This window comes from Gouania willdenowi, chromosome 4 (assembly GCF_900634775.1).
Source record: "Gouania willdenowi chromosome 4, fGouWil2.1, whole genome shotgun sequence".
Taxonomy (NCBI): domain Eukaryota; kingdom Metazoa; phylum Chordata; class Actinopteri; order Blenniiformes; family Gobiesocidae; genus Gouania; species Gouania willdenowi.
Window position 1 is genome coordinate 9,155,344 of NC_041047.1, and position 59,462 is coordinate 9,214,805.

The 59,462-nt window shown below is 37.2% G+C and overlaps 3 protein-coding genes across 3 annotated transcripts in view; 1 reads left to right on the forward strand and 2 right to left on the reverse strand.

Moving 5' to 3' along the window:
* Positions 1-19,250: 19,250 nt before the first annotated feature.
* On the reverse strand, positions 19,251-25,376 carry LOC114462007 (cornifelin homolog). Its single transcript, XM_028444550.1, has 4 exons — positions 25,307-25,376; positions 21,179-21,296; positions 20,867-21,054; positions 19,251-19,790 (listed from the first exon to the last, which is right to left on the reverse strand). The coding sequence occupies exons 2-4, from the start codon at positions 21,243-21,245 to the stop codon at positions 19,662-19,664; spliced, it is 384 nt and encodes a 127-aa protein (XP_028300351.1). The 5' UTR covers positions 21,246-21,296; positions 25,307-25,376; the 3' UTR covers positions 19,251-19,661.
* An 8,153-nt stretch (positions 25,377-33,529) lies between these two features.
* On the reverse strand, positions 33,530-42,977 carry ttc22 (tetratricopeptide repeat domain 22). Its single transcript, XM_028444570.1, has 8 exons — positions 42,551-42,977; positions 40,439-40,739; positions 38,215-38,270; positions 38,024-38,139; positions 36,849-36,967; positions 35,974-36,135; positions 35,545-35,697; positions 33,530-35,462 (listed from the first exon to the last, which is right to left on the reverse strand). The coding sequence occupies exons 1-8, from the start codon at positions 42,811-42,813 to the stop codon at positions 34,929-34,931; spliced, it is 1,704 nt and encodes a 567-aa protein (XP_028300371.1). The 5' UTR covers positions 42,814-42,977; the 3' UTR covers positions 33,530-34,928.
* Positions 42,978-45,530: 2,553 nt separating this feature from the next.
* lurap1 (leucine rich adaptor protein 1) overlaps positions 45,531-59,462 on the forward strand; it is a 14,800-nt gene continuing 868 nt past the window's right edge. The window contains exons 1-2 of the mRNA XM_028444564.1: positions 45,531-46,239; positions 57,712-59,462. The exon at positions 57,712-59,462 is cut by the window's right edge and continues 868 nt beyond it. Coding sequence (XP_028300365.1) covers positions 46,024-46,239; positions 57,712-58,521 — 1,026 coding nt within the window. The 5' untranslated portion in view covers positions 45,531-46,023 and the 3' untranslated portion in view covers positions 58,522-59,462. The remainder of the gene's footprint in view (positions 46,240-57,711) is intronic.

A 59,462-nucleotide genomic window follows, 5' to 3' on the forward strand; every position in this document is an offset into this window, starting at 1 on the left:
GTAATGCATTCCAAAAAATGGTCAGTGATTAAAAAAAATTAATGAAATAAATGAATCACTAAAACAATACAGATCCAATGGCATTCCTGCTAACATCTTTACAAAAGTAGAAAAGAGAAAAAAGAAAAACCCGACATCAAAAAACTAAAGTGAAATGTTCCAGTTTTTTAAACTACTATGGGGGAAAACTAAAAACATCAAGATGTCTCACCTGTGTGGTCTGAACACTGTCTTGACTCCGGCCAAAGTGATGAGAGGAGGGAGGATGATTGAGTAATGTATGGAGCAAAATAACCTGAAATACCTGAACTGTACATGCACGTGGAAATGAATCTGAAAGTAAAAAGAACCTGTTCTTGTTACTTTTCGTAGCGTTTCAATGAAATAGTATCTTAATAGGCTCAGATAAACATGAACGTAAGGTCCCATGTAATATGTTCAAACAAAACCTGTAATGTCAAATCTGAGACCAGAAAGGCATCAATGAGTTCCAAACAAATAATATTCAAAGCAAAAAAAAAAAATTCTATTCATTACTGGCAAATATACAAGCAGCTGTTTATTATACAAAGAAAGGTAGGATACAGTCTTAGAGAACAGCAATGCATGTTTTGTTATTGCAATGAAATAAATTAGTTTATTTTATTGCTTAATTGTGACCATCACCAGCACTCCCTAAGGAAGGGTAGGAAATCTTTTATTATAGGGAGGATATAAAAAGGGAGAACAGTGTTACACCAAGGTGGCAAATATACAAGTAGCTGTTTATTATACAAAGAAAGGTAGGATACAGTCTTAGAGAACAGCACAACTAAAACATACAAACTGTTTGTAAAACAAGGAAAAGTCATTGTATGTCTATGGAGCGCCGATTGTAAAGTTGCACATGCTAAAATAAACAGCAACTTTTTGCAACATTTATCAACAAATCACGTTTAAAAAACGTATGTGAGTTTGAAAACAATACCTCACCCTCAAATGCAATACAGCAGAGATAGTGTTTCACCACCACAAATAAAACATTTAACGAGTTCTTTATTCAGTTAATCCTTTAACAGGCACGGCACTGATTTCCAGTGATTACAGCAATGATCGTTAGCATGAGCTTTTATTTTGGGACTTCCTGTTCATATGCATATTAGTTGACTACTTCGTTTCACCCGTGACATTTAGAGTTAACAGTTAACATTTAGATTTAGATTTGACATTTAGATTTAATATTTAGAGTTAACATTGACATTATATTTTGACGGGAAAAGAAATATCACAAATTTCACAAATATTGTTGTAAATCTGGTCAAAAATAACATAAAAAAACCTCAATTCACACATTTTTTTTTTTTGCTAAATATTGCCAAAAGTTGCTGTTTGTTTGAGCACGCACAACTTTACAATCGGCACCCCATATATATATATATACTGTATATATATATATATATATATATATATATATATATAAATATATATACATATATATATCTCTGCTTGCGGGGATAATAGATTATGAAAAAACTCAATATACTCAAACTTTAAAACTATCCAACCTGATTCGGAATCAAATAAAGTTGACGTGAGCATGTAGATGAGATCTATCAGTGTGTGGTTGTTGTGACAGAGATGTATTACGGTTTCCTAGTTGTTATTGTTGTAGAAAATTAAATTGAGAGATACAGTAGGAAAGTATTTCCTCCTACTCTCTTTTTGCTAAAACGGTTTGGGGTCAAATCAACCCCAGAGGAACGCCTATGTGTGCAATATGTGTTCAGCACATTGAAAAAATATCATGATAATTTTATGTTATCAAATTAGGAAAAGTCATAAAATATAAAGCAAAACAAAAAAAAGTTAATTACTATTTTTTTTTTTTAAACTATAAACATTGAATGGCGTCAAATTTACCCCAAGTTTAATTTTATGGATATCTGCTTTGATTCCTTTGCAGGTATTGTGTGGATTACATGGGCTGTTACCAACATCTGGTCAAAATGTCATGTCAATAGCACCTTTAGAAATATATTCACTGAGAAAAATGTTGAATACTTCTTTTACCTGCTGTAAATGTAATTAATATATAGTTTAAACCTTGTGTTCGAAAAGTTTTTTTTCTTTCAATGCTGGTTTCGTAGTGGGGTGTTTCTCTGAACTGATCCACATCCTTCAAGAGGAGGTTTGGTTTGTGCCGCCCAGTCTTAGACGTTTGACAAGTATGACAGAAGCTAATAAACACAAATCTACTGTACATCCACACTGCAGAACCAACATGACCTCATGAGTAAATATTTTCAAAGGTTACACAAGTTACACTTCCTGTCGTACTATGTTGTAAGAATTACACTAAAATATTCAAATATTTCATTGTAATTGTTGACTTTATACCTACTCTTTAGGTAACCTTGGATGACACTGATACTGAGAAGTATGTAGCAGAAAGATCAAATTACAGATAGTCAGTACCACAATAAACAACTGGTTTTACTCAGTTCAGTTTGTTTGAGACAGACTTGGTTCACTAAAAAACAAAAGATATGAGTTTACTGTGGGATTATTTTATTCCATATAGCTGACATAACAACTGGCGGTTTCGGGGGCCACATGCAGCCCTAGGTTAATTTTTTCCCGCAGCCCCCCAATGTAAATGCACAAAACGACACACTAATCTGCAAAAATACACAGTTACTCCCAAAAAAAAAAAAAAAAACACAGAATTACAAAATATTGCACAAATGGACAAAAAAGAAAATAAAACATAAAACGAATACAGAAACAATATTAACAGGAAAATGAACTAAAATACAAAACAAGAAGAATACACAAAATGACCATACAAATGCACATGACTCAAATTACATACAAAACAAACAAAATGAGAAAAATGTATACAAAAATACACAAAACAACAAAAATACCCAAAACAAAAAAGGAACACAGACTAAACCCTTTATTGTTCCCTGCGATAATGCTCAGATTGGTCATTATTATACTGTAACTGCTGACATGATATCTTGATCTTTTGGCCCTCAGATCAGACAATCACATAATTGTGGCCCCCGCTGTGATAGTAGTTGCCCATCTTTGCTATATATTGTGTTGTATTAATGATTACTGAATGATAGTAAAACTCCTAAAAACAGGAGTAATTAAAACCAAACTTTAATACATAATTTGATTAAGATCCCTGCAGTAATAAAACACATTGTTAATGAACTCAATCCATTTTTACTCCTTCGGTAAGCACCAAACCAATGTAGGTACTGTATCTTTCTAATGTTTTTACAGCTACCAATGTATGCAAGTCATTATAATCATAAATATTTAAATATTCTGTGTTAACAATAACCAGATCCTAAAATGATGTGACAGCTGGCTTTTCTGAATACAGAGCACAAACTATTGATATTCATTTGTTTATTATTATTCATACTTCTAATATTCAGTCATTAATGAACATATATACATATACTGTACAGGGGAGGATTGATGAACATATATGCATACATATCTATACAGCTACAGCATGTGTGTGTTCTTAAACTAAAAACCTTGGAAGAGAATGGTCTTACGCAGCTTTTTCCATCTTTTTCATCCCCAGGAAAAAAAAACATCCTTGGAACTAAACAAGTGGTAGCTCTGATCAAATATCACAGGTAACACATCAGTGACCATCCAAGCTGCCACGGCACACATCAGGACAACACCAGTGTTGGTTGGTACAGTAGACTGTATCGTACGTGTTAGTAGAGAGTGTGGGTTGCACACTAAGCCAGGAACAATGACAAAAAGTGAAGTTCTCTTTTTTTCTGTTGCTGGAGAAATCTGAAAAGCAGTCATGTGAACACGTCACCAGTGTTTGGCCAACATTGCACGTCACGTCCTGTGTTCTCAGTGACACAAATTACCACTAGATGGTAGGAGATGGTCCTGAACTGGTTGGATGAGGGGTCTTTATTCCAGCCCTCTAAAACAAACACACACACACACATATTACATTTACATATACAGTTACCCTGGCGCGTTTCCATTGGCGGTATAGGCTCTACATGGCTCCGCACTTCTCGCTTTTGAGACCCAATACTGTTTTTCCGAAGCATTTCCATTGACACGTAAAACTGCCAGACTCCACTGATTGCACTTTTTTGCTGCCATCCTCACAAGATCTCCAACAAAAATCAACGGTGGCCAAATGCTTCCTCTGTGTGCGTGAGTTAATGACTACGCTGTGATGATTCTCAGACCTAATCAGTGTCTGCTCTTTGCCTACGTCACATTTTCAGGCCAGGGGCTTCATTTATAAAACTGTGCCTATGTAAGATCACTTCAGCTGGCGTACGCTAAAAACCAGGAAGTGCATACGCCAAAAAACTGTCTGATTTATAAACGCTCGTCCCACGCCTGTTTTCGTTTATGAATGACAATCAACTGGAAAGTTGTCGCACTTGAGGAAACACCTTACTCTGAGTAAATAAAACAAGCTTCACTCAATGCGAGGTGGAGGTATTAATTGTTGAGGTGGACACATGCAGAAGAGCGTAATTTGGTGACACAGTGCACATTGCGAATGCAAATCGCGTTGGGTTGCCTCTGAGCGCCAGACTGTGACTGAGGTGAAAAAGAAATGGTCAGACATAGAAGTGGAGGAGAAAATGTGGATCACTGTCAATGGGTCTCACTGGTCTTTGTAAATCTTCTCCCCCCAGAGTCTCCCGTGCGCCGCGTCCTCCAGCAGTGTCATTGTGAGTGTGTTCCTCTTTATAACAGCTACAGGTGTTACTCACTCACTGGGGCGTCAGTATAATGTATCTATTTCACAGAGCTGTCTTTAATTTGATCCTTCTCCTGTTGGGGTCAGAGTTTCCCGTTTCTCATGATTTTGTGCGCATGGCAGGGTCAGAGCTGCCGTGGAGGTGCGCACATTATCTCGCCAAGTTCATTTTTTATTAGACCCAAATGTTGCGTATAAGTGGAGTACGCTTTCTTTTGTACGTACGCAGCGTTTATAAATGAGGCCCCAGAGCTGCTTTTTTTGGGAACCTCAACAAAGGAGGTACTAAAAAAGGAACTTTTTCCCAGTGGAAACGCACAAAAAAAAAAAGAAAAAAAAAAAAGAGTAGAACCGAGCTCAGAAGAGCCGATACCGCCAGTGAAAACGTGTGCCAATAGATACATAGGCCCTATAGTTGTTGTTTATCATTGTTTATTCATGGTAATATTAATCAGTCTTAACGGAACAGATCACTGCTTCTCAGTCTTGAGTCTCAGATCATGTCACTAAAGTCCAGAGTCAAGTCAAAAGTCCTCAACTTTCATTTACAAGTCTTAACAAGTCATGAGTACATCATGTAGCACAGTTAGTGCCATTTTGCAGAGCAAGTTTATACAAGTGGTATAAACAATTACATGAACATAGTATATACTGTATTTGTCAAATAACAGTGATGTAATCTGACATAATGCTTTTATAAACAAACCAATCCAGCATTGATTTAGATTTTTTTAATTTTCACAGTTCCTCTGTTAACCAAACAAACAATAATCATACTGGGAAGTAGAACAAGTAATCTTCTGTAATTCATTAATCTAATCAATCTCTTTTTTAATGGCACCTAAAATTTGATGAGAAACACCCTCAACTTGAGGTATTTTCATTTAAATTACATTATCGTGGCAGGTTGAAATGTCATATGTTGTGCTATAAGTTAGCACATCATAAACAGTAAGAACACTTTTCTGACACCGAACTTGTTGCTTTCTCTCTCCTTAAAATAATAATATTTATCCAGTGAGTTTGTTCATTTGTCAGCCACATTGTGCTCGCAGCATGTAGCAGTTAGCATGTCCGAGTGTCCATGCTAACTGCTTCGTGCTAGCCACTACATTGAGGAGGCTGCAAAGCTCCAGTGATAAACTCATTCTTGCACAATTTGCAAACAACTAGACTTTAGTTTTCCATCCGCTGTTTTTAAAAGCCAAAATTAACGCAAACAAAGCTGAGCAGCTCAGCAGTCTCCCATCTTATTATTCTAGTCTGTGCATCAGTATTATGGTATACCGAAAACTCCTATATTTAATTAATCGCAATTAATGAGTTAAAGTGACAGCCCTAGGTATCATTTTTCCAAATTAATTATTAATCACGATATAATCTTCAAATCAAAAGTACATCACTCTTGGAGTCATTTTCTCTGCTTGTGCGCGCACGTCTCAGCCCTGTTCGATGTTTTCAGCTGCTTCCTGATTGGCTGTCAGTTTGTTCAAAGGTGGACCTGTCAATCAAAGTCTAGTTTGCCTTTGGATGGCAGAGTGCAGAGTCCCGTCAGGGTTTGAGCAAACATATTGATCGTTAATAATAATTGCATTTCAGAAAATCTTTTGAAATGGAAGGGTATAGAAGTCAACTCTTCCTGACTCATTAAGTCACGAGTCATTTGTTTTCAAGTCGAAGTCGAGTCGCAAGTCTTTCGTGATTTTTGTCAAGTCGAGTCTAAAGTCATCGAATTTGTGACCCAAGTTCACACCTCTACTCTTCCAACTTTTCATGTATTACTTTCTTCACCCTGAGATCCTCCATTGTTTCACTCACAGTGTTGGCGTTCTTCCTCTTTCGTTCCAGACTCTGAACCTTTTCCGAGGTTTTATTGAGTTTGGGCCCCAGAATGTCATGTGATGAAGGCAGAGCGTAGGGGTGGTCCTAGTCACACACAGGGATAAAAATATTACCAGTCATGTTTATATCACATCACTCACTGACAGTCTGTCACATCTTTACTAGTACAGTGGTCCGTGTGTGTGGTTTGTATATAACCAAGGTTAAAATGCAGAGACATAGCTTTAGCACTTATTACTCACAATATTGTGCACAAGCAGGGGTTTGGTTTTTTGGACAAGCTGGGAAGAGTCCAGTGAAGGGGTCTCCTGTGGTTTCTTCTTTGAGTTCCTGGTAGCCACAGGCTAAAGAGAAAACACATTATCAGCAATGTGTGGCATTGACATTTGAATCCAAACAGAGTTTTTAAAAAAACATTTCAATAGTACATATTTAAATATGCAACTGTTTTAAGAACAAACCACTATTAGATTAGTGCTTTGTTATAGGGCAACAGCTCCCCCTGGGGGCACAAATACTTCATGCACTGATTTTTGTAACTACTACATTGAATAGATGTTTATGTATTATTTGTACAGCAATTAAAGCTTTGTTATTTTCTGAGCACTTTATGAAATCATTTTGTAATTAAATTCCAAAACAAATGCTTTGAAAACAGGTTTTAAGCCAGTATGAATAAAAGATTAATAAGAAATATTTCATCTCTGTCCTGTCTGTGATTTAAAAATATCAAATGACATGTTTGTCAAGATGGATTTGTCTGTGTACCAGCAGCAACAAAGTAATACTTTAATTAAATACTTAGACACTAAAGTAATAATAATATACTGATAAAAAACAATGAAACCCATACACAATATTTCTGAAATAAAAATCATAAAAACTGAAATGATCCCCCCAACGAGTCCATTTTAATTACAAGTTCATTTATCAAACCTGACACTTACATCCATAACTACAGGCTAACACAAAAGCTAAAGATTGAAATTGATGTATTTGATGTAAAAACAAGATAGATTACATTGTTTGAAAAAATAATTATTTGCATTAAAAATATATACAAAAACTGATCATAACACAATACACAACATCGACAATGTAAAAAAACAAACAAAATAAAATAAAAACCAAAATAAATCGGAATTCAATCAAAACATACATTTCCAATAATTTGGGAAATCTTGGCTGCAGGTTTAGAATGCACAAACTAATTATTTTTTAAATATTATTTTAACTCTTTTTAATATCTGCATCAGTTAATAATTAAAAAAAAAGCCAAAATTTAAACAGTGTTGTACAAAAAAAAAAAACTTTACTTTTGTCCTTATTTTCAAACCAAACCTAATATAACTAAACTCAAGTGATGGAAAATCAATCTATTGCCTATGCTGTCACTGTCGCCATGGTGACAGTCAACCCGACCGGTAAAATAATACACAAATACACAATATTACTGAGCGTTGGCCACGAATGATGTTTTATTGGCCAGATACAATCAAAAGTAATTCATTAAAAGTCTTACCTCTGAAAGGTGATCCGATGTGATCTGTATTGGATTCTGGACTGGTTGTTGGTTTGATTCTGTGGTGAATGTGACTTCATCGCCCCCGTGGCAAGCGTTGATCACAGCTGGGAGACGCGGGTGTCGTTGAAAGAGCAGGAAGTACGGAGTGTGTCTGGTGGAGTACTGATCACAGAGTAGCATCGCATTAATCTAACATAATCTACACAAATCCATCACAATATTTTAAATAGTACTTAAAGTAAAAGTTACTAGTTACTTTCACCCCCACATTTATATTTGGTAATAAATCTTTCCACGGTTCCCTTGCGTACAGTAAACATCTCATGTATAAACTTCTAAAGGATAGCAAATCTTGAAAAGTTAATTTACTTTCCACAAAGGCATCTGTATAAAATAATAATAACAATTATTTAAATATAATAACACCAATTAATTCAATCAACAAAAAAAAGAATTATCAGGCTCTAAGTATAGCTACATTTATTAACTCTTAAACGGAGAAAATAACCAGCATTTAATGCTGTTCTGGCACCGTGCGTTATGTTTAATCTGATTGGTCTGCTTTGATGTGATGCATTTGATTGTTGTCTGGCTATTTCATCTTTTGTAGTTTCACAATGTCCGTTGATCATTTAAAAACAGAAAAATATGATTTACTCAGTAACCGTTGGGTGTAGAAATATAACAAATGACTTTACTTTGTTTAAAACGTACTTAATGTAACTACAAGGAAAATTACTGATTTAGAAATAAACAAGTACCCATAAAAGCAACTCAATTACAGTAACGTGAGTACTTTAAATCTATTACATTAACCTCTGTTCACAACTACTGTGATTGTGATGCTATACACACCATTATCAATACAATGTGAATGTAAGACAACCTGCTTGGTTATGTTGATCCCGTACGCCACAGCAGAGAGATGCAGGTCCCAGTCATCGGGGTTGCAGTTGACGCACTTTCTCAGGGCTCGCTTGATGTTATGATTGGTAATCACCGCCTTTGAAAAAATGATTGTATTTGTAAAGTACTCCAATAATAGAAAAGGATTTCACAGATGTTACTTAAAGAGTAACTAAACCACAGGTTTTGGCTGACCTGCCACTAGGGGGAAAATTGATTAATGGGCGGGGCTTCTGTAACAGTTAAGACATGCCCAGTTTATACTGTAAAAAAGAACATTCTGTGCTATGCTAACTATCTACTACCAACTATAGCTCTCTATTCTTCACAATTCTCTCAATCCAACCAAATCTTATATATATATATAATTATACAGTGATGTCCAGAAGCGTAGGCGGCGAGCTTCTACATCTTTTAACATGTTCATTAATGATTCTGTACCCCTTTGGCACTGAAAGAATCGGTAAAAGCCGTCAAAGATTGAAGTTTTCCACACTTTGAGTAACCTTTGCAACGCTGCTTCGGTGGCGATTTTCAAAATCTCACGCAAAGTCTCGTGATAATTCAACTCACGCTCTGAGTCAGAGATCATAATGGCTGGCACTGAATGAGTTCATGTGCATTGATACAACTAAATATATTACCAAAACAACTACAACCAAACCATACTAAAATGATGTTAATCATGCAGATTTGTTACAGTGCCAGACAGCATTCTACCTACAGAGGACTACTAAGAGACCCATCGCCCTTACTACTAGAGAAGTTGGTACATTATCAACTGGAAAGAGGTAAACTGATAAAGATGCTCAATTTTTTGTCATCATTATCATGGAAACCAGATTTCAACTTGTAAATGCATCATGTTTACATAAACTAGGTGAGAAAATAAATCATGCTAAGAAAAGTGCTACAAAATAGAAGAAAAGCCACAATTACACAAATATAATGCACCAAAAGCCACCATACAGCAACATTTTTGCAAACATTTCTTACTTTACTTTACTTTTTTAGGGACATCACTGCATTATATATGAAAATTTTATCTTTGGTATGAGTACAGCAATGTATAGAAATGTGGTTATGTGTACAATATAGGTGAAGTTTCCACTTTTATTAATATGATTATTATTGTGTCCATATGTATATAGGTAGCCTATATTATAAGTTGTATATGGGTAGTTTTTAATATTACTGCATGTACATTGTTTATGTTTATGGATGTATAGGTGTATACATTGGTTATACTCGTTATCAGTTAGGGGTATGATTAAATAATCTTTTTTTTTTTTGGACGTGTAAATATTTTATTGAAATCTTCTTACTTTGTGTTTTTGACTTGTTTTGCTAATTAATTTGTTTTGTGACATTCTTTTTTATGTATTTGTCTTGTTTTTATATGTTCAAAAATAAATAAATCAAATCAAAAATTGCCACAGATCGCGGAGTCAACATGTGCTAGTTTTCATGTTTACAACCAATACATTTGTTTTCCCCAGAAAAAAGTGGTTTTGCTGTTTAGTTACTATATAAGGACACACATTAAATGACTTACATGTTCTTTGGCCTTGGGACGAGGGACACTTTTGACGGCATGCTTGATTTTCAGCTTACTGAATATGCTGTCATTGAGCTGCAGAGGAAGGATCAGCCTCAGTCTCCATACAAGAAATCATAACATATCATATACTGAAAATAAAAAAATCCCAAACAAAACATTACCTGGTTTACAAACTCCTTCCCCTGGTGCATTATAATCTCTTCAGCCATGCCAAATGTTAATATTTTGGAGGTTATAACTGCAGATACCTCCGCTACACTGATGGTCTTCAGAGGCTCTGCAATCACCCACTTGGTTCGAAAGTCACTCATGGTCAGGACATAAATATTCCCCCGACTCGTCTCTGGCAGTGGTCCGATCAAATCAAGGCCAAGCAGCTCCCAAGGCTCCTTTAACTGTAGGTCACAATAATAATCAAAAATACTAAGCTGTTCATTTATTTTATGCCCCTTTGCAGCAAATTAAAAAGCTGGAAAAACAATGACAAGCAACTGAATGGCAACAAGTAATGGCAACTTGAAAACATTCATTGATAGTGGTATTTTTATCAGCAGACTCACCTTGATCTTTTGTATATAGTTATTGTGATACGGGAAGAATTGTATTATTTTTTTTTCTTTACTTTTGAATATGAAGATTAAAGGTTTTAGTGGCAAATGAGCAGAAAAAAAGATGCTTGGTTGTCTAAGGCAGGGGTGTCAAACTCATTTTAGTTCAGGGGCCAAATACGGACCCTTGAGTGGGCCACAGAATTTAGGTGGGAAACAGAGCAAAGACAACATTAATGTGCCTTGTTTTGAACATCCAGGTATAAATGATATGTTAAAAATGTAATAAAGCATGTGAGTATATCAATCCCTGCAGGAACTTAGCTTAAATTTCCCTGATTTTGTGAATTTGGGGAAATTTCTCTGACTAATTTGAGGAAAATTTGCCAGATTTAAAAAAAAAAAAATTGAAAGTTCTTTCAACAATTTGAGATTGAAAATGACTGTCATCATGTGATATAAAAACTGGAAAACTGAGCTCTGCAAATATTGTGGATTTTAAAAGAACTTTTATATTTGGAGGGGCTGAGATATCTACAAATGAATTATAGGTAGTTGGTAATTTACAATTTGTTTCATGTTTTTTCTGTCAATTTTTACATTCTCAAGCGGGTTGAATTTGATGCTCTAAAGGGCTGGATTTTGCCCCCGGGCCTTGAGTTTGACACATGTGGTCCAACGAAATTCTGCAAGTCCATCTAAGTTAAATTTGTAATTGTGTTGAGTATGTGTTGTGTGTGGGTCTGTATGTTGACGTATAAAACTATGTACACTTTTCTTTAAATTGATTATAGTACTTTTTTTTAAATCTACATAGAAAATAGGGTGATTTGAACCTCAAAGGAAGAAATATATCATTTGTTTTCTGTTTTTCCAAGTTTATTTTTGTATTTATTTATACTACTCTCTCTGAGTTTTGTTTTAAGAAAGGGGACACGTAAAGACCACAGGGGCATCTATTTACTTTATTATTTCAACTGTCAAATTGTGTTGTATGCCACCCTTTGTAAACTTTGTGATTGTTCAATCAAAAATACAAAAAAAAAAAAAACAAAAACAAAAAATACACATTAGTCTCCATCACTGTGATAAAAACATTTTAAGATGTACAGTACCTGGGGGGGATGTACTGGCGGCTGGGGGGGACGTGATGGCGGTGGAGCAGTTTTAATGGTTTTTTTCTGCTGGCAGTGATGACAGGACCGGTACTGAAACACACATTATTATTGATTTTAAACAGATGAACGTCTGAAAAGTTAGATTGGAACAGCAAATCAAACTTCTGAAAACAAAGAAAGTCCTGATTTAAATTTTTCTTTTTTACTCAAGTGAAGCTCTTACCCACGGTTGGAGTCAATTCCATTTTCAGTTACCCATGTTCAATTACAATTCAATTACGATTATAGTGACCAACATTTGTCCCCAATTACAATTACAATTATTATTTTATCCTCAGAATGTCAATTACAATAACACTCTCAATTACTAAAGTTCAATTACAATTAAACTACTGAGCCTGAAATACATAATGTAATAAAAGCTAACCTTAGCTTTCTGTTAGCATCTCTTATGATAGCGGGTCCTAAATCAGCTGTAAAATACACTAAAAACAAATATATATCATCTAATATCTAAACTATTGGTTTTAATATTTTGATGTGGGCTTCTGAGCCTCTTGTGTCTGTATACCCCTTGATTTATTTTAGTTTTTTTAAATAATAAAATGTGGGAAAGCTTGATATGAAACATATTTTTTAATAATTGTTAACTACATATGTGTAGAACTGCACATAGAACTGTAACATGGTTCCCAAGTTTTGTGTTAAATTATGACTGACAATTTTTATCGAATTTTCATGGTAATTACAATGTAATTACAATTATGACAGCTAAAAAAAAAGAAGTTTAAATTACAATTATAATTACTCCATAATTGTAATTAATGATCAATTAGGTGATTACAGTTATAATTGACCCCAACCCTGCTTCTTACCCATTCTTTAACATCTGCAATGAGCGTGTTCCAGTAGTATCCAGCAATAACCCTGTTTTGGGTAATTCTGGCTCCATAGTGCTGTCCATTAGCAGGGTTACAGTGGCACTTGGTCAGTACAGACGTCTTCTCCTCTGGTGTTAGGACCACGAGCCGCATGTACTGCATGGAGGGACCGATGTAGAAGAGTCTCCTGTCTGTTAGAGGCAAAGGAAACAGGGCTGAAAGAGTTGATGACACACAGAAACAAGTAGTGAACCTAACTGAGACAAATTGAATACTGGTTATAAGCTATAGACTGGGTATTACAGCTAAATAACTGGGCAGTGGTGGCCTAATGCAGAAGCAGGCTTTTAACCAGGGTTGGAGTCAATTATAATTGTAATCATGTAATTAACAATTAATTACAATGATGGCATAATTAGAATTGTAGAATTGTTTAAAAAAAAAAAAAAAAAAAAAAAAAAAACTTCTGTTATAATCGTAATTGAGTTCAGATAATTGACTCTGTAATTGTAATTGCCATGAAAATTCCATAAAAATTGTCAACTATAATGCTAAACTGGGGAACCATGTTACAGTTCCATGTACAGTTCTGCACATATGTGGTTAACAGTTATTTAAATATGTTTCACATCAAGTTTTCCTACATTTTACCATTAAAAAAAATGAAAATGAGGGGTATACTGACACAAAAAAGGCTCAGACGCAAACAACAAAAATATTAAAACCTATATTTTCATTGATTAAGAAGCAACAAGGTAACCAATAGATAGTAAAGAAATCAGATGATATATATTTGTTTTTAGTGTATTTTATTTTGGAATTTAGTTAAACTACAACTTGTATGTGATTACTTCAATAGTAAGTAAATACAGTCTCCTTTGTAAAAGGTAGCTAATTATTGTGTTATAAAATGGCCTCTACTGCATACAATAATCCTGTTTCAATAAATTACAAGAAAATATAGTATTTTGTTGAGCTATAGTAGTTAGTTTGTGGTGAATTTCCCCCCTCAAAAAACAGCCTAAAAAGGAACTAACAACATTTCCCAATTACTTTTTAAGAAAATTGTTGAATCTTTCTGAGTACCCACTGTAATGTGCTCCTGTACCCCTAGGGGCACACGCACCTCTGTTTGGGAACCACTACTTGTACGTTATAATACAAAGATTTCAGCCTGTTTTAATGAGGTACAATTTAAACATTATTTTAGTTACCCTTGACGATAAAACTGGGCGCCATCCGTCTTAACTTTCTGCGCTCTGCTTCTGTCTTGGGTAATTCTTCTTCTCCGTTGAGAAGATAACTCAGGAGCTGCTGAAACACAGACGACTCCATTATCGCTACCCGAACCGTACCGGAAACACAATCACTTCTGCGCATGTGGAGCTTTGTCTGCTGCGCTCCGTCTTCTTCTTCGTCTTTTCCGAGACGCAACTACGGCGTAGTGCTGCCACCTGCTGTTCAGTCTTCATCAGTTTCCATATTTAAGTTGAGTTATTGAGTCCAACAGCTCGGAAATATTGAAGTATAGTGTACGTTTTTATCTTGTTCCACCTGGGACTATATTTCGCTTCCTTTACACGCAATTTTAATTAATTCTCTTGTATTTTTCAACAACCCATGATGCTTTGTGGCGATTCACGAACCACGATGGCTGCCAACAAGGCCGTCTTTAAAATACAAGAGCACAATTATGGCGCGCAATAGGGTGTTTTCTTTAGCACATACATTTAAGTAAGAATTCTACATGCTTTTAGATTAAAACGTGTGAAAACAGTGGAAGGTATTGATCAATTTAATTTGCAATTACATGTTTGGACAACAGGTGGCAGTGTTGGAGAGCGACCAGCTGAAGGTGGAAAGCTAATGACAGCGCGTGACAGAAAGTAAGTGATGACGCTGTATCATTAATTTATAATAATTTATAAAAACTCAACAGTAAGCGTCACGAGAAAGCATTAAGAGAGGGCATTTCTTTAGTTAGTCTATTTTTTTTTTCCAGAATTAGAAAAAAAAATAAATGAAAGTGTCTGTATGTGTGTGTCACGGTCCCAGGTTGTAATAGTTAGCATAAAGCTAAGGTGTAGGGTTAATTATTGTACAAGGTCTACACTACAATGGATATTGAAGGTACTCAGTACTTGACTTTTGTCTCAAATTGATAGTTATGATTACTCGTACTGTTAACGAACCAATAATAATAAAAAGAAGGAAAAAACAATGTGAATCTTTTTTTATGTAGTTCTTATTATAATTGTTAAATATTATTACTCACAGATGTCTTTTCAACAAATGGCCCACGGACTTTGGTCTAAACATTTTTTGAATTTTTTGCCAATTGTTCCTTAAATATTCAGTAGGCCAGTGTTTCTCAAACGAAGGTACGTGTACCCCTAGGGGTACGCGATGGCACTACATCTTGAGAGAAAGAGGTGGAAATTAACACATGAAAGCATCACAAATATGGGGTTTTACAATATTTTTTTTTTTAGTGAAAATTATAATAACAATAAACATTACCAGCAACTCACAAAACGACACCAAAAACACACAAAATAACAGAAAAATATATTGGAAAAAACAACTAAATACACAAAATGACACCAAAAACACACACGATGATGATAGAAACGATCTTGATTAGAACATGAACTGAAAATACAAGGATCAGATTTGATCCCACATCAGGAGCGATATGAACGTAAATGAAATAAACTTTAGAAATAAATCTATTCAGGAAGCCTAAATACTGGTACTATTACTGTATTCTGAGCAAAAGTTGTAGTTGGACTTCTGGTTACTGTTTTGGGCTGCTGGGGTGTTGGGGGCCGAGTTTCCATCTTGGATCCACCTTGAACAACGTTCTAGTAATCTGGTCTCACTTGGGTCTCTTTTGTGTCTGGGGTGCTTTAAAAATATGGTCACAGTTTAGAACTCACTTGAAAATCAGACAGTCTCTGATTGTAGCACCTATTCAGCATAATGTTAGTTTTGCCCAGTCTTTAATTGACTCATCTTTTCAGTAATGGCACAAGAAATGACTAAGATGCTTTGAGGATCTCTTTAAAAATAATCCATTTATCTTGTTTGAACAGCTAAGGAAGGACTTTGATATTCCACAATCAGACTGTTTCAGTACACCTACAAATACGTAGTTTTGTTAAAGCATCTTTTTCTTTAACCTTGCTTCCAAAAACATGCCTTGATGAGTGTCTGACCATAGATCCACTCAATAAAGGTGTGGTGTCGGCAATTTATAACCGAATCCTGGGTGCAGCATCCCCGTCGTTAAGTCATTTAAAAATTCAATGGGAGGAAGAATTAGGTGAAACATTTTCAGATTATACCTGGCAAACAGCAATTACAAGAATCCACTGATCTTCTATCTGTACCCAAGTGTAGACACGTCCTGTCTGAGATGTGGTCATGCCACTGTTGACCTGAGTCACATGTTCTGGGTCTGTCCCCAGGTGTATGATTCTTTTGGTAGGGAATATTCAATATAGTCTCATTTCTATGTAAGCAGAACATCAGTCCGAGTCCCGTTACAGCTTTATTTGGTGTCGTAGCAGATATCTCAGTGACGCCTCACCATGCAGCGGCAGTCGACTTTATGACTTTACTTGCAAATCGCTTTGATGCTGTTTTACTGGAAAAAATTAGCTCCACTAGCACTTAAGCTTTGGGTGGAGGAAGTAATGTCCCATCTGAAGCTTGAACACCTGCGATGTAGCGTAAGTGGATCATGTCCAAACTATGATAAGATCTGGCAGCCGTTCCTTCTTTATTTAAAGTCTGAATTCAGTGTATAATTGTTTTTCCAACAATGATGTATGATGTCATTTCATTTTATAGGGCCTGCTGTTTGTTTTTGTTTTTTTAAACAATCTTTGAGTTGATGCGTGTATGTTTAAAATCAATAATAAATATTTTAAAAGAGAACGGAGTACTTGAGTCAAAACCAGAGAACCACTGCAAAAGGCTTTGATCGGTTGAATACTTTTTGTGATACGGCCAATTTAGTGAGCTGTGTATGTGTCGGTTTTCACTCATCTTTATTTTTCTTCCATTTTCAGCTTCCATTACCTCAGGAACTACACCACTTAGGAAACTGAAGGTTGGTATAGTAATACAGCTCCACCTACTCTCTCAGAATATATACAAAGATTTGCTATATATCTGATCTGGTAGACATGCCAGTTGAAAAAACATTGTCTGGGTTTGGGGCTTCAGTAAACAACTTTACATATGTCTCAGCTCCCTGTATTTTGATCAGCTTTGAGCTATGTACTTAGACTGTTCACATCACTAATGATTAGTCACATATATGTATTGGTTCTTGGGTGACAGTCTCTTAAAGGGGACATATCATGCTAAATCCACTTTTTTAGCCCTTAAATGCATTTTGTTGTCTATTTAGAGTGCTTAGAAGTACAGAAAAAATCAAATTAGTCTCTTCAGGTGCTCCGTAGATATCTTTATATTCTGTTTTGCTCATATTTTTCAATCTGTTTCGATTTTTCTATTCTCTATTACGTTTTTTGAACTATTACATCACAGTATTTGCAGCGGAACTGCCAAATTAGTACATCAACTCCAGGTCCAACACTTCGAGCAATCCGCCATTTTTATTTCTCGCTTTTATTTTGTAGTCCAAGCTCAAGGATGCCGAAGTTACGAGAGGATAAGTCAAAATGTTCGGTTGTTGGATGTAGTAACCCACACGCTTCATTACACCGTCTCCCAGCATCAGAACCTTTTTGAAGTGCCTGGTTGAGTTTTATTTTTCACGGAAATGTACCCACATCTGTGGGTAAGGTCATTTTTGTGTGCGCAAAGCACTTCAAGGATGACTGCTTCTGCAACCTCCGCCAGTATAAAGAAGGATTTGCCGAAAGCCTTTGTCTGATTGAGGGTTCAATTCCTTCTATCTGTGGAGACGACGAACAGAGCACTTTGGTAAGCTGTAAATAACGCTAAAAAGTGTGATGATAAGACGTCCCTGTCATTGTTTTGTTAGCATTAGCAGTTGCACCGTCTTCAGACTTCATATGTTAGCGCTGTGTGCTCGTTTTAGATCCTTGATGATATGGCCTACGTGATTTAATTTAAGTCTAAAGTTTTCATTAGTCATTTAATTTTGCCGTTTTTGTCTTTGAAAAGACTGTATTAAAATGCATTTCGTGACGTTAGCTTGGCGCTAGCGTTAGCTCGGTGCTTGTGTTAGCTCACTTGTTAGGGTTCTGCAGGTTCATCATCTTCATTTTCATCTCGCTCCACTGGGTCCGACTCTGGCTCGAACATGTAAGACTGGATGGACAAGTCTTCCGTTGTTGACATTTTGTAAATAACCTCTGAATAAAAAGTTGTATGCACTGCTACATAGCCGTATCTCATCTATCAAACTACAAAAATGGCCGAGCAGGGTGGAGTTGAACCGAGTGTCACCTGAAGAGGGGGCGGGGTATGGAGTGTCTCATTTGCATTTAAAGAGACCGCACCAAAACGAATTGCTCTCAGAAGCACATAAGAAAAGGGGTAGAAAAGGGGCCTGTGGAGCTATAATAATGAGGAATTCAGACCCAAGCATTGCAGTTCCGCTTTATATAGACCACAACTGTATGATTTATACAGTATGTAAAAAGGAACTATTTAAAACCATGATATGTCCCCTTTAAAATCCAAAACATACTTTTGTGACAGATTTTCATTGGCCCATAACTGCATGTGGGAATGTAAGATAAAAATCTAATCTCTGTTTTGATTCATAGCATAAAGGTGACTTTTTCTCAGGATATTAAACAATTTCTCTTTATGCGACTTCTAATTTTTTATTTTGGACTCGACTTTGGGTTATTTCACCACTCGCCGATATTGAAAATCTTTTACATGAGGCCGTTGTGACTCTCCTCTGTGTCTCATAATCATTTGTTGTTTGATAGTTTTTCATTAGTAACATAAGAAATGTAATAACCATTGCATAAGAAAAGCATTTATTTTTGAAAACATTATCTTTATTATGAACACATTTCTTATGTTCTACTCCTGAAAATGTGTTAAAATGACTCTGTATTAGATATGGATGCACATTTATAGTCAGTAAACCACACTTTATGTCACACTGTTTATTGGTTATACATAGGTGTTTAAAGAAAAACATTTTAATCCCAAAACATTATAAGCAGATTGCCAATAGATTAATCTAATCAAGTGAGAGGAATCAGAGAGGAATTTATCATTAAATGGTAAGTGTATCACAATGAAAAGAAAAAAAAGTTGAATATTGCAATTACGTATTTAGTAAATCGCAAGATAGCTTATTAGCCCATTGGATGAAACGCTAACAAACTTATATAAAAATCAGCTTCTCAATCAATACAGGTAAATATTTTCCTCAGTTTAAGCAAATTTAAGTGAAAAATGAAAGTCAGACCAAGAGCAGAAGAATGATGAAGCTGCTGCATTTTTCTTTTTATGTTTCCTCGCTCATAAAGCCAAAAAAGAGGAGCGCCTTTCCATTTCTAAGCTCGGCCAGGCTGCATGTTGACAACCTTGGGTTGGTTCTTGCGGTATTTCAGCTCACGGTGCATCTGACACCAGGAGCACCACATGCAAACGCAGGATGTGGCAATGTCGTTGCAGATTGACCCCTGTAACCAAGACAATGACAATTATTTTCTTCAACTGACAAAAGAACATTTCTATAAACATTTAGCTTTTTTTTTTTTTAAAGCAGAACTTAGTAACTTGCGCTTAGCCCTCCCCCTAAAGGTCCCTTTTGGTTATGTCACTGTCGTAAAAACTCTGCACCCCCCGCCGCCTGCCCCACCCCACAGCTACATGCTCTCCTAAGACGGTAGCAACCGATCACTGAAAAATCCTAATACAACAGTGACACTAAGGGTGCTTTCACACATATAGTCCCATGTGACCATGTGAACAGTCTGAGGAAGAGAGTGTGGAAATGTGTGTGATGTGTTTGTTTGTGTTTCTGACAAAGCGGCTCTGAAAATGGATAGATGGATGGATGGATGGCTAGATAGATAGATAGATAGATAGATGGCTATTTGTGTGTGTGTTGCCTGATGGAGCGCTGGGTTGTGAGTGTGTGCGCGTGCCTGTTGCCGCGACGACTGTGTGTGATTGCTGCTGAGCTGTCACTGCATGGAGTTGCTCCGTTCCTCAGACAAAGGTCTTCTCTGCCTTTTTTTTGCTGGCTCCACCATGATATAAGTTTGAGAAAAGTGAATTTGTAGACAACCGTATGCAGGTCATAATCTAGCAATAGTTTGTATTTGGCTGCCATAAAGCGGTACGTCTTGCCACTGGGTCGGAGGCAGGGAAAGTTGCAAGTGCGGTTTTCTGGCCAGAGACAGCAGGGGGGATGAAAGACCCCTGCAGTGACCCCATAAACACTTGCATTACCCTCACAGGGACTACGAGAAGGATTCATTAAGGTGAAAAAGATATTTAGTTCTGCTTTAATTCCACAGGCAGTGCAAATGATTCCTCTCCTTTTTATGGTGATTGTATGTCCTTCTGTGCATAGGAAGAGTGTGTTTCCTCCAGTGAAACCATGTTGAAATGTTATTGAGATTTTTTTTATTATAAAATAGTTTTATGCTGCTTTGATTCGCCCCCGGCAAGAATCTCAAACTCTGTTTATGTTTCTGTGTCTGAAAACATAAAATGATTTATCACGTGTCTCTCAATTAAACATATATACCTTGATGCCAAATTTATGACGAATGCCAACCCTCAAAGACAAGACAGCAGGGGGTGTAAACAGTGGTATACTACAAGCAGATAATACTGAAGGGCTGAAGATGTCACACAGTGGAACACAGCGGTTTTCTCCAAAGTTCCCTGCAACCGTGCAGGCCATGCATGGACAGCACCAGAACCCATAGCAGCCTGAAAAGTAAAGGTTGTTTTTTTTATTTACTATTTAAAGCAAGTCATTTTCTTCTTTCTTACAGTACACAACTGCTGGACATTATTTTACTTGTCAAAAGAAATCAAAGTGTTTGAGGCTTACAGGAGCTCACGTCCTGACAGCAGCTGCAGAGGTCGGAGTCCCAGTTGGTTAAATTGTGTTCTGGCATGTTGGAGAGAGCCACTCAACCAGATGCTCACACACACAAATCTGATCAATTCTATAAAGAAAAAAAAAACAACTTATCAGTATTTGTTTGTTTTATTCACAAAACATCTTTCTATGAGTCATATTCCTTCAGATGCTCTATTGAAAGTGCAGATATGAGGAGCCGACTGTAAAGTTACTTTTGCTCAAATTAACAGCAACTTATTGCAGCATTTAGCTACAAGCCATGCTTACTTACTTACTTTTGACCAGATTTACAGCAGCAAAAACAGTAAAAACATGTCAATGTTCAATGTAAATGTTATATCTAAATCTAAATGTTAAATGTAAACAGTAAATGTTAAATGTAAACAGTAAATGTTAAAAGTAAATATTAAATGTAAATATTAAATGTTTTAATCTAAATGTTAAAGCTAAATCTAAATGTTAAATCTAAATGTCACGGGTGAAACTAAATATGTAGCTATTATGCAAATGAACCAGAAGTACCAGAATAAAAGCTAATTGATGGAACGACAGACTGTTGAGAGTAAACAGGTGTTAAAAAACAAGACGTTTACTCTGCATTGCTCAAGAAATATAATAAAGTCAGCAATCCGCACTGAGATAATCACAAATTCGGACTTGGGGGGACCAGACCTTTCCGTTGATTTCCAGTGGAAATTCAGGGTCACACCCCGCAAATGTTTGGCACACATGATGAAAATACCATCTCATCACATCGTTTAACCTTTACATCAGTGAACTAATGAACAGTTCACCACTGTTGTCATGCTGTGGCTGTGTGCTCTCTGACTGGAGCAACTGTGTGGATGAGGTGTCCCAGCAATCGCATACTTCCAAACACAGGAGAAGCGATCTCCAGGGTTTGTTTCAAAGATCTACTTGTTGATCAAGATCGACGGGTTGGCGACCAATGGCGTACCGTTTAGAAAAGCAAAAAATTATTGTATGGATTACGACGGCGTATTAGGGCCACATTAAAATAAATAAATCTAACCACTATGATAATAAAGTCATAATATTTAGAGATTAAAGTTGTAATGTTTTGAGAATAGTCATCATTTTATGAGAATAAAGCCGTATCTTAAAAAACTAATGGTATGGTGCTCAGAATTCCCTGTTGAAGTGAATGCAATGAACACTGATAGTGCTTAAATCGACCACAAAAGAGGCTATTTGCTCCAAATCAGTTTGTTTTCTTCGTCAGAACAAATGCAGACTTATGCAAAGTGGCTTTAAAGTCAAACAGTGTGGTAATGAATGGTGAAAAGGCTCAGTATTTCACTGTGTGAGAAAACTAAAGAGAAATATAACCTCAATAAATGTGCAGGCAAGATCCTGTTTGTATTTCAATTATATTCTAATAAAATTACAACTTTGTTCTTGAAATATTACAACTTTAATCTTGAAATGTTATCACTTTAATCTCTTAAAATTACTATGTCATTCAGATATGACTTTATTCTCATAAAATTACAACTTTATTTTAGAAATATTACGACTTTAATCTCATAGTGTCCAGATTTTTTTTTATTTTTTAATGTGGCCCTAATCATCTTCGTAATGGATGGATAGATATTGCTGTAATAATCTAAAAGAGAACTAGTTTATTAAATCCAAACCAGCTCAACAAACAGCAGCTCTCTGTGGAATGTGTAAACAGAGCCAATAACCTTACTGCACTGGGAGGAAAGGAAAGTCTTGAACACTCATAAACAGCTTTGTGACCTCAGAGCCCTGCTGGCATCCTGCCACAGGCATTCAGGTTGCAGTTCAGGTTTTTCTCTTTTTCTTTTAGGTTGTTAGACGCTAATGAAAAAGGCTTTTAATATGGCTCCATGGCAATCACTGCTAAGTTGCCATCAAGTTATAAGAAAGACAGTTTCTGTTGAGATAACAAAGGCCGATGAATTTAATTACTGCTGTCAGATGACAGAAGTTTACCGAGTTTATGGAAAGACAGTATCGTGTCTTCTTTGCAGCCCAATAAGATTTACATGTAACTTTTCATGTGTTTCATGTTAAGGCTTAGTTTGCAGCTTAAATTTATGTCAGCATTTAGAATAATGACCATACTAATCATTAATAAGGAAAGAGCAAGTCTGATTTTCCTGTCATTTTGTATACTATTGTTGCTTTGATTGTTTTTGGAGTAATTTTGTGTGTTTTGGGGGGGTTGTGATAAGAGCTATTTTGAGTATTTTTCTTGTCGTTTTGTATATTTTTCTGTTATTTTTGTGTATATTTGTAGTTGTCTTGCATGTTTGTTTTGTTTTTTTCTCCTTTTCTCTATTTTCTGTTTTTTGAAGTCATTTTGTACATTTTTGCAGTTTTCCTTTGTATCTTTGTGTTTATTTTTGTGGGACGCACAAAATTAAACCAAGGACCACATTTCAGCCATATCTGGTCTAGATAACAGATTTGTGTACACTTTTAAAGCAAATAAAATATTTATTTTTTCATTTAGAGAAAGAAAAACATACAAATGTTCATTAAGGACTTCTTCCAGTCCTTATTTCATGCTCCATTTTCTAACTCCCATGTCAGATTTGCGTACATGTCTTTAAAATATGTTAATGACACTTTTTCTGTAATTGTTACTACTGTATATGATGAAAAGCAATTGATTTCTCAGTGGCTTGATCGGACCACTCAGCATATGAATGGCTTTAAGATGACGTCATTGTTGTTCTTAAGCAAGTAGAACCAGAACAGGAATGATGAACTGGGAGTGCCAACACCCTTGGTGAGTTGTATCAACTCTTTGATAAACACACTTCTTTAATTTAAAATAGTAGCATGTAAAGACTTAGTTTGCAGTTTCAAACAGGACAACAAATCCATGCCAGCATTTTGAATAATGACCATACTAATCATTAATAAGGAAAGAGCAAAGGGTTTAGTCTGATTTTCCTGTCATTTTGTACACTATTGTGTCAATTTATAGTTGTCTTTCATTTTTTTGTTTATTTTTTCTCCTTTTCTCTATTTTTTGTTATTTTAAGTCATTTTTGCAGTTTTCCTGTTTATCTTTCTTTTATTTTGTGAGCTCTTGGATTCATTTTGTGTTTATTTTTGTGGGACGCACAAAATTAAACCAAGGACCACATTTCACCCATATCTGGTCTAGATAGCATATTTGTGTACACTTTTAAAGCAGATAAAATATTTCTTTTTTCATTTAGAGAAAGAAAAACATGCAAATGTTCACTGAGAACTTCTTACTGTCCCTATTTCATGCTCCATTTTCTAACTCTAACTAAATGTCCTTAAAATATGTTAATGACACTTTTTTCCACAATTGTTACTATATAATGAAAAGCAATTGATGTGGCTTGATCGGACCACTCAGCATCTGAATGGCTTTAAGATGATGTAATTGTGGTTTTTAAGCAAGAAGAACCAGAACAGGAATGATGAACTGGGAGTGCCAACACCCTTGTTGAGATGTATCAACTCTTTGATAAATACACTACTTTTGTAACTTTGCAACATTAGGAAATGAGATGGAAAAATGTCTAACACCCTGTAAAGAGAAATTGAAAGCCACTATCGCACAACGGTATCATCTTCTGATGTCTAACATATAAAAACACACAATTACTGCAGAACCATGGGGAAATCTGCACAAATATGACTTTAATGTTCAACGAACAACCAAATAATATTCTGCTGTGATTGAATTTGACACGTCAAACTGAACTTTAGTTTCTTTAGTGTTGCAAATATGACAGTTCATGAATTTGACCAATTCTGTCACCATTCTATCTAAGCTACAATAATGCAATTTGTACATTAAAAAAAAAGTTACAGTTCCATTCAATTTCAGTACTTTTTTCTTTATCAACTAGTTCCTATTAAATCGTAAGTAATATTTGACGCTAGAGCTTAGTGATAATTTACTTGAAGACATAATGCAAAGATATTTTTCATCGTACATTTGAGTTCTTTTTAAACAATATTTTCTTTTAGCACAAATGTAACTTCCTGCTTTATATTTTTAAGATTTATCTTTTTTTGTTTTTTGTCCTAATTAAATTTTTCCTGCCGAAGTCTTACCTGATGAAGCTTGAGCACCTGCTGCCTTCTTCTCAAAAGCTCTTGTGAGGAGTGGAATGGGCGTAGTACTTTATTCAAAAAGGTAGCTTAGAAAATGCTGCACAACCTGAAATCTGGAACAAAGAGTGTTTATATCAACAAGACTCTGGTAGAAAAAGTCTCATTTATCTCTTAAAACAACTCTTAAACTCTAAAGTTTTTGTGACTTTACCACTTTTCTTAACCTATCTTGATGATTATTATTATTATTTTGTCTATATATGCAAATTTTTAAAGTTCACAAAAATCTTTCATTTTTTTTTAGCATGGGATACTCTATTTTACTCTAAATAATAGCGACCTCTAAATGAGGTTGAAACAAATAATGGAAATCTAAATTTATTAGAATTTACCAGAATAACTCATATGGCCTAAATAACTGGTAACCATTGCCAAACCTGTGCCATCATGTGATAATGCAGGTCTAGAAATGCCTGTGCACAATGTTTAGCAATTGTAGAATTTAAGTTGTGTGTAAATATATAAACACTAATAGATCAGTCACAAGACCAGTCACTGATCGATTAATATTTTAATATATTTTTTTAACTTTGTAAAAGCATTTTGATCTTCATTCTTTGTATGAAAACCGCTTCTTATAAAGAAAGATTGCTTTTGTTACAGCCACTCAAGAAAATATCACAAATAAAAGAATAAATGTTAAAAAAGAAACAATAAACTTTAAAGTGTATAATTAAGTAAGACTGTTAAAAATAAGGATTAGATACACACACATTACAGTAGTAAAAAGATAATTATACTAATAATAATAATACAAATGTACAAATTTGTATACAAATATGAGACAGATATTTACAACAATAATACAAATATACAAATATGATTTAGATATTTACAACAATCAAGCTGTGAGGTTACAGTGATAAATTATACAGTTTGATCGCCACAGGCAGGAATTATTTCCTGTGCCCAAGTGCGGATCGCACAAACAAGGCACAATAAATGAGGCTGCTGCTCACCTCGTGAGGCAGAAAAAGGCCATCAGGTCGATGGGAGAACATGAGCCCACCACCTTCGGCACAAAAGGTTCTGCCTCAGAATAATTCTCTCATCACCTGGGAAAAGCTGAGCGCATGACGGGTGAACCGAGAGCGCATGAATGTCGCTGATCCTCTTGGCCGAAGCCAGAGCCAGCAACAAGACGGCTTTAAAAGAGGCGAACTTCAGGTTCATCTCACCCATTGGTTTGAACAGGGAACCCTTCAGTCTCTCCAGAACCACCGCCAAACCTCATGGTGGAACCATTGGTCTCGACACGGGGAGGAGCCTGCTCTCATCCTTCATAAACCGGCTGACCGTTTTGTCCCACGTGACAGGCAGCGATCGCCGCAAAATACGCGTTCCCAGTGGAAAAGGCTTTGTGTTTGTCAATCAGACCCTGGAGGAATGACAGAATCACAGCCCCAGGGCACTGAAAGGGAATGTGGCCTCCCTGGAGACACCATCAACCCGCGTAACCGAAGACACAACCTGAACCGAACAGACATGCCCTGAGCGACCTCACTCGCGCCGCCGACAGGCATGCGGTGAAAGGTACAGAGTGCAGGAATAGGCCCAGGAAGACTATTTCCTGTGTAGGGGACAACTCACTGTTTTTTGTATTCACCGTGAATCCCAGATCGGACAGGTGACACTGCAGAACACTTGCCAGAGAAGACGCGAGCAGGGCCTTTCTGGGAAGACAGAGGTGCAGAGCTTCATCATCTTTCCTCCTGGCTTCACAGCGCCGCTGCTTGGAACACAGCGCTGCTGCATGGAACACAGCGCTGCTGCATAGAAGACAGCACGGAGCCAAAGATTCACGATGGGAGCATCCAGAATTTCAGCAAAATTCTCACAAAGTTCTACCTGGTTGGCAGTGAGGAAGGAGAGGACATTCATGGCCGTGACCAAGAGGACAGCGGCCACGTAAGTCCTACCGGACAGGTCTGACTGAAGACCATTTTTGACGGCAGCATGGGTCTCCGTGGAGACACAGCAAGCTGACGTCGGAACAGGTGCGCCGCTACAAACGGCTCTACCGGCGACATCCTGAGCATTCCGCAGCTCTCCATGGCCTTGCAGTCGAGGATGGAGGCACCTGCCACCGGGGTCCTCCCGGTGAAAGGGCGGCTACCCCAGTGACGTACTACTTCTATGAGCAGCTCAGGGAAGACGGGGAGGATTTGCCTCGGAGCGCCCCTAGAAACGGGGAGCTTTTTCCCCCTTATAGCAGGACCTGGTGGTTTCAGTCACAATGGCAGGCCAAGGAATGGCCAACCGTGTAGCAGCACATTTACAAACGTCACCGTGTCAAGGCTTGAAGGATGGGAGTGAAGGCGACTGACAGCCCGCCCCAAGCCGGTCAGAAACAACAGCTTGGTGTGCTGAGGTCCATGAGCTCCGGCCTTGCGTCGTGGGAGGTAGCAGCGGGGCTGTCCCCAAAGTGAGAGGCAGCTGAGACCAGCGCACGTGCCTTGCGGCAGTGTCGGAAGGAGCTGTCCTTTGCGTGCCTTGCGTCAGTGAAGGACAACACTCACCGAGCAGAGCGCAATGTAGGAGCTGTTATACCTACCTTCTTGACCTGGTGTGGCCTTAAGCAGGCAGTAGTCCTGCCAGCATCCGTCGACTAGAAAGAAAGAAAATATCGTCGCAAGATAACTGAGAGGAGAAGAGGTTTTTGAATGGTGTACACCTCTCTGTGTTCTCTTTTTATAGGAGGTGGGAGGGTCTCCCAGGGGACTGTCGTGCTTCACTGGCCAATCACGATTGGCATAGTGAAATAGAGTGCTTCTGAAGAATGTTAACAGATGTCACTTCCCATAGTAAGACACCTCACAAAATATTATGAAATAGAACCTTGTGATACATCGTTGTATTGATATTTTGGCACACCCTTAAGAGGCACATTGAGGGCCGATGAAGTGTCGTATTAATCTCAGATTTGATCTCACACACACACACATTAAGGCTGGATAAAGGAAAAAGAGGGACGTGGTTTGTTGTGTAATATCCTGCATAAAAACTACAATGAAAATTGGTATTTATTCATTCTAATAATATTTAATACAGGTTTTTGCATAAAATAAGGGAATTTTCTATATACCTTTAGTTGAATTACTATTTTTTTTTTATGGTTTAATTCACCTTATTTGTGCAAAACTACTGCATAACTTGTGCTCAAGATTTTGGTTTTAAATGCAAACTTTTTTGAGCCCCATCTCTTTAAAGATAAAACTTTAAATAGAATTCAAACATCTGAAATTGCAGCTGAAAATCATTGTAAAATATATGTATGGATCCTTTGTTTGGAGAAAGAAAAAAATAAACCTCTTAGAGCTGTTTCACTACCTCTCAGCCTAAAGATTGAAATGTATTTTCTTAACAAATAGGCCTTTATTTCTTGGCAGTCATAGTTCATAGTCATAGGTAAAAGTGACGTTTGGAAACCATGTGGCATCACCTGCTAGCAGCTCAGTGAGCATGACAAAGGAACTGAGGAAAGCCTGTTTGCTTCAACGCTTTAACCCCCCATTATTCTTGGGGTCAATTTGATCGCATTCAATGTTTATCTTTAAAAAAATTACAGTTGACTTTTTTTTCCTACATATATTGGGTACAACTGATTAAGCATAAAATTATTCTGACGATATTTTTTTTCAATGTGCTTTACGCATATTGCATGCATTGGTGTTCGTCTGAGGTGAATTTGACCTCAAGCTGTTTTAGCTGTTTAAAACTTGTCTGTGTGTGACTGTAATGACGAGGTGACGTTACACATGGACTGTTATAATGTATACATGGTAAATTGTGTGAACAGACTGGCAGTGCTTAATGAAATTAAGAAGACACATTCTGTTGTATTGATTTAATGAATTTGCTTAAATTGACATCATGAGGACAGGTGATGAAGCACATGGTTCAGGCCACAGGGTTTCAGCATTCATCTAGTGATAAAAACAGAAAATACATTTTAAGATAATTGATAAATAACTTAGCAGTGACATGATAGATAAAACCATTAAATATGTTCTCTTATTCTGGGTGTGATTGAAATGCAATATACAGCAATGCTTACCTGTGCATGGTCTCTTCCTCTTTCCTGTGGTGTCCTGGTGAAAGAATTCCCCGGGGGCTGTGGACACCTTTTTATAGTTCCAGGTGGGAGAGACCAAGAGGGACTAAGGAACAGGGGAGCTTGATGTTTAGAAATCAATGTAAATAATTAGTTTAATCATTTAGGGGATCTGAATAAGGGTAATTATATTAATAGAGGGTTATTGTTTATGATGGTGTCTGTTAAGAATTATTTGTGTAAATATTTATGTTGTACTTTTAATATGTAAATCAAATGTCACCCCATGCTTGGTACAGGCTAATTAAGGATGCACCTGTATATAGGGACCTCCATTCTGTTCAGTAGTGGGTTGAGTGGAGATTGAAATGCACTGTGCTTGTGGTGCCAATGGAAAATAAAAAGACAAAAACCTGATGCATCAAAACGCTGGAGCCTGGTTGCCTCATTGATTGCCTCCACTGCTACGGTTGCTCTTTGACAGTGACCTTACATGCCCACACCAGCAGGTGCAGATTTAATACTTTTCAGTTGATAAATGACATCTAACAGCTCTTTCACAGTTAAAGTGACGTAAAGGAGGATTTGTCTGAGGCAGAGGACTTTATAGTGAATAACCCCAAATATGTTACAAAAAATGAAATAAAAACAAGTAAATAAATATGTTTGAGAGTAATTGGGGGGAAGGGTTCATCAACATCAATCAATATGGTTCATTCTGTGAGTCATGAATGTGCCCCCCAAATTTTTTAAGGTAATTAATCAAGCGCTGCAGAAAAGGTCATATCATCACCACCACAGTAAATAGGGTTCATACTCTTGTCGTCATTAATGTTGTCAGTAAATCTGAGAAGATTAAGATGAAAACTATACAAGATAAATTAAATCTAATTTTAAAGTTTGACATGATGGTGGCGCTAGAGAACAGGTCAAGGTTTCATTATCGAGGGGTTATTTATGTATTCAACAAATAAACAAAGTGCCTCACACAAAAATGTGGTCAATGATTTTCTGGCAATGATTTTCTGGAGACAAATATTCCTGCGGTCAGATTGACCCCATGGGTAACATGTGTTAGCCATATTTGAGGATAATAGGAGGGTTAAATAGTAGAACGCGCCATTGGTTTATAAACAGATCCAAAGGGATGTTCTCTACAATCTAATTTCATCATTAAACAGAATAAATCAATAATTTCCACTTGAGTTTGAGGGGGTTTTTTTCTTCACAGGAAGACCATTCACTATCTCTATGGCTCAGCATCAGCATACAGCACAAACACCTTTGATAGATTTTAACACTGGTTTGTTCGGCTGCTTTGAAGATGTCAGCACTTGTAAGCATCCAACTTTTTCCTCCATTCACACTCCAAGGTGGCATCCTCCTGTATAGCTGCATCTTTTCTACATTCTATATTCAGGTTGCTGTGGAGGGATGCTGGTGCTGCCCGTGCCTGGCGTGCACAGTTTCAGGACGATTCGGAGAGAATATATGTCTCCCACTGTGTGATATAATCACCTTAGTGTGTTTCTCAGCCTGTGGGATACCTTTGTTTGTCCCTCCAGCAGGCGTCACTATGACAGCTTCAATGAGAAACAGATATGGTATCAAGGTAAGCCTCATTAAGTCCCACATTAAATCTACCAACTGACAGCAGTAGGCATAAAAAAGGGATATTTTTTTTCCTTCTCCACAGGGTTCACTTTGCGAGGACATCGCAATCAGTTGTTTTTGCACTTGATGCTCTTGGTGTCAAATGCTTCGGGAGTTAAAGGAACGCAGGATACTCGCTGTCCTATTTTTGCTCCCTTTTTTCTGTTGGTCATCAGGCGAACACGGTAAATATTGTTTATTTAATGTTTATGAGTGGTTTAAGTTGTATGTGTGACATTTTATATGGTAATTTGTGTCAAACTGTGAATTCAGTTTTCACGGTGCTCCACCCTTCAATTCTTCTGTGAAGATTAAACCTTTGAGTGGACATCGGTTTGTCGTGTGAACTCTTTGAATGACCGACAGTTATACCTCCTACTTGTATGAGTGTGAAGATTCACTACAGGTTTCATTCACGATTGCACATTAGCAATTCACACCTATTCAAAATAACAGCCAATCTTGATTAACATAATGGGATTAACAGCTACTTCTCGTCGGCTCAGAGAAGGACTTCACGCCTCGTACTGATGTCCACAAGCATTTATTTCTTCATAGCAGTAGAAAATAGTTGTGGAACACTGTGGAAACTATAAATGGGAGAACACATAGGACATGTTATCAACTCTCGCATTAACATATAGTATTTTGGTCACAAATAACATATTTCAAACGTACAACAATACATAAACAAGGTGAAAATCATATTACCGTGTGCGCCGAGTTGACCAGTTGTAGAATAATCTCTTTAAGGGAGAAAAATCTCATTTTTATCACGATACCTTCCGTCCTGACTCTCTCCTTTGCAGGTATTTTCACACTCTTACATCTGGTTCCCTTTCGCGGGTATTTGCACACTTTCATGTCCGGTTCAAACGTCATGTCATGTGACCATCAACAGGTAAATTACTCCTTTTACATCTTAAATAAAATATGAAATAAACTTTTACAACTTAAAGGCTGTGTTACTTAATGCTGTGGACATTATTTTATCATTTTAATACTTAACAAATTAAACTTAAATTAGCATAGTCTGAGCTCTTGTGGTAACTTATAAAACAGCGCCAGCTACTATTAAACCCATTTTTTAGGAGGTACAACTGACGAAGATTCCAGTTGAGCAACTGTACTTGGAAAGTTTTAACAATTACTTTAAAAAATAATTGGAAAATGTTCCTACAGTAGTTCCTTTTTAGGCTGAATTTTGTATTTTTTTTGTTGTTTTTTTTTTTGATAAAATACTATATTTTCTTGTCATTTATTGAAACAGGATTATTTTGTGCTATAGAGGCCATTTTATCACACAATAATTAACTGTCTTTTAGAAAGGAGACCGTGTTTACTTTCTATTGAAGTAATCACATAAAAGTGCATGGTATTGTAAATATTGATTATTATTCATGTTTTCTTTTCTTTTTTTAACATACTAAAATTAAATGTCCAATAGCTCTTATTTAACCATAATAAATTATATTCAGGTCAACTTTCTCAGAGCCTATTTTTCCATTTTCCATTTTTCAAACAATTTTGGAACATTAATTACAACTTAATCTAAATCTAACAAGAACACAACCATGTACATAAGCAATGAAACAAATCAGAAATAAATAACTGGGACACTCAAATTAACACTAAAAAAGACAGTTTTAGAGCAAAATGCACAAAATCCAAATCGTTAACAAATGAGAATAATTCTATTTTAAATATTAAACTTAATACACGTTAAACAACTCATACATTTACCTAATCAATCAAATAATCAGACACAATATACCCCTAAATGATAAATAATAATACATCAATCGTAGTCTTGTACATAATTCATATTGCTGTAAATCAATAGTAAATGTCATCTTTAATTAACTACAATGGCTGATAGTTTGATTTTTAAATGTAAAACTTCTAATTAAAGGAATACTCTTAAATATAAACTTTTGCTTTGACCCAAATAATATGTATATGTTTTTATCTCTTGATGATCTCATGTTTTTGACCCTGACTATCACAAATGTCACACAATGTAATAAAAGAGGACACATGTCCCAGCCATGTGCCAGGCCAGAGGTAGGAGACACCAGATAACACCAGTAATATCATTAATTGATTCAGCAAAGCAAGTTTTGCGTTTAAACAAATTAAAATTGACAGGTTTTTTTTTTTTTTTTTAATACACTTTTCACGGCAATTACATTTACAAAGTAATTTTTCTGAACTCAATTACCATTCAATTATGATTACAACGGCAACAGATTTTTTCCAATAATAATTACGCCATAGTTGCCATTTGTATCCCTATGTCAATGGGTTTCCGAAGGTGATCAATCGCAATTTTGACTGAAGGTTGCCAAAACGGTCATAATAAAACTAACGTAACAAAGAATAGTGTAGTAAATAAACTAAAAAGCAAGGCTCAATTACACCAATTTTGTAGTAGAATTATTTATTTATTTTTTTGACACAAAACATTGTGGATGTGGATTAGCATGTGCTAGCCATCAGTGCAACAAGGACTTAAAGCTCTACTGCTGTTTAATACTATAGCAATGACCTCTACTAATGACATTAGTAGAAGGTGAAAGCAGCAGTTGGAATAAATATTTTAAAGCATAGAAAATTCCTGTTAGTGCAAATTTAGTTAACAATTGTGATATGCCGCCCTCGGCATATTTTTAAAAAGTATGCGTATAAGAGTATGCATTACAATACAGAGATTGTCTAACATCACCTACAAATAATTATCCATACACAAGCCAAACTGAGGAAAGAATTTAACTTGCAAACCAATAAATTAAAATATGGAGAAGTTTTTTGCTGAGGTATTACATAGATTACCACAATTATTATTATCAGCATTATTATCATTACAAAAACAAAATGAAAAACAATTAACTGAAGAAAAAGTCTTATTAACAACAAATAAAAACAATGAAATAAGTATATACAATCTGAGACAGCTGCTCACTTCTTCTCCGGCCATACGTTTACAGCACTAATCATAGACAGCACCAAATGTACTGTGGGGTATCAAATGATCAACTTACGGAGTTACTATAGAATGTAATCACTCATTACTTATTCAAGGAGTATGCCACTTTCATTTTGGCCCCAGTAAGTTGAGGAAGTGTACAGCACTCCCGCTGCAGCCTCTGGGTCTATAGACAGTGACGGCCGGGGGAGTGACGTGGGGAGAAACTCATTGCCAATTGGACGTCGCAACACAGCGTCACTCGAAGTCGCGTCAAAAGTTCAAATGTTTCCACTTTGAGCAACTTCCAGCGTCTCAGAACATGCGAAAAAGTTGCTGGAATTGCGCCAGTCGCATCGCTTGAAGGGAGGTCGCTTGATGTTGTCTCATTTACGATGATTTTGAATGTAATCTAGTCGCCAGAGTCATGGAAGTCGTGTTTGGTGTGAAGGCATCTTAAGGATAAACTTGTGCTGTTTTCACCATAGGTTTGTATTTTTGAAGCCTTCTCACAGTCATTGGTCTTGTATCACTTTGATATGGGAAGGGTAGTTTAAATAAATACTGTATTGTACTTTGTTCAAGTACATATGTAGGACAATACTATATTTTTATAGATCGATTAGCAACCCTTCCTATAACTGTGAGAAGATAGCAAATTGCCAGAACAGCTGCTGTTGTCATGTATTGCTGATCTAATGCTTAGTGGCATCGGAGAGTATAACCAATTAACCTCTTAGGCAGATGGTACAAGTATTTTGGCTTAAACTATAAGACCAGGGTCAATGCTGTCACTGGTATTAGAGTAACTTTGTCAAAAAAGATGACTACATGTTTCCTAATTGCACCAATAATTTATATCAAAACATGATAAAAGTCACACCATAGCTTTATGCGTATGAGTGTGCTCTGGCCAGTCTTTTTTTAGCCAACTGTTTGGGCACCACAGTGTCCAGGAGCCTCTTAACAAGCTCGAGGCGTCCCATCTGGATCAAAACCCGTGACAGCTCTGTAACCTCCTCTGTGTGAGTCCTGTACAGACACCTGAGTTCATCTCTGACTACGTCCTGTGGGTACTTCTCCTCTGCCTTGTGCACCCACAGCTCCAGCTGGTTAATGGCAGGGACGGGGTCCGGTCCGGCCTGGATGAATAAAACCAGCAGGGACTGTAGCAGGCTGCTCAGGGCCGTCGGGTCTTGACTTCCGGGTCTTTCTAACTCCATGGCCATTTTAAAGCAGTCGGCAGCATTCTGCTCCTCGCCCTTCAGAAGGAGGCAGCGTCCTCTGAGTATGTGCAGGTCGGGCAGCATGTCACTCATTTCAAACTGGAGAGCATGTGACAAGCTCACCAAAGCACTGTTTATTGCACTCTCATCCACCAAAAGGGTTTCTTGCAGAGCGTCTACACCCATGTAGTAGTAGACCTATAGAAACCACAGGAATAATCACGCCTTATTAACCCTCTTTGTGATTGGCTCCTCTGCTTACATGCTGGTTTTCTTTTACCTGTGCCATTTCTAAATGAGTCCGTAAACATGGGTGTGCTGCGAGCACTTTGTCCAAGTCCTTCTTGGCCTCAGTTAGATTCTGTCGCTCTGGGAAACCACCAAGGCCATGTTTTGCCTTCTCCAGGTCTCTAATGTACAAAATCATATTGATCTGAAAAGAAAGAACACATACACATCTGTGTCATCAAAGGCTTATCTAATAAATTAGTTATTTGGAGGATATCCAATTATTGGTAGATTTGGTCTATTTTACATGTCCAACAATTGTCTCTATTTTTTTGATCGTGCTTGTCTTTTTGTCAAATTTGGAATACATGCAATCAATTTTGGTTTACTAGTGCAAAAGTGCCCTTTATCAGTGAAGAAAAAAGTAGTACTAGTAAGCCAAAGGGGGCTTGGAAATGTAAATCGAGGCTTGCTGCTGTACCTTCGCTCTGATGCAGTAAGCTTGCCAGTTCAATTCTGGATCTGGCAACACATTTAGCGCCATGTTGCAGAGCCCGGTGGCCATCTCATGTTTGCCAAGTAGATAAAATACTTTGGCCAGGAGGTTCAAGAGGAATGCATCATCACTGGCCATATGTATTGCCTGAAAAAAAAAAAAAAAAAAAAAATATATATATATATATTATACACACTTTTGTTACGAATGCACAAATTAAATAAAAAATGTTTGGGGGGGTCCATAGAACCTTTACCCAAAAAACTAAACTAGATTAAACTTTTTATTAAAAAGAGCCATGGGTGGTGTACTAATGTTATCAATAGCTCCATCGTTCATTTAATTTATCCTATTAAAAGTTTCAGGATACTTATTCAAGGATGCAAGGATACTTTGTCATTCATAACTCAAATAAATATCCTGATTCCTGATCATACCACAGGCTAAATGCTGAGAAACAAAAGTTGTTTATTAAATAAATAATTACATTCTGGAAGCTCGTTTGAGGCAACTGGACATAAAGGTTTAAACACTTTAAGTCTAGTTGTCTTACTAAGCTCATTTATTAGAGCTGGGCATGTCAATTCAAAAGTAAACAGCACCACCTGCTGGCCAATGTTGTTACAGTTTTGAAATAAAGGACGATTCAGGTTTCAATAAAGTTATATTTTTATTTATTTATTTATTGTATACTTTATTGATCTCACAATGGAGAAATTCACTAACCATCCCTGGGGAACAGTTTATATGAAGAAAGGTTTGAATAAATGATGAGGAATCATTGCTCATCACATTTTTTTTTAGATATATTTGATATTTGTTGAGAAACCATAACACTGTGTGTTTTAAGCATTACTTACAGTTCCATAGCAGGACAGTGGATCTGATGCCGAGTAGCCACAGTCGTGTATGGCCATGGGTACAGAGGAAAACGTATCTTTCCTTTCCAACATGATACCTATGTAACACCAGGCAAGAGCTGGCAGGAGAGAAAGAATACAATGTAATGATTTGTTTATAAAGATAATGTCCATTTATTGTTGTAGCAGTTTAAGAACCTTTATTACATTTATTTTCTGTTAATAAATCTAATCCAGGGTTTCCAACCTTGGGGTCAGGACCCCATTTGGGATCACATGACACTGGGAGGTGGTGGCCAGATACCTTCAAGAAACAACTCGAGCATATTTTTGTTCATTTTTACCCTTGTTCTGCAACTACATCCAACATGCCATCTTTTAACCTATTTTTATCCCTTCTTCACCTTTTCTGCACATTTTTTCCACTTTCAAGACACTTGCAGTGCTTTTAAACCCTTCGACCCCACTTTTCCCATCCATAAAGTCAGAAAAATGATGGTCCATTGTTCTATTTATCTTTGGAATGTAATTTAAAAAGTAGGAACAATTTATTTAAACTGGCAAATAATGGGCATGAGAAATCGTGAATGTGGTTAAATTGGAGGAAAAAAAAGCATGGATTTTGGGTCAACATTAAAAGTTGCAAATTAGAGTGGCCAAAAAAACACACAAAAAGTGGTAAAAAGGGTCCAAAGTGTCAATATTGAAACAATTATAGGAACAATTAGTTTATTTATGAATGTGGTTAAATTGGAAAAATGAAGCATGAATTATGTTGAAAAGAGGTTAAAAGTGACAGTAATGGGTCAACATATGCGACATTAGGTGGGAAAAGTGGGGTCGAAGGGTTTAAAAGCCCCAAAAATCTCTCCTCTTTATTCCCCCTTATAGATGTCCCTGTCTCCACATGACTGTTATTCAATGTTCATGTCTGTGCCCTTCAGGTACAGTGGGGGTCCCCAGTCTGTGGAACCTAGTTTTGGGGGTCGCGGGCTGAAAAGGTTGAGAACCACTGATCTAATTCTTACTTTGAAAATGAGTGAATCCTAAATGTATTTAGTTTAATGGAAACACTGAATGCAGCAGTGACACTATGCATATTTGGCTGTAGTTTATTTAGCATACTTATCTTGTGTAAATATGTGATGATGAAGGTGTGTTCTGCATGTTCTCACCTTTGTGCTGAACTTTATCTGATCCCAGCGTTTCTTTCAGAAGCTTCAGTGCCTTGTTGTAGTGTGAGAGCCTGCAGTTTTCAGAGTCCTCCTCAGTCTTTATTAGGTCATCCATTCTGTGCAGGCAAAACACAGTCAGTATTTTCATTCTCCTCTCAATGACTAAAAATCCTCTGCTGTTCGCTCTGTACCTTAAGTATATTGTGGCCATTTTAAAATACCAGCTTTTCTTTTCCTCAACTGGGATCTGAAAAACAGCAGCAGAAGGCAAGGCAAATTTATTTGTATAGCACATTTCATACACAAGGCAACTCAATGTGCTTTACATGATAAAACATTCAATTGTTTGAAATCAATAAGAACATTTAAAATCATCAACAAACACATTACATCAACAACATGACTAAAAATCTCTCTCTCAATCATACGCAGTAGAGAAAAAAAGTGCCTTTAACTTTGATTTAAAAATGCTCACATGTGATGTTGACTTCAGCTCTGCTGGCAGTTTGTTCCACTTCTTTGCAGCATAACAACTAAAAGCAGCATCACCATGTTTACTGTGAACTCTGGGCTCCACTATCTGACCTGTGTCCATAGATCTGAGAGACCTGCTGGGGTCATACCTGACTAACATCTCACTGATGTATTCTGGACCAAACCCATTCACACATTTATACACCAGCAGCAGAACTTTAAAGTCTATTCTGAGGCTGACTGGGAGCCAGTGTAAAGACTTTAAAACTGGAGTAATGTGCTCTGACCTCTTTGTTCTGGTTAAGACCCGAGCTGTAGCGTTCTGAACCAGCTGTAGCTGTTTGATGCTCTTTTGGGGGATTCCTGTCAGAAGACCATTACAATAGTCCAGTCTGCTGGATATAAAAGCATGGACCAGTTTCTCCTGATCTTTCTGAGTCATTAAACCTTTCACTCTGGATATGTTCTTTAGGTGGTAGAAGGCTATTTTTGTGATAGATTTGATCTGACTGCTGAATGTAAAATCTGAGTCAATCAGAACACCAAGGTTTTTGACTTGGTCTTTAGCTTTTAAAGATCGAGACTAAAGATAATTGCTGATAGCAGTCCTCTTTTCCTTGTTACCAAAGACAATCACCTCCATCTTGTCATGGTTTAGTTGAAGGAAGTTTTCACTCATCCAGCAGTTTACTTTTTCTATGTAGTCACACATAGTCATCTGGGTTCAGTGATAGATATAGTTGTGTGTCACCTGCGTAGCTCTGATAATCAACCTTACAGTTCTGTAAAATTTGTCCTAAAGGAAGAATATAAAGGCTAAACAGAAGGGGTCCAAGAACAGAGCCCTGAGGAACCCCACAGGACAATGGTAATCTGTCAGATTCAAAGTTTCCAATGCTTACAAAATAACTTCGCTCCTCCAAGTAGGACTTAAACTATTGCATTACTTTTCCATTTAGTCCAACCCATGTTTGCAATCTGTGCAACAAAATTGTATCATCTACAGTGTCAAATGCAGCTCTTAGATCCAATAGAATGAGAACAGATACTTTTCCAGAATCAGTGTTCAACCTTATGTCATTGATCACTTTGATGAGAACAGTTTCAGTGCTGTGATGAGAACGAAAACCTGACTGAAATTTATCAAATATTTTGTTGAATGTTAAGAAATCACCTTCTCAATGATCTTGGCCATGAATGGAAGGTTGCTGATTGGTCTATAGTTAGCCAGTATAGAGGCATCCAGTGTTCTCTTTTTTAACAGAGAAGAAAGGAGCCAGTATTAGAGAAGAAAGTGACAATTTTTATACAGTTTTTTATTTGAACTAGATTTATATTTGAGAAAGTAAAAGTATAGAAAACAGTTGTTAGAGAATGCATGGGGTTTTAATTTGAATAATAATAATTTATATTTAAGCTCTTTCAGCTTTCTGCCCCATCCTGCACTGTATATCTATTTCTTTGATATTATTGTCTCTACTGTTTTGTATATACTGTATTCTATTTATAATACTGGTGTTTTTCTATTTGATTTGTTTTCCTATTTTTATTATTTTATTTTACTATTCTTTAACTCTATTCTTTAAGTGCTTAACGGGGAATTTGAGGACATTAATTATATACAGTACATGTTTAATCTACATATGACAACAACAAAAAATCCTTTGGATCCTTGGATTATATACTGTATTGGGTTTTTTTTAACTGTGCAAAATCATATTAAAAACAAATACATTTTAAAAATTTGAAAATATAAACATTTCATTTTAATCAGTATTTTTTTTAATTTTATTACATTTCAGGCAACCCAAAAAGGTTGAAAAACACTGTGATAAATGCTAATGGTTACGCAGAAACAAAGAAGGGTTTATACTCATTGTTACCCGCATCTACCTTACACGTGAGCTTGTTTAACAACAGGGCTTTGATTTTAATTCTCACCAAAGTGCCTCCATAATCCAGGGCTCTGGTGTAGAGTGTAATGGCAGCCATCAGTCTCTCCCTCAGGTCCTCTTTGCCATCCAGCTCCACATCATATGGATAAACGTACGCCTGCTCGGCAAGGCAGCGTGCAGCCAGCAGTCTGGTCTCCTCTTGGGACGCCTCCCCACCGTCCACACCCATCAGATAGGACACCCTATCCACACACTCCCCTGCATCCAACTCCATTCCCAGCTTGTCGTAGACGTAGCCCAGGTTGGCCCAAGCGTTCAGGTTCCCTGGGTCTTCTTTACAAATACCTCTGAGAAGAAAAACAATTGAGGAATTCAGAAAGTAGCAGGTACAATCTAAATAAACTTAGCATTTCTATGGTGATATGGTATGGGCAACTGGTGGTCCGCGTGCCACATGCAGCCAAAAGGACAACAAAAATTCACAAAATGACCAAAAAATAGATGAAATAACAACAAATACACACATAATGGCTGTGTTGAAAATGTCATTCTAACGTACTACTCATACCAAGTCTGATTTCAAAATTAGTATGTAGTACGTTCACCACATTAGAGAGTATGAAAATATCTGAATATGCAAGAAATACCCGGTATCGGGACATTTTTTAAGTATGCATGGTGGGCACACTAGTCATACTCAACTGCCCCATGATGCATTGCGAGCTGAATGTAGAATCGTCCTGGGACCGGCTTCAAGTTCAAAATCAAACAACCCCTTTTCAAAATAAAAGCATCTCTTCTTGCTCTTGTAAATAGGCAAGGAAAGGCAAATTTATTTCTATAGTGCATTTCATACACAAGGCAACTCAATGTGCTTTACATGATAAAACATTCAATTGTTTAAAATCAATAAGAACATTTAAAATTATCAGTAAAATCAATTCAAATCATCAACAAACACATTACATCAACAACATGACCAAAAATCTCTCTCTCAATCATACGCAGTAGAGAAAAAAAGTGCCTTTAACTTTGATTTAAAAATGTTCACATTGGATGTTGACTTCAGCTCTGCTGGCAGTTTGTTCCACTTCTTTGCAGCATAACAACTAAAAGCAGCATCACCATGTTTACTGTGAACTCTGGGCTCCACTATCTGACCTGTGTCCATAGATCTGAGAGACCTGCTGGGTTCATACCTGACTAACATGTCACTGATGTATTCTGGACCAAACCCAGTCACAGATTTATACACCAGCAGCAGAACTTTAAAGTCTATTCTGAGGTGACTGGGAGCCAGTGTAAAGACTTTAAAACTGGAGTGATGTGCTCTGACCTCTTTATTCTGGTTAAGACCCGAGCTGTAGGTGCTCTTTTCGGGGATTCCTGTCAGAAGACCATTACAATAATCCACTCTGCGGGAGATAAAAGCATGGACCAGTTTCTCCTGATCTTTCTGAGTCATTAAATGGGCTCTTGTTTTGAAGTTAACTGGATGTTTTGTCAGTAGCATTATGGCGGGTCTCCAAAAAGAACCAAAATATCAGCATAAAATGTGTTGGATCAAATGATCACATGTTGATATTCTACTTGGTCACTTTCTCACCTAAAATGTTTTCAGAATTTTCAAAGGTGGATAATCAACAGAGATATTTAGCCTCAGTGTGCTTCAGGTTTTTGTCATTGTAGGTTTGAAATGCATCTTGAGAAACTTGATAATATACTTCAGTTGGAACAGTCATCATCCTAATCATATTACAGTATATACTCATTGAGTTTGTAGTGTATTGTATGGAGTAAGCCATTTCAAACACAGCCAATGACCCCAAAAACAGACAAAATGGCAGAATAACAGACAAAACACTTTCTTCTTCTTATTGTTCAGATACACAGATTGAGGCCCACACTGTGATAAAATCTCTGCTCTATATGATATGAGATTACTTTAATGTTATAATGGAGTCATTTTTAAGTATTTGCTCATTCTGCATTATTTGAGTTTACTTCAGCCTGAGGCAAAGAAGAAATTTTAGTCTTTGCTGTTCTTTCTTCTTCTTTTTTTTTCACTATTCAAATTTACAGTTAAGTACATCTAATAAAACATGATACTTTTCATGGGCTCCATTTGTTGCATATTTTGAAATCAAAATGTAATTACCTGAATATTTCCTCTGCCTTGTCAAACTGTTCGAGGTGAAAGGCCAGTAGACCCAGAACATTCCTCACAGCGTATTGTAGATATCCAACCTCGGCTTCCAGCTCAGCCTGTAAGCTTTCTTGTTTCAAATAAGTGTTCCGATGTCGTAGTTTCACGGGTCCCACAGGATCACAGTTAAGGTTAAGTTCCAGGTGGAAATGTCCAGGAATGTACTCCATGGTCTCAATTATAGACTCAAGGTCGTCTGTGGTGTGAGGATCCATGGTCACCTCCTCTTCTAACTTTTAAATAAAAGTTCAAACTATTAAAATACGACTACACTACTATAGCTACTTCGTCAAATGTTAGAAAACGCCTGGTTCTCTTCTGTCTTCACTTGCGTAAGGCCCTCATGTTTTCTAAGACAGGTTGAGCAGGTTAAGCTAGGGAGGGACTCCAGTGTGTTACTGTGAGGGATTGCACACCTTTGGAGGCATGTATTTGGAAATCATTTACTCACTTTGGCAATATTTTCGGTACCTGTTCATTGTTATCTGTTCAAGTCAATCTCAGATCTTTTCACTGATAATTGCGTGGTTTTCTCTCCATCCACATCCCAAAACCACAGTCAAACTATTACGTTGTGATCTAGAAAGGAAATATTCACCATCATCCATTCATCCATTCCCTTTTGTATGTGAGTCTGTTAATTAAGCATTAATAAAATAACATAAATCCCAAATTTCAAGTGGAAACTTTGAACATTTTATGAGAGAATGCTTTTAAAAACCGTGTGGTTTGGCCAAAAATTGAGAGAAAATGCCAGATTTGGCAATTCAAAATTGCAGACTTCCTGTTGAATTTAGGTTGTAGGTCCAAATTAACATTTCCTACCGAATGCCATCAAGCTAGTTCAAACCAGGCCTCAAAAATCCAAGTAAAGCGGTGGTACAAGAAGAACAACGAAAAAGCACATTTGGTTTATTTACATTTTAGTTATTTTGTATAAGAAAACAAATTCTAATTATTTGTAGTTGCCAGTTTCTTCTCTGTACTAATTTGTTGTGAAACTAAATCTAAAACCTGTTGAATATTTTTGATCACCGCAGAATTTCTGAATGTTATTATTAGTTTTAGTGTCATTATAAGCCAAGCTGTAGTAGTGTCCGTCAGGTTAAATGAAAAGTAGATCCACATAAAACAAAAGTAGCTGTTGTTTACACAGCAGCAGCAGCATGGAGTTACAATGAGAGTGCACCACACAGTATGGATTTAACACACCACTAGACGTGTCTCTGTGGGCTGAGCTTTTTTCCTCTAATGTACCATGTGGGTGTGCAGGAATCACATAACCTACTGCTCTCCACAGCCATTGCCATGGCAATCATCTTGGATACGAGGCTGATGATTGCTTGGTAACATTACAGTTACAGATGCATGAAGGTGTGCGCTCAAAAAACATGGATTTTATCTGCACATTTTCCCACATACTGTGTTTCAGCATCTGAGGCAGTAATAATGGGTTATTAAAACTTTCATTTTTATTAATTTATTTAGGGAAATAGTTTCCTGGCTTTCTCACCATTCATTAGAAATGGACATAAATCGGTGCCATCACTAGGTGGCGATAGAGAGAAAAATATACTTTTTTCGAATTGTTATTATTGAATGTTATGCACAGTACATTAATGATTCTCTGTAACAGTAAAGATATGTTTATAGAAAATGACATCATAAACAACAGCAATATATTACATTGTACTGTATAACAGAAATAAAAATAAGGTAGATCACATAGGTTAAAAAGGTTACAAAGCAGTCAGAGTTCTACTCTTTCAATAAATCATTTATCAAATTGAATGTGTGAATAGACTAATTATTATTTATTAATTCTATGGATTCTATGTAATATTTAACACTCAACACTGCTGAATGCTGTAAAGTGTGCATGGGTTAGTTGGAATTTAGACTTCTGGATGTGGAATTTGCCAAGTAAAATCATCAGATTAATTGTATGTTGGTTTTTGTTTTTGTATAACTTAATTAAATCTTTTGCTGTCAGATTTACTGTAACTTTCAAATTATTAATCAAAATCCTTCCAGAAAAGTTCAATGACTGGACATTTGTCAAATAAGTGCAGTATATTGTCTTCAGTTGTTTTGCAAGATCACAAATGTCACTTATCTCAACAAACTTTGAAATGTCAGAATCAGTGGAATATATATTTATTTTATATTGCATTTTTTCATCTTGTTTGAAATAGAAAATGTAGAGGCAGAGCACAGTAAATATATTTTGTGAAATAAATGGCTGATGATGTGCTTTGGGATTTTGTTTTAAAGCATTAACACTGATTTAAAGGGCCGAACAAAGCAATGATTACCACCCCCACCGTCTTTTCCCATATGTGTGTAAATTTACTTTTGCTTTTGAACTGTCATTAACCTACATATATGTTAAAACTGCTTATAAAAACATGATCATGTGACCAAAAGGCATCTAACAAACAATATCCAATTTTTTCTATTAATGCTTCTTAAGCCCTGAGTGATCCAAAGTAGATTAGTAATAATGATGTGTCAAATGACAACATGAATACAAGAAAGCCTAAAACCCTTTATATGAAAGCATCTATTATCCTGTTTTGACCTACAGTAGTTTGATACCTGTATGAATTGTGAACCCAATATCGGAGTTCATTGGTTGAATGTATCCGTACGCCTCTAATAATAACCTGTAAATGATGATAAATTTGAAATGTTTTCACTTTGTTTTATTGCAATTTGTTGAAAGTACATTCTAAATATATATATATATTTTTGCAAAAAATAAATTGTAAGAAAAATATAAAATAACATATTTATATATACAACCTCAGATGGAAGTCGTGGAGCACCTTGCTTTTATTGTGATAAGTAGCTTACGTTGTGCGCTTCCTTTACCAGAGATGTATTTTGAAAGTCAAACCGGATGCTGGTGTGGTGCTCTGGTTGACTTTATAATCTCGACTCTGTGCTCGGTCTCTGCGGCTGTTGGTTTAGCTTGCTGTCATCCTGCAGCTCTAATGCACCGCAGTCCGTGGATCAGAGCATGTTTACGACTGCAGAGGAACACAACACATGAGGAATTATAAACTATAATTTAATACGGTTTTTTTTTTTTTTGTTTGTTCCTCCTCCTCCTTTCACTTATCGGTCGTCACCCAATATTGTGGAATGTGGTGAACTAAATTAGTGATAGCAGTATTTTTTTCTTTTCTGGAGTAAAAATAGATGTATTTATTTTTATTTATATATTTTTTCTGATGAAGAACACTGCCGGTGTGCGTGTAGTGTCTCTTTGCGCAGTCCTATTTCTGCAGGAGACGCAGAGGATGTCATTCATTCCAATGGGAAGCGACTCTCGCTGCTCGACAGTCAACAGTCTGCACAGGACCAGGAGCCTGAGGACGTAACAAAGTGTCCTTTTAGCACTCATCATCCACAACAGCACCATGGAAGAAAGCACCGCCACTGAGGCCATCCCGGATCTGAAGGACGTAGAGATGAAGATCGGGCGGAAGACACCGGAGGGTTTGCTGAGGTGGATGCGGGATGAGGCGACCTCCACCGGGCGGGGAGAAGCAGCCAAGCTGCCCCCAGACATCAGCAGCAAGGACACAGGGAGGAAGAGTTTAGATGAGAAGATAAGGAAACTCAAGGTGGAGATGGTAAGTGTCTACATAAACAGTATTTTCTCAACATTTCAATAGCCATCCATTATATCAACACTCTGGTCAGGGGTTCTCAACCTCGGGGTAGGGGCCCCATTTGGGGAGAGGGTCGCCTCGCCCCCTTTTGAACAATTTGAGACCATTTTTGCTTTTTTTATTTTTACACTTTGTCTGCAACGACACCACACTTGCCATATTTAACCCATTTTCATCACTTTTTCTTGTCATATTTTTGCTTCCTTTAATACATTTTTGCTACATTACTCCCATTTTTGCCACTTCTCCATCAAATCTCAATGCCTTTTCTGCACATTCCCCCCCCCACCCCCCCACCCCACTTTCAAGACATGTTCTGCACTTATAAACCCTTTCCACCACTTTTCCCACCTAATGTCAGATGTTTTGACCCATTATTGTCACTTTTAACCTCTTCACCATATTTCATGCTTATTTTTTGTCAATTTACCCACTTAAATGGTTTGTCATGCCCATTATTTGCCAGTTTAAACTAATTGTTCCTCAGAAATTCTAAGATCACAAGACACTGGGAGGGGGTCTCCAGATACCTTCAAGAAACTAATAGTATTTTTTGAACAGTTTTAGCCCCGTTCTTGCTTATATTTTTAGCCTTATTCAGCAACTACACCAAACATGCCATCTTTAAATTTATTTTCATCACTTTTTTTGCCATATTTTTACCTTTCCTACACATTTTCCCCACTTTCAAGACACGTTTAAACCCTTTTCACCATACTTTGTGCATATTTTGCCAATTTAACCACATTGGCCATTATTTGCCACTTTAAACTAATTGTTCCCAAGAATGTTTCCAATATTCACACTTTGAACCTTTTTTTAAAACCACTTTTTCTGTCTATTTTTGGCCACTATTTAGCAACTTTTAACCAATTTCTGTGGTTTTTAAAACCCCATTTCACCACCTTTCCCATCATTTTTGGTCACTTTTAACGCAATTTATTTCTGATTAAAACAAGAATTTACATCTTTAAGATGACTGTATACTATGGTGCAAATAATACTAAACTTCCTGGATAACAGTGGATATTATTCAGATAAATAAATGTGGTCATCACAGATTCACAGAACAATGGACCATCATTTTGCTGACTTCATCGATGGGCCCCAAAAAGCTCTCCCTGTTATTCCCCCTTATAGATTGATCATAAAATAATTCACAAGGACTTCCTGCCCTACCGTGTATTCAAAGCCAACTCTGGGATGTCAGTGTTCCTGTAACAGATCCAGACAAGAATTCCTTTGGAAGCAGCCAAATGCCAACAAATGTGTATCTCCCTGGAGTCTGCTCTCTCTGTGACATTATGTGACCTATAACTGAATTGACATGCCTCAAGGCTGGAAAGGAACTTAAAAAAGGACACCATGAAATATGTTGCCAATAGATGTTCATCAGCAGATTCTCTCTCTTTTAAATGCATGAAATAAGTAATATTGATATCTGCTTGTTATGGTAACCAGTAATGACTTTATTCATTCATCTATTCATTCATTCATTTGATTCAGTCTAAATCTGTTCCCATTGTATGCCAATGATGTCAGCCACACGTAAGTAAAGGGGGCGTGGCTTTATAACGAGGCAGAGGAACTTTCTAACTCAGCTGTAAACCCCAGCTTTAATGTGATTCTTGGCAGGGCCATTCTGAGCATTGTGTTATCATCTCTCTGCATCTTTTAATCATGTTAGCTTTCAATTACACTGCACAGGTTTATAGATAATCTATTCTTTGATATTTTGAAGTTTTATTGATGGCCAGGGAAGCCTATAGTGTATAAGGTGTCTATGGGCCTTAGACCATGTTTAAATCTGCAAAAGCACTTGAGTCGATGTTCAGAAGCCTTTTTGTACAACTTTTGCCTTCCAAAGAAAGATTTGCAAGTCTGCTGCACTGCTTCCTCCCCCATCCTCTCTGGGATCATGTGTGTCATGCATTCCTGCAGCGGATGCAGATCCATTCTGTGGTTGTGACGCAGAGCGCTCGCACCGCCACGACTAAACTCTTCAAACGAGACCAATTGTGAACCCAGAGAGCTGCTTAAAAACCCATTTTAAAACCACCAAAACATATTATCAGTTTGGTCACATCCTGGAAATAGAACTTTACCTCACGCAATGTCAAGCTAATGTACTTTATATGATGTCAATATACTTGAGACATACTTTAAGATATACACTATAATCAATATCCGATTGTTTTGAATGCACTTTTATCTTTTACTCTTCTTAAAATATGAGTTCATGCCTGGTTTGCTTAAACCTTATTGTCCTTTAATGAAACTACAAATGCCCGTATTAATCCTGGGACCTTGTTTCAAACTATTCACAACAGTTTGTTGTTGATGCTACACTACATGAGTTTTCATTACGAGTTGTACCTGTGAACAAACAATGCTCAGTTACTGCAATATGACATCACAGATGTAATTTTTTGGCTTGACCAGTTGCATTTGATCTATTAATTAGGCCTTTAGTGGTGAGAAGGTACTGTCAGCAGCTTTGTACGTATATTTGTTTATGTTCTGAATTAAGACAAAAGCAATATGACCAAAATTGTTTATTTTAATGAGCAGTAACACTGGAAAAAGGTTCCAGGGACCAGGATGGCCATTGGTGTTAGGTGGGTCAATGATGTGACACCTAAACATTCTGTCCAACTGCCTTTCTTTTAGTTAAAATCGGTTTAGATGCATACAAAGACACCAAATATGTAGTAACTTAGTATGTATGCGTTCACTTTGATTTTTTTTTTTTTAAATGTTACTTACTAAATTACTTTTTAATTTATTCTATTATTCAAAGTGTCTTTAAAATTACTCAAAAGTTCTTCAAATTTATTGTCTGCCCTATTTTAGTTATATTATTGTCCTGTATAAGATTTCAAAGTATTTCTATTATTTTATTTCCACCATAATCTTCATGCAAACCTTGCCCGATGATGCCCATTTTATAAAGTATCATGGGGTGAAAATTCTTATATGTCATTGACCCAGGTGCTTCTTTTCTTTACTTGGTCAAATGGAAGTGTCAATTTTCCAAAATAAAATACCATTATAGCACTCAATAATATGTTTTTTTTTTTACAAACTGATTCTGTCATTATGGCCCAGTACTTGGGGACCACTCACTGTTCTAGAGAATCATAGCACTGGTCTTTGCATCAATAGGTACTCATATCAATGAGTACTCATACTGGTACCTGTTCTTGAAAAAGTTGTATTGGCACATTCTTATATTAAATATTTCCTTAAAGTTGTTGTTGTTGTTGTTGTTGTTGTTGTTGTTGGTATTCACCCAATCTCAACAAGCATTCAGTTGCATTAACATGCTTCACTGACCATTTGTACCATGTGGACAAAGATCTTTACTTTCATTGGAGTTGACCTTTAAAGCCACTTCCTTCACACACACAGGCACACATCTGCATATTTGACCCAGCATTCCCAGTTTATATCTCAAATATTCTTAAACCTTCCAAACTTTATATAAATCTGCCAAAAAAGCATAGAAGCAGACTGATTGGTTTGAAAGATAAATCAGGGATGCTGCAACAGAGGAACAGGTGACAGTGATGAAGAGCCTCTCACTGGGAGTAAAGGCTGTGGTGTAGTGCCAGGCTGTTCTTCATCTATGAGAGTGCTGGTTTGAAAGTGCAAAGGAAGGGATGTTAGTAAAGGGTTTTAGGTTTCTGGAATCTGTACAGTGAGATATAACAAATAACAATTTGGTCTTAGTTTATGTTTATTCATGTCAACTTCTATTTTTGATTCAGTCATTGGCTGTGTTCAAAATTGTATACTAACGTACTACTAAGTCTGACGCCAAAATTAGTATGCAATATGTAATGTGCTTTCCCATAGATAGTATGGAAAGATTGAGTACGCGAGAAATACCCCGATGTATACTATATTGGGACATTTTCTAAGTATGCACGGTGGGCACACTAGTCAAACTCAACCATCCCATGATGCATTGTGAGTGGAATGTGACCAGCTTCAAGCTAAAAATAAATCATCCCCTTTTCAAAACAAAAGCATCTCTTCTTGTCTTTCATTAGTTTTTAAAGCTTTTGTAAATAGGGCTCTTGTTTTGAAGTTAACCGGAACACCAAAAACGTTTTTTTCAGTAGCACAATGGCGGGGCTCTGAAAATCTCCGAAATGTGTTTCTGCGAGTTTTATACACAAACAGGCTGATTTGCGTCCCACTTATGGATATTCATGAGAGGGCGTGTCTATAGACGGGACACTGACTTTCTCCTCCCTGCACGGTGACGTAGGGTCAGAGGATGGCCCGCCCTCCTCCCACCCAATCCGTAGCTGAGCTCATGCTGCTTTATAAACACGAGACAGAGCATGGGGGCGGGGCGTTCGCCGGTACATACATAGACTGTAGAACATGCATACATAGCACTGGACACTGAAATGCTCACCTTCGTGGGCGTGTCTGTTTACATGTCAATCACAGCAGAGAGCTTCCTGGAGGCATGGCTTCTCTAGCTCAGTGCCGCGTCAAATTTATCATCAAAGTGGGAACGCGTCATCAAAATGGAGTGAGGTGTTTGGGCTCACCCTGCAGTAAGAAAGGAGCAAATCACCCTCTAACTAACGATTGAGGGAATCAATGAAAAAAACACTTTGGACATGTGTATGAAGCCCGAATAGCATTTTATGATGTTCAAAGCACAGAAAAGTCCATTTAGCGTAACATGGGCCTTTTAAAATTATTTTAGAACTTTGAAAGGTGAAGAATAAACATATTTAGCCTCAGTGTGCTTCAGGTTTTGTCGTTGTAGGTTTGAAATGCATCTTGGTAAACTTGGCAGTATACTTCAGTGGGAACGCTCATCATCATAATCATACTTTTAGTCTATAGTAGACAATGTATACTCATTGAGGTTGTAGTGCATAGTGCGGAGGGTGCCATTTCGAACGCAGCTCTAGTTTTCGGCAAATATATATTTTCTAGTTTTTGTTTAAAGTTAATTTAGTCCCTCTTTTGGCTTGTGCTACTTTGCTGAGTCGTCCTGTCCACAGACGAGCAGCTGCTGTACTACACGATGATGCAGTGGATCCGATTACTTACAGTTGCATCTCTGTAAAATGCGGTCATGGTGTGTCCGCTCTCCACATTCTGCTTTGTCTGCAGGAAGTGAAGGTACTGCTGGTCTTTTTTTGGTTGTGAATGTTTACGATGATGCACCAGTTCATGTTATCTTCAATGTCTCTCCTACAGACTAAGTTTATTTGATAATCTCCATGTTTAGAAGTGATTGATCAAACTACCGGCTAACAACTGTACGACAAACTGTTGTCAGTGGTATGATTTGAGATTAAGATGGCATGACAGTAATTTGAAGAGGGCTGAGGCTCTGTTATTACTCTGATATTGCTGGTGATAACTCCCTTTATGTTGCTTTTTAGTCCAAGTATAGTCTATACATGTTTCACGTCACATTTTCTTTTCTTTTCCGCTCCCTTCAATGTCAGTGCAATGTCAGATCTGTGAGCTGTGCTAAACTGTAGGGATTTCAATTCAAGTGTGTTTAATCTCCTCTTTCTTAGTCTGCATGCTGTGTATTTTATTGTCACAGATGTTACAGTGTGTGATTGGACATCTTTGATTAAACCAGTGCAGTTCCCTTTTTCCTCCACAATGTTGTTTGCTCCCTATTGTCACATGATGGTTGTGTTCGAAATGGTATACATACTTCAGTCCGTACTATGCACTACAAACTCAATGAGAATATACTGTCTACTATAAGTATGGTTAGAAGCATTAGAAGGATGACCGTTCCCACTGAAGTATACTTCCAAGTTTCCCAAGATGCATTTCAAAGCTACAGCAACAAAAACCTGAAGCACACTGAGGCTGAACATCTCCATTGATTCTCCACCTTTGAAAGTTCTGAAAACATTTTAAGAGTACATTGTTAAATTCTCATGAGACACCTATTTGAAGTCTGCTAAAAATAGACAGATTTAACTGGTGCGATGCTCACCATTTGCAGATCAACTGGAGCAAAACAGTAGAGATGGTGGTGGATCCCAACCCAGTAGCTACACATGGCTGTAACATTGAGCAGGTGAACTCCTACAAATATCTAGGAGTTCACATTGACAGCGATTTAAGATGTCACACAGGTACAAAACGTCTGTGCTTGTATCCAGAAGCAGATGCACTTTCTCTGCAGACTCCGAGTGTTTGGTGTATGCCAGAACATTATGATGATTTTTTACAGGGCAATAATTGAATCTGTCCTATTGTATGGCATCACCATCTGGTTTGGCAACTTAACTGTTCAACTGAAAAGTCAAATACTAAAGTTATCTAAAACTGGCAAGATCATTGGAAGGGCAGTACCTGTTGCCCCACAAGTGCTGTTTGATCAATCAGTTCTCAGACTAGCAAACAATGTGTTACCAGAAGGTTCTCATGTACCGCACTCAGAATATGTTTTACTTAACTCGGGCAGGAGGTACAGAGTTCCTGTCTGTAAACACAGTCGATACAAACATTCTTTTATCTCACTGTCAGTAAAGCTCATAAATGAGCAGATTTCCCAGGACGGGCAGACGTCAGACATCAGGCGTTAATGTATTGAGTACTGAGACTTGTATGCACTTTATCTGGTTCTTGGCAATGTAATTTTATGTATATTTATTCCTCTTATTTTTGTTTTCATTGTTGTTGTTGCTCTTACTATGTGAATGATTGAATGTTTTAATTGTGATAAATGAACTGTCTGTGCAGCAGATCCCTCTGTCCAACACAAATTTCTCCCTAGGGAGACTAATAAAGACACTTTGACTTTGAGAAAGTGACCAAGTAGAATGTCAACATGTGCTCATTTGATCCGTAAAACTCAGAATCTCATTTCATGCCGACATTTCAGAGATTTTCAGAGACCTGCCATTGTGCTATACTGACTAAACTTCCGCTTAACTTCAAAACAAGAGCCCTATTTACAACAGGGTTAAAAAAAATAATTGAACACAAGAAGAGATGCTTTTGTTTTGAAAATGGGATATTTGACTTTTAGCTTGAAGCCGCTCCTAGGACGATTTTACCTTCTGCTCGCAATGCATCATGGAAATACCCTGATATAATATACATCCGGTTATTTCTCGCATACTCAATCTTTCTATACTATCTAATGTGAACACACTACATACTCATTTTGATGTCAGACTTTGTATGATTAGTACGTTAGAAATGCCATTTCAAACACAACCATTGTTTTTTTGTTTTTTTTTTCACAATTCATCATTGGAGACATTCTCTTGTACCTTTCAACTGGTTTCAGAATATTTTCTACAAGCGATGCACTGTCCCTTTAAGATAGTAAGGCAACTGAAAGGTTGTCAATGAAAGATGATGATTGAGTTTTGAGCCTTTGTGTGTTGCAAAAAAAATTTAAATCAATTTTTATGTAGATGTTCTCATCTATACACAATGTATGAGACCATTGGATTTCTAAGCCTAATGTGCCAGACGGATTGGGATAATGTGGATATTTATGGCAGTGCTTAGATGTAAACAGACGGAACCTGCAGGAGGTAGAAGGAAGGCAATGGCTGACCCTCTACTGTTAGATGGAGACCGGATGGACTCTGTGTGTAATGGTTGTGTTGTTCATATGGTGGATGGATTTGTTTTGCTGGTGTTATGTGATGTAAGCTGTGGATCTCAGCTGGCTGCTGGGATTCAATCTGTTAGGTCACTATGTGATATGGAGAAGCCTGTGTCACACCAGATGTCTGTCCAAACACATGCAACATCTTTATAATTTCATTGAGTAAATAAGATTGCAATAGAGCTTATTTGTATTTACTTTCTCCAAATGATTTAACTTTTCTTTTCTTTGATGTGAAATGAAAAGTATTATTAAAGAATTGCATATTTATTGGTTTAAATGCATAAAACTATACCAAATACTGTATGTAGTAACTTAGTATATATGCGTTGACTTTGATACTAAATTACTTTTGTAATTTATTCTGTTATTCAAAGTGTCACATGATCATGTGGTCCGACTGTCTTCTGGCCATGAATGCTGTTTTAAAAAAAATCTTCAAAATCACTCCAAAAATATTCAAATTAATTTTCTGCCCTGTTTTACTGCAAGTGTCAATTTTCCAAAATAAAATACCACTATAACACTTAAATTTATTCATTTTTTAAATATAAATTGATTCTGTCATTATGGACCAGTGGTTGGGGACCACTCACTGTTCTAGAGAATCATATAAGCTGTATTTGCATCAATAGGTCAATGACTACACACATTTGAGTACTCATACTGGTATAGTTGTTCTTGAAAAAGGAATAATATTGTGTAAGTAGTCACGGCTGAGTTTTTAAACTTCTTACATTTTGTGACGGGTGTGTTGGCTTTCGTTAAAAGCTTTGATCGATCTGGGAATATAGAGACAATGATCAAGATCCTCTCAGGAATGAGATACTTCTGATCTGATCTGAGTGCCTAATGTCATTCATTCATTCATTCATTCATTGATGGAATACAAATGCATGGAAAGACACTTAAGTTCACTGTTTTTTTTTTTGTTTGCTGAACTTCAAGTAAGTACCAGTAGATATGATCATTTGAGGGGTGATCAAGGACATCTCCAGTGGCTACTTTTCCCATTTTGATTTATCATTTATTCGTACATTACTTTGTCTTTCCACTTATGATTGAGACTCAAACATGTGACAGCTGTGGTAAACTTGGTCGCTCTTCATTTTCAGACAGAAAGTGATGGCGCACTGAGCTCGGTTACTGTTAGCTTTGTGCCGCCTCAGCGCTGACAGGCACGGAGCTCTTTTTATTGCCTTCATTAGCCACTTTTCTCTCTGCCAGCCAAAAACTTCAAACCTGAACCTCACCCTGACTGTCTGTGTGCGAGAGAGAGCCAGCACGATAGAAATCTGTGGTTGTTTATCCTCCCTTTGTTTACGACACTCCACCCTGACGTTAGGTAGTGGGAGCTTTTTTATTTTTCACGTGCAGCTTTTAAGTTTTAGTTCAGCTAATATTCATATGAGTTGCTTTGAAGTGGCACAGTTTTCTGCTCTATTGTTCTAGCCATGTCCACGTCTCCTCTTATCCAACTGTACACTGTAACCTGGAGCACAAAGCAGGATAAATACTCTGACTTTGAACTGTGGAAAGAAACATTGTAAAAAACATAAAGAGCTAAACATCATTTCATGAATATATTGAATTAAAACAGTGCGCGATATCCATTTTGAATGAACACACTGCTTCGTTGTAACGATGTTGTTTAAATTAAGTTCTTAAGTTTGCCATCATTTGATAAATCAAGTAAGTGTGCTGACGCAAAACCATTTCCATCAGCTACAATGTTAGTGGGTTAAAGACTTTAGAATAGGTGATTGTTTATATATATATATATACTGTATATATATACTGTATATATATATATATATATATATATATATATATATACTGTATATATATATACTGTATATATATATATCTTTATACTATCAAATGATTCAATCGCACATAACACGTCTTCTAGAATACATCCTTGTAGTATTAGTGTTGGTATTAGTTGGTGTCCCATACTCACTCAGGTATACTGGTGGATTTCTGTGGCCTGGGGTCTGTGGGGAGAAACCATAATGGCTTCTCTCGTCCGTGTTTTCATGTCCTCCCTAACTCCTTTTCCCATATATTCCCCCCCCCCTCACTCATGTGTAAATGTGCGTTGCACCAAACACAACTTCAGCGACTCTGACGCGACATCAAGCGACACAACTTGCACGATTGCAGCGACTCAATAGCACTCCCTGAGTCGCTGGAAGTCACTTAAAGTTGAAAATGTTGAACTTATCAAACTACTTCCAGTGACGCTATGTCGCGACATCCACTCAGCAATGAGTTTCTTTCTCCCTGTACAGGACTCACACAGAGGAGATCAGAGAGCCGTCACGGGCTTTGATTAGGATGGGACGCTTTGACCTTGTTAAGAGGCTCCTGGACACTGTGGTGCCCAGACAGCTGGCCAAAAAAGACTGGCCAGAGCACACTCATACGCATAAAGCTAGTATGACTTTTGTCACGTTTTAATATAATTTTACTAAACTATTGGTGCAATTAAGAAACATGAAGTCACCTTTTTTAACAAAGTTACTCTAATACCAGTGACAGCATTGATGCTGGTCTTATAGTTTTAGCCAAAATACTTGTACCATCTGCCTCAGAGGTTAATTGGTTATACCCTTTGATGCCACTAAGCATTAGCTCAGCAATACATGACAACAGCAGCTGTTCTGCAGATGTTCTGGCACATTTGCAGTAACTTCTCACAGTTACAGGAAGGTTTGCTAACCGACCTATAAAAATATAGTATTGTCCTACATATGTACTTGAAAAAAGTACAATAAAATATGTATTTAAACAAAAAACTACCCGTCCCATATCGAAGTGATACAAGACCAATGACTGCAAAAAGGCTTCAAAAATACAAAGGGGTACCTGTGGTTGGAAACGGCATAAGTCAAGATGTCTTCACACCAAACGCAACTTCAGCGACTCGGGTGACTAGATTACATTCAAAATCAATTAAAATGACGCAACATCAAGTGAGCTCCCTTCAAGCGATGCGACTCGCGCAATTCCAGCGACTTTTCTGCATGTCATGAGTCGCTGGAAGTCGCTCAAAGTTGAAAAATTTGAACTTTTCAAGCGACTTCGAGTGACACTGTGTCGCGACATTCAATTGGCAATGAGTTTCTCCCCACGTCACTCCCCCAGCCGTCACTGTCTGTAGAGCCGGATCCTGCAGCGAGAAGGCTTTACACATCTTTAACTTGTTTTACAATGAAAGTGGCATACTCCTTGAATAACATTTTAAGTATATTCTGAGTGAACTCATCCTCTGTAAGTTGAGCATTTAAACCATAAGAACAAGTGGCGCTGTCTATGATAAGTGCTGTAAACATACGACCGGTGAAGAAGTGTGCAGCCCTCTCGGTGCTGCCGTTGGCTCTGCAGACACATACCGAAGCGATGAAGCGGCCAAAAAGCACGACTATGTTCTCACGACTCATCACGGACAAGAGACTCATTCCGTGTCCTTAACACACACCTTAACACTGTCCTCTGTTTTTTATGTCTTTCCCCTAATAAAGTCTATCTTACACTTCCATAGGGAGGGCTGGGGCTGGTCAAAGCTACTCCATAAAATACATGTATTATTTCATTTTTTTCCCAAGATTAAAACATGCTCAGCTTTCGAGAAAGGTTTCCAGTACATGTAGTGTTAACCTTTGATGACAAATGCAGACGTGGTAATAAAAAAAAAATTATTATCAGTAGAGTTTCTCATCTATGTTGCACATCACACACATGCAAAACTGGAAGCAATGACAAGGTGCAAATCTCCCTTTTTTGTATGTCCACAGGCTCACTTGCGCTCAGTGGATGTGAAGATCCTGCAGCAGCTGCTAGCGGTCCATGAGGGCATCGAGGCGGTTAAATGGCTGCTGGAAGAGCGCAGCACCCTCACCAGCCGCTGCAGCAGCCTGACCAGCAGCCAGTACAGTCTGGGTGAGGGACCCGAAACGTCCTGGAGGGGCTCCTGGAGCAGCCTGCAGGACCCTCACGACAAACTGGACAACATCTCCGTGGGCAGCTACCTGGACACGCTGGCCGACGACATGGACGAGTACTGTCCTTCTAGCTCAGAATCGGTTATCTGTTCCACCACTCCCCTGGTTTCAGAGGCCACGGCTGTGAGCCAGACTGGGACTCCTGGATCTGAAGCAGGATTAAGGTCTAATGAAAACAATACCATTGGAGGAAATAGGAATCAGGTAAAAAGTGGAGTGGGAAATGGAGTTTGCAATGTTGTCACTGAAACTGGAAATCTAGCATCAGTAATTCCTCCTTGTTCTCAACAAGCCAAGTTAGAGAGCTCCAAACAAGAAGCTCCCATCTGGACCAAAGTGATGGTGACACAAAATGGCAGCCCTGTTCATAAGAACATTAACAATACCAAGACACAGGCCATTAAAGCTAATGGCGCACAAACAGGCAGCCCGACTCGTCCCAACCTCAGCGAGAAACTGGTGGCCAACCAGAGCCCGACTCGCAAACCCTACAAAAATGGCAAGATCGACATGGATACGTGTAAAATGAACAGCAAAATGCATCTAGAGTATGACGCACACTGGCGTTGGGTGCAGTCGCAGGAAGATGTGACGTTTTTGTAGGTGGGATAATAACCACAAAAGGAACAGTAACAGTTTCAAAGGTCATCAAAAGCAAAATGAGAGATATTTATATGAACTGTTGTTGTGGGAATCTCATAGAAAGCTTTGTGGTGTGGAAGACACTGGCTTTAAAACATACAGAAATGTTGCTCCTGCTGTTGTTTCCTCTGACTGCACTTTCTATTAATCATTGATGTCAGTATTAAGGTGGATGAATGCAAAAGGGTTTAGACGCTTTAGGGCAAAAAGGAACAGTTTTAAAATCATTTGTGATCAATTTTCTCAGGGTTCTTTTTGGCATCCCCTGGCTTTATTTTTATTGTATTTTATTTCATTTTATTTTGGGGTAAAGCACATTAAGGTCATGTGACAGAGAGCTGACTGATGGACATTGAACCCTCTGTGGAAAATCAACCAAACAGGCTGCATGTATTCTTTATAAAAACACCCACAAATTACTGATTAATCATGTCTAAATAATATATCATAATTTTAAATAAAAGCTATTACTGTAATGTGTAAATGAGCTGCATGATACAGTTAATAATTCTCTGGTCGGTTGGTTGGTCGGTCGGTAGGTTGGTTGGTTGATTGAAGAAAGAAAATACCATGAATTATCTTTTGCATGTAGTCAATGAAACTATTACAACTGATTTCATTGTCATTCAGGACACTGAGAACAAAACAAACGACAGATTCAATGATTCACGAGAAATATCCTGTTGTTGGCAAATTATTAGGCAAGTTAACCAGCCAAATAATCCCTGAAACTATTTTAATCCTAAAAGATCCTGAAAGCCATGAATAAATCATTGCAAATAATTAATCACATCTATTTTACATAACCAAGTGAGATTCTCAGTATAAAAAAAATTAAGTTATTCAAATAATGCAAACAAATGTCCACTAGAATAAATGATGCAACACATTTATTGCATTAT

What these genes read in the sequence shown, in the direction of transcription:
- LOC114462007 (XM_028444550.1), bottom strand. Translation starts at nt 21,245, where the DNA reads ATGCCAGAACACAATTTAACCAACTGGGACTCCGACCTCTGCAGCTGC. An exon ending in CTGTCAGGACGTGAGCTCCT is followed by an intron (nt 21,055 to 21,178) that starts GTAAGCCTCAAA and finishes TTTACTTTTCAG; the next exon opens with GCTGCTATGGGTTCTGGTGC. An exon ending in GTCATAAATTTGGCATCAAG is followed by an intron (nt 19,791 to 20,866) that starts GTATATATGTTT and finishes TCTTGGTTACAG; the next exon opens with GGGTCAATCTGCAACGACAT.
- ttc22 (XM_028444570.1), bottom strand. Translation starts at nt 42,813, where the DNA reads ATGGATCCTCACACCACAGACGACCTTGAGTCTATAATTGAGACCATG. An exon ending in TGGATTATGGAGGCACTTTG is followed by an intron (nt 38,271 to 40,438) that starts GTGAGAATTAAA and finishes GCTGTTTTTCAG; the next exon opens with ATCCCAGTTGAGGAAAAGAA. An exon ending in ATGGCCACAATATACTTAAG is followed by an intron (nt 38,140 to 38,214) that starts GTACAGAGCGAA and finishes TTGCCTGCACAG; the next exon opens with AATGGATGACCTAATAAAGA.